Below are 52990 nucleotides of genomic sequence, written 5' to 3' on the forward strand. Positions count from 1 at the left end.
TTACAATGCTGTTAAGTGGCACGGGTGCATATCTTTGCTCATAATCTTCACATACCAGCCTCCCTTCGGAAAAAATGCAGACCATGCATAAACAATAAATGTCTATGATGACATAGTGGTTTAAATGAATTGGTGGCTGGGCCTTAAACCCATGAGAACTGATTATGTGTTAGGGGAACATATTGTCAATATTCAGGCTCACTGCAGGTACTGGTATCAGAATAGTATCAGTTAAATTACTACAAAGCGGCAAAATAAAATATAATCAATATAAAAGGATAGACCAATAACACTGGATGACAAAGAATTTGCTTCCTGAACACTTTTGGGTGTATTTTATGGATTTTGGGCTGCTGATCACAAGAATCACCTTAAAATGTTTCTACCACATACTGTTTTTAACATATAACCTGTTGTTGAGATTTCCTGTTTTATTTAAAGACTACTAGTTTATTGCCCACAAAGCAAGTTGTTTTGAACAGTCCAAGCCTGCCTGGACATGCACTCAGTGCTGGTGCTATCCAAATGTTGTCTTAGGCCTGGATATGCTTAGTAAGGATAGATGCAGTCAGGCTATAAAAGCAGCTCACATATACAGAGGCTGTGCATTACATTGATGTAGATTGAACGCATGTTGGTGCAAATGTTCTTCAGTCAAATGCAGAGTGAGTGTACTTAACAATAGCATTATTTTGTCTTCAGGAAGATTCAATGCAACAGAAATGTCTCGTCAATGTCGCTACAGCTGCGATACATTCTGTTCCATTTGTGGCGAGTGCACGCCTAAGGCTCAATGACACAGCATGACTGCACTTATTAAGAAAGCTTATGAGCTCGGCTTCGGTTGTGACCAAGACAAACCCTGGGCTCCTCACATTTGTTGTGCAACCTGAGAGCACCATGATGCGATTCAACAAGCAAAATTCAACAAAAAAATTTTTAATGTTTCTCCAACTTCATACATGATTCAGCAAATCTGAAATTGTCTTTGTGTTCAACTTCTATAATCCTCATTTTCTTTTCCAGAAACAAACCTTTTGAAAAAAGGTATTGTCCAATGTATTCACAGTTTCAGTTAATGCAAAAAAAAGTGTTTGTTTCAATGGTCCCGGAGCAGTTTTTATGGGCTTCATGAGTCAAGGGATTGAGTTCCAAATGTGAGAGGTCATGTTGCAACTCTACAACTCTCTGGTGAGACCACATTTAGAGAATTGTGTTCAGTTCTGGTCACCTCATTCCAGGAAGGATGTGGGCGCTGTGGAGAGGGTGTAGAGGAGATTCACCAGGATGTTGCCTGGATTGGGGGACAAGTCTTCTGAGGCAAGGTTAGCAGAGCTGGGACTTTTCTCTTTGGAGTGAAGAAGACAAGAGCAAGGTCGAGGTCTACAAGATTCTGAAAGGTATAGATAGGGTGGACGGGCTGCACCTGTTTCCCAGGGCAGGAATAACAAACACCAGAGGAGGTCTGTACAAAGTCAAGGGAGGGAAGTTTAGGGGAGATGTCAGGGGAAATTTCTTTTTTACACAGAGAGTTGTGGATGCCAGGAATGCCTTGCCAGGGGTGGAGTGGAGACTGAAACATTAGGCGTACTTAAGAGACTCTGAGGCAGGCACATGGATGAAAGAAAAATAGAGGGTCACGAAGAAGGAAGGGTTTCATTTTCTTTGGTAGGCATATATAGGTCAGCACAACATCGAGGGTCAAAGGGCCTGTACTGTTCTATGTAGTATTCTATATTCCAGGGTAGTACGAGGAGGTTGGAAGAATATTCTTGAACTTCGAGGTGTTGGACTTGGGGTATCTCCCTTCTACCCGAAAAGAGTGGTGAGAAGAGGCCGTGACCAGGGTGGTGAGGATCCTTTATGGGGATGGCTGCCTTCTTGAGGCAACGGCTCACGTAGGTGTGTTCAATAGGTGACATGGTTGGCGTAGCGGTTAGCGCAATGCTGTTACAGCGCCAGCGATAGGGACCAAGATTCAGATCCTGAACTGTCTGTAAGGAGTTTGTATGTTCTCCCCGTGACTGCATGGGGTTTCCCCGGGGGCTCCAGTTTCCTCCCAATTGTTCAAAATGTTCCGGGGTGTGATGGCCTGTGGCCGTGCTGTACATCTAAATTTAAAATTAAATTAAAAATTAAAATTAAAAATGGTGTTGGCTCCCGTGATGGACTCTGCTCGGTTTCACACTTTAAATTTAGACATACAGCACGATAACAGTCCCTTTTGGCCCACGAGCCCATGCCGCCCAATTGCACCCAATTGGCCTACAACCCCCAATACATTTTGAACAGAGGGAGGAAACCGGAGCCCCTGGAGGAAGCCCACACAGACACAGGGAGAACGTCCAAACTCCTTACAGACAGCGCGGGATTCGAACCCAAATTTCCGGTGCTGTAACAGTGTTTCACTAACCGTGCTGCCACTTTCTGCAGTCTTCTCAGTTCCTGAGTTAATGTGCATTCAAAAAATTAACTAAAAATCATCGTTGCAGAAAAAGAAGCTATTGAGTATTTGTGAAATGACCAAATTTAGTAGAAACCCTCCATGACAACTCTGCACCAAGTGTGTCTAAATAACCTTGAGTTTGCTGAGACTAGGTTGTGCATCCAGATTTGGGCAAGGCCACAGGCAGAAGATTGTGACATAAAATGACTGGTAGGATGGTGCAAGGTGATTTCTCAGGCTGGAGGGAAGTAGAGTGGGCATCCCCCCTCCCCGGGTCAGTACGAGAAATATTGCTTTTCTTGACATTTACTAATGACCAGTGTACTAAGTAGAATTTGCACAGAATTGGAAAACGATGAATCATACGGATAATAGAAATGGACTTCAAGGAATTGTGGTGAAACACAAAAGTCTGCAGACGCCGTGGGCTGAAGTAGAAACACGACGCTGGAGAAACTCAGCAGGTCAGACAGTTCATTTATGTAGCAAGGTAAAGACACAGAACCAACGTTTCAGGCTTGAGCCCTTCATCAAGGTATGAGCAAAATGTCGGCAGGCGTCCGGATAAAATGGTGGAGGCAGGATAAGGAAAGGAGGGTACAGCAGGAAGCAGGGTGGGGGGCTGGCTCTGTGAATGGAGGGGGAAGGGGGTGGAGAGCTAGGGGGAAGGGGTTGGAGAGCTGGGAGAAAGGAAACAGGAGGATGGGGAGTAGGCCAGGAGAAAGCGGAGAGGTCGAGGGTCATGCCATCCGGTTGGAGAGGGCCCAGATGGAATAATGTGTTGCTCCTCTAATTTACAGGTGGCCTTGGTTGACAGTGCATGAGGCCACGGGCAGACGTGTCAGCGCAGGAGTGGGGCGCGGAACTAGTTGGCGACTGGGAGATCCCTGTCACTGATGTGGACAGAGTGGAGGCACTCAGCAAAACAATCTCCCAGCCTGCGCCCAATGTAGAGTGCGGGATCACTGAATGCAGTAGGTAGCTCCCGTGGATACACAAGTGATTTGAGGATGAGGTCACAAACTTGTAGATTCTGGAAGTCTTAGACAAAGTGGCTGGAAACACTCGATCGGTAAAGCAGCATTTTACAGGTCATTGAGCTGGCGGGAGTAGTGGAGGGAATTCAGCTTCTGCTTTGGAAGGTGGAAATAGAGCTTTATTGAGAGGGGATTTGCAGGGGTGTGAGGAGAGGGTGGAGTTGTGTGGTTCGCCCATACATGCAGCCACCACAGCTCATCAGGCCCACGTGGGGTAATCTTTCTCTGACCCTGTGGGTAGCTCAGGCACAGGACTGGATGGTCAGGGGTCTGCCTTGTACACCACCAGGTGTCTGTTATTGGGACCATTCCCAATGGAAGGGGTTCAGAGGGCAGGCCTAGTCATGCCAGGCCCAGGTTGCACCAATCGGTACCTCCTGTGGATGCTGCGAGAAGGGCTGAGTTCCTCCAGCATTTATGTGCATTTTTACTACAATCACAGCATCTGCAGACTTGTGCACAATCAGTGCTGTGTACAACAGCCTGTTCACACCACCCTAGTGCACACAGCCCTTGTTCACACCACCCTAATGCACACAGTCCTTGTTCACACTACCCTTGTGTACAACACCCCATGTTCACACCACCCTAGTGCACACAGCCCTTGTTCACACCACCCTAATGCACACAGTCCTTGTTCACACTACCCTTGTGTACAACACCCCATGTTCACACCACCCTAGTGCACACAGCCCTTGTTCATACCACCCTAATGCACACAGTCCTTGTTCACACTACCCTTGTGTACAACACCCCATGTTCACACCACCCTAGTGCACACAGCCCTTGTTCACACCACCCTAATGCACACAGTCCTTGTTCACACTACCCTTGTGTACAACACCCCATGTTCACACCACCCTAGTGCACACAGCCCTTGTTCACACCACCCTAATGCACACAGTCCTTGTTCACACTACCCTTGTGTACAACACCCCATGTTCACACCACCCTAGTGCACACAGCCCTTGTTCATACCACCCTAATGCACACAGTCCTTGTTCACACTACCCTTGTGTACAACACCCCATGTTCACACCACCCTAGTGCACACAGCCCTTGTTCATACCACCCTAATGCACACAGTCCTTGTTCACACTACCCTTGTGTACAACAGCCCGTGTTCACACCAACCCTTGTGTATAACAGCCCATGTTCCCACTACCCTAGAGCACAACAGCCCATTCATACCACCCTAGTGCACACAGCCCTTGTTCACACCACCCTAGTGCACAACAGCCCAGCTAATTTACTGAACCAAAAATCTGACTGAAGGAAGTACAAAGATTGGCTCACAAGAAGCTGAGATCATTGAATTGCTGGAGTTTGAATCACTGAACAGGAACTCATTTCTTTGTCAAACCACCCTTGAAAAGCTCCAACCTGTTTGCTCAGAGATCTGTTTACCAGCCCAGAGGCTTTTATTCTGCTGAACAATTGTCCTTTGGAAAACAAACACACCCTCTAATTCTATTGGGGCTCATTTTGAACTGAAAATAAATCGCTCAACTGGAGCAGAGGTTGCAGGTCGAAGCTCCCTCTCCAATGGCCTTTATCCAGAGGTTGATGTTATCCAGTGGGGGCTGGTATAGTTTGTCAGGAACCCTCTTGCTGTGTAGAAAAAGTCGGGAATGTTCAGCAGCAGGGAGAAATGTTAAATTATTGTCACCTTTGCACAATCAAATTTATAAATTTTAAAAATAAATTTAGATATACAGCATGGTAAGGTAAAGATTCCATTATGGTCACGTAATACTGCATTTAGAATGTTTCTTTCTTTCTTTGGCTTGGCTTTGCGGATGAAGATTTATGGAGGGGTAATGTCCACGTCAGCTGCAGGCTTGTTTGTGGCTGACAAGTCCGATGCGGGACAGGCAGTCACGGTTGCAGCGGTTGCAGGGGAAAATTGGTGGGTTGGGGTTGGGTGTTGGGTTTTTCCTCCTTTCTTTTGTCAGTGAGGTGGGCTCTGCATTCTTCTTCAAAGGAGGTTGCTGCCCGCCGAACTGTGAGGCGCCAAGGTGCACGGTTGGAGGCGATATCAGCCCACTGGCGGTGGTCAATGTGGCAGGCACCAAGAGATTTCTTTAAGCAGTCCTTGTACCTCTTCTTTGGTGCACCTCTATCTCGGTGGCCAGTGGAGAGCTCGCCCTAGAACACGATCTTGGGAAGGCGATGGTCCTCCATTCTGGAGACGTGACCCACCCAGCGCAATTGGGTCTTCAGCAGCGTGGATTCGATGCTTGCGGACTCTGCCAGCTCGAGTACTTTGATGTTGGTGATGAAGTCACTGGCATCTCCTGGACTACGTTCTGGTGCGAGGAAGAGACAAACGAGATGTGCTCCACACCAGGGTCATGCCCAGCGTGGAATGCCACACTGACCACCGGCTTGTTCGCTGCAAGCTCAACCTTCACTTCAAGCCAAAGTTCAAGAACAGTGGTGCCCCCAGAAAGAGGTTCAATGTTGGAAACTTGCAATCAGACGTAGTGAAAGGAAACTTCCAGGCAAACCTCCAAGCAAGGCTCGAGGATGCAAACTGCCTCCCCTGAAACCCTCTGGGATCAGCTGAAAATGGCCATACTGCAATCCACTGAAGAGGTACTGGGATTCTCTTCCAGGAAAAACAAGGACTGGTTTGATTTAGAATGTAACATACATGAAATTCTTCAACTTTGTCTACCTTAAGAGCCACCATTTTCTCCAGTGCCCCTCACAGACATGAGGACCCAGCAAGGAATGAATTCATGACCCCTAATTTACAAGGCAAGTGCTCTAACCACTGAACTATTGGTAACAGGCCATTTCAGCCCATGAGCCCATGCTGCCCAATTACCCTCAATTGACCTACACACCATGTATGTTTTTGGAGGCTTGGAGGAAACCAGAGCCCCCAGGGAAAATCCACACAGACACGGGGAGAACATACAAAGGCCTTACAGACAGCGCGAGATTCGAACCCTGGTCCCGATCACTGGTGTAGTAACAGCGTTGCACTAACCGCTACACCGACCCTCCCAGCTGTTAAGTACAGAGTAAAATTTCCTTTACACAGCCTCTTCTCTCCACCCCTCCCCAGGCCCTGTATATCAAGGATTAGTTTGGGTGTAAAGCTCTCTTTGTTCAAGAACAGAGTAGATGATGCAATTTACAGCGACCCGGGTTTGAATTCAGTGCCATCTGTAAGGAGATTGTATGTTCTCCCCCCACCACCACCCCACCTCTGTGTCCTTGTGGGTTTCCTCTGGGTGTTCCCACCCTCCAAACACATACGGGGTGTGTAGATTAATTGTTCACGGGATTATTTGGGCAGAGTAGGCTTGTGGGACAGAAGTTGGTCATGGGAGTCTGGAAGAGGACCTCATAGAATGCATCCGCGATAGCTTTCTTGAGCAGCATGTTAAGGAACCCACAAGAGAAAATGCTCTCCTGGATCTCGTGTTGTGCAATGAGATAGGGAGAGTAAATGATGTAATAGTCAGAGAGCATCTGGGAAATAGCGATCATAGAATGATTGAATTTCTCATTCAGATGGAAGGGGAAATAGATCTAAAACTAATATATTATGCCTCAACAGGGGTGACTACCATAGGAAGAGGGAGGAATTGGGCAGAGTGGACTGGGAGCACAGGCTAATTGATGAAACAGTTGAGGAACAGTGGAAGATTTTCAAAGAAATATTTTGTAATGCTCAACAAAAATATATTCCGGTCAGGAAAAGGGGCAGCAAGGGAGGGAAAAATCAACCGTGGTTAACAAAGGAAATAAAGGAGAGTATGAAATTGAAGGCGCAGGTGTACAAAGCTGCAAAGAGCAGTGGGAAACTGGAAGATTGGGAAAACTTTAAGAGACAACAAGGGGTTACAAAGCGGGTAATAAGAAATGGGGAAAAAAGATTATGAAAGTAAATTGGCACAAACTATAAAAACAGAAAGCAAAAAATTTTATAAATATATAAAACGGAAGAGGGTGGCCAGAGTTAACATAGGACCCTTGGAGGATGAGAAAGGAAAACTGGTAGCAAAAAATTAGGAAATGGCCGAGTCATTGAACAAATATTTTGTGTCAGTCTTCACGGTGGAAGACACGTCCAGCATGCCCAAGTGCAGAGTTAAGGATGCGAATGTTGGGGAGGGCCTTGATAAAATAGTTGTTACAAAGGAAGTAGTGATGGAGAAACTAATGGGACTAAAGCCAGACAAATCACCTGGTCCTGATGATATGCATCCAAGGGTTCTGAAGGAAATGGCAGAAGTTAGAGTTGATGCATTGGTGGTCATAGACGAAAATTCCTTGGATTCTGGGCAGGTCCCGGCAGACTGGAAGGCAGCAAATGTCACGCCACTTTTTAAGAAGGGATGGAGGCAGAAGACTGGAAATTGTCGGCCAATTAGCTTGACGTCTGTAGTTGGAAAAATGCTTGAAGCCGTCATTGAAGATGAAATAGTGAAACTTTTGGAACGTAAGGATTCAATCAGGCAGACGCAGCATGGTTTTAGAAAGGGAAGATCTTGTATGACAAACTTGATAGGATTCTTTGAGGATATAATGGGTGCGGTGGATAGAGGGTTGATGTTGTGTATTTGGATTTCCAGAAAGCGTTTGATAAGGTGCCGCACAAGAGACTTATCAATAAGTTACAGGAAAGTGGAGTCCGGGGAAGTATATTGGCCTGGATTGAAAATTGGTTGTCTGACAGGAGGCAGAGAGTCGGGATAAATGGGAGTTTTTCAGGTTGGCAGAAAGTGGTAAGTGGGGTACCGCAGGGGTCAGTGTTAGGCCCATAACTGTTCATCATTTACATTGAGGGGACAAAATGTGGTGTCGCCAAGTTTGCGGATGACACCAAATTGAGTGGGAGCAAATTGTAATGAGGATGTGGAGAGTCTGCCGAGGGATAGAGTTAAACTGGATGAGTGGGCAAAGGGTCTGGCAGATGGAGTACAATGTTAGTAAGTGTGAGGTGATCCACTTTGGCAAGAAAAATAAAAGAGCTGAATATTATTGAAAGGGTGAAAAACTACAGCATGCTGTTGTGCAGAGGGACTTGGGAGGGCTTGTGCATGAATCGCAAAAAGTTAGGTTGCAGGTGCAGCAGGTTATTAAGAAGGCAAATGGAATGTTGGCCTTCATCGCTAGAGGAATTGAATTCAGGAGTAGGGAGGTCATGTTGCAACTGTACAAGGTACTGGTGAGACCGCACCTGGAGTACTGTGTCCAGTTCTGGTCTCCATATTTGAGGAAGGATGTACTGGCTTTGGAGACGGTCCAGAGGAGGTTTACTAGGTTGATCCCTGGGATGAAGGGGTTAACTTATGATGAAAGATTAAATCGTCTAGGATTGTATTCGCTCGAGTTCAGAAGAATGAGAGGAGATCTTATAGAAACATATAGGATTATGAAGGGTATGGATAGGATAGATGTAGGAAGGTTTTTTGAGCTGGCCGGGGAAACTAAAACGAGAGGACACAGTCTCAAGATTCGGGGGAGTAGATTTAGGACAGAGATGAGGAAAAATAGTTTTTCCCAGAGAGTAGTGAATGTTTGGAATTCTCTAACCAGGGAAGTGGTTGAGGCTGCTTCATTAAGCATATTTAAAATTCAGTTAGATAAATTTCTACATGATAGAGGAATTAGGGGATATGGGGAGAAGGCAGGTAGGTGGAGTTAGGTCATAAATTAGATCAGCCATGATGGTATTGAATGGCGGAGCAGGCTCGATGGGCCATTTTTGGCCTACTCCTGTTCCTACTTCCTATGTTGCTATGTTCCTATGACTTGTCACTGTGCAGTATCTCTACATTAACACGAGCAGAAACCTTCCTAGCCCCTCAAGCCTGCCCTTCTGTTCCATATAATCTTGGTTGATTGATAAAACAATCTGCTGGAGGAACTCAGCGGACTGAGCATGTTCAAGTTCAGATTTACCGTCAGATACTTTCCTGACACTGGGATTCTTCTTCCTGCCAGTGAAGCAGAATTTCTACCCATCGGCTGCATAATCTCTACTCAAATAAAAAGAAACAAAAGAGTGAAGTGTAAATAAATAAAGAAACATAAACAATCTGACTGTGCAAATACAGAAAAATATGAATATTCATTAATATTTAATGTCCAAAGTGAGAGTCCTTAAATGAGCCCCTGATTGAGTTTGTGGTTGAGGAGTCTGATGGTGGAGGGTCAGCAGCTGTTCCTGAACCTGGTGGGTGCGAGTCTTCTGGCCCCGATATCTCTTTCTTGATGGTAGCAGCGAGAACAGAGCGTGTGCTGGGTGGTGTGGATCCTTGATGATTGCTGCTGCTCTCTGACGGCAGCGCTCCCTGTAGATGTTCTCGATGGTGGGGAGGGTTTTTCCTGCGATGACCTGGGCTTTTGCAGGATTTCTGCACAGGTGTGTTGGTGCCCCATGCCAGTCTGTGATGCAGTCAGTTAGCACACTTTCCACTACACGTACGAAAAAGTTTGGCAGGGTTTCCATTGTCATTCCAAACTTCCGCAAACTCCTGAGGAAGTAGAGGCGCTGACGTGCTTTCTTCATGATGCCCTTTGTGTGTTGGGTCCAGGAAAGGTCCTCCAAGATGGTGATTCCCGGGAATTTAAATTTTCTCACCCTCTACACCTCTAATCACCCAATGATCACTGGATCGTCCACCTCCGGTTGTTCTTTCCGGACGTCAACAATCAGCTCCTTGGTGTTGGTGACAGTGAGTGCGAGGTTGTCGTCGGTGCACCATTCAGTCAGTTTCCAATCTCCCTCCTGTACATTGACTCGTCGCCCGCTTGTATACAACTCACTACCGTGGTATCATCAATGTATTTGTAGATGTTGTTGTTGTCGTACTGAGCCACTCGGTCACAGGTGTAGAGTGAGTAGAGCAGGGGTGAGTGAAAGTCAAACAAATAGTCAATGTTTTGGGTCGGGACAGGATGAAAGGTTGATGAAGGAACTGACCTGAAATGTCGAGGTTTCTCTTTCCTGAATGATATAAAAGAGTACTGTTACCTTGACGAAGGGCCTAGGCCTGTAACGTTCTGGACGTCGGGCTGCCGATGGGCTGAACAGGAGCCTGTGCGGCTGCAGAGGCTGCGGGAATCGCTGGAGACGAATCCGCGGACACTCAGTGTCTCTGTTTTGCTTCTCTTTCTTCTATTGTTAGGGGTGATGCTCACGGCAAATCATTGTTTGCCTTTCAAACAATTGTTTGTATGTCATGTATGCAGTAGAAGTCCTAAAATCCGGACCGCTCAGGGATTGGGTCGGTCCGGATTCTCGGGCAGTGCTTTTAAAATTCAAATCTAAGGAGGAATAAAGAAGAGGTGAACAGGTAAATTTTAATCGTTTATTCACTAGCGAATACAGCGTGCTTCACTTATCAAAACGGGCAGTTTTAAAGAAAAATAAAGTCAACTTGACAAAAATATAAACATAAAATGTTTTCACTACAAAAAATGTGTAATGCTTGAGATTATTTTTTAAAATGAACATTGCAAAAGAAAAATACAGCATAAAAATGAATGTGATATAATTACCTGTATTAAGCATGGTTGCTTGTTGCCGCTAGGCATCTGGGGCGCTTACGCATGCACACAAAAGCCCGCTAAATTTAAAACGTTCAAGAGTCCAGATTCTCGGGTTGTCCGGATTTCTGGCATCTGGATTTTTGGACTTTTAACATTTACATTTTTATGAATTATTACATGACAATAAAAGCAACCTTGAAGTGAACAAGACGTTGGAAAGGGCTCATTTGGATCACAGTAATTACACGATAATGGAGAAACTCAGCAGGTCAAACCGATAAACTTTATGTAGCAAAGATAAAGAGACAACCCCAACGTTTCAGGCTTGAGCCCTTCATCAAGGTTTGAGCAAAATGTTGGCAGGTGTCCGAACAAAATGATGGGTGCGGAGGGGCAGGGAGAGGAGCACAGTCCCACAGACAGGAGGTAATAGGTGGATAAGGGAGGGAGGGCACACCAGCAAATGGGGGAGGGGGGTGGCTCTGTGAGTGGAGAGGGAAGGGGTGGAGAGCTGGAGGACAGAGGGATGGGGAAGGGAGGGAGAATGGGGAGTGGGCTCGCAGAAACCAGAGAAGTCGATATTAATGCCGTCCGGTTGGAGTGGGCCCAGACAGAAAATCAAGTTTACAGGTGGTGTTGGTGGCATGGTACACAAGCCCATGGACAGACTGCAGACTTTGGTGCTTTACATTTGGAGTATTGAATGTGGTTCAGGACACGCAGTATCAGGTTGGATATCATAAACTGGAAAGAGTGCAATGGCTAATATTTAAAAAATTAATGCTTAGTTAAAGTAATAAATATGGCTTCAAGACAAAGTAAAATTCCCAACAAGAGTCGTCTTTCAGAACAGGCATGAAGTTGAAAGGAAGGGCAGATAAATTAACAAAGAGCCTGGGGACTGGGGTTGTTTCTGCCAAGGACAAAAGTATTCAGAAAGAAAGGGAAAGTTGCACAACTCGTCAGAATCAGAATTTATTGTAATGAATAAGTCATGAAATACATTGTTTTGTGGCAGCGTCACAGAGCGAACATTCACAATTTGACCATTCTACCACATAACTGTAAAATAAATAAAAATAATACTGCATGAAAAGTCAGGCCGCGTCTATGGTTCATTGATCATTCAGGAAGTTGATGGCAGAGGGGAAGAAGCTGTCCTTGTGCCGCTGAGTGTTCATCTTTAGGCTCCTGTACCTCCTCCCCAATGGTAACAGAGTGAAGAGGGCCTGGCCTGGGTGGTGGGGGGCTTTGTCGATAGAGGCTGCTTTTTTAAGATTCTGCTTCATGTCGATGTCCTCGATGGAGTGAAGTCTGGTGCCCGTGATGTCGCAGGCCGAGTTAACAACCCTCTGGAGTTTTTTTCTTGCCCTGAGAGTTGGCACCTCTCTGCCAGGCAGTGAGGCAACCAGCCAGAATGCTCTCCACGGTTCACCTGTAGACGTTTACGAGAGTCTTCAGTGACTACCGAATCTCCTCAGACACCAAGTATACCTTTGTGAATGCATCAACATGGAGGCTCCTGGACAGAGCCTCGGAGATGTTAACACCCAGGAATTTGAAGTTCTTGACCCTCTCCACTGCTGGGCCCTCGATGAGGACTGGGTCGTCTTCCACTGACTCCCTCCTGAAGTCCACAATCATCTTGGTTTTGATAACATTGAGCACAAGGTGGTTGTTGTTACACTGTTCAATGAGCTGATCTCCCTCATGTACACTTCCTCATTGTCGTTTGTGATTCTGCCGACAACCGTGGTGTCATCGGCAGATGTAGATGGCATTGGAATTGTGCCTGGCCACACAGTCATGGTGTATAATGAGTAGAGTAGTGGGCTAAGCACACATCCTTGGGGTGCACCCGTGTTGATGATCAGTGAGGAGGAGACGTTGTTTCCAATTTGTGCTGACTGTGGGTCCAGTTGCAGAGGGGGTTTAGAGGCCCAGAATTTGTAGTATTTTGACCAGCACTGAGGGAAATAATGGTATTGAAGGCCATAGTCGATGAAGAGTAGCCGTATGTATGAATTGTTTTCAAGGTAATCCAGCGTCATGTAAATTGTTAGAGTTTTCGTAGATATGTAAGAAGCAAAAGTGAATGTGGCTGAAATACAGAGAGGTGAAATGATCCAAGGAACATGGAAATGACAACAGAGCAAAACAAGTCATCTATGTGGAAGAAGATGCAGAAAAATTCCCAGAAAGAGCCAAGAACCACAGGTCACGAGTCCATGAGAAGTCCAGACAAAGAATGAATGTGACCAGGACTCAGGGGGCCTGAGCTATAGGGAGAGGCTGGGACTTTATTCCTTGGAGCGTTGAGGGATAATCTCACCGAGATCAGGTGAATGCAGAGAGTCTTTTGCCCAGAGTAGGGGAATCGGTACCCAGCGGACATTGGTTTCGGGGGAGGGGTGAGATTTAACAGGAACATGCTTTTATGCAGAGGGCTGGAACGGCTGGTTGAGGTAGGTACTATTGCAATGTTTAAGAAAGAATTGAACAGTTGCATGGATAGGATGGGTTTTGAACAGTGGTTCTCAACCTTTTTCTTTCCACTCACATCCCACTGTAAGTATTCCCTATGGCCTGTGCCATTGGTGCTCTGTGATTAGTAAGGGATTGCTTCAGGTGAGATGTGGGTGGGAAGAAAAAGTTTGAAAACCACTGTTCTAAAGGGATGTGGGCCGACAGAGACAGGTGGGACTAGTAAGGGTGGGACATTTGGACAGTTTTGTGGATTGTAAAAATACTATGCTGGAGCATCGTCCTTTACGTAGCAAAGAAAAAGATACATAACCAATGTTTTGGGCTTGAGCCCTTTATCAAGGTTAGATGGATAGGATGGGTTTAGAGGGATATGGGCCAAACACTGGCAGGTGGGACAAGTGTGGGTAGGACATTTTGATTGGTGTGGGCAAGTTAGGCCGAAGAGCCTGTTTCTAAGCTTTCTAAGCAAGTCAACCCTTACGACCCTTAGCAGGCAAGGTTGACAGAGCTAGGGCTTTGGAGCATCAAAGGATGAGAGAGAGATTTAATAGAGGTCTATAAGATTATGAGGAGCTTAGATAGAGTGAACAGCCAGCGCCTTTTTCCCGGGGCGGCAGCAGCAAATGGCAGTGGACGTCTGCATAAGGTGATTGGACATAAGTTGAGGGGAGATATCAGTTTTGAATACAGAGAGTGTGGTGGGTGCCTGGATTGGATTGGCAGGGGTGGTGATGGAGACTGATACAATACGGACATTCAAAAGGCGCCATCAAAGGGGCGGCACGTTTAGGGTAGCAGATGGTGCAACGCCACTACAGTGCAAGTGACCCGGGATCGAATCCGGTGCTAAGGGATTTTTACATTCTCCCCATGTCTGTGTGTTTTTCAAAGACGTACGGAGCAATTGGGTCACATGGGCATCACGGGCTGTTACTGGGCTCTATGTTTAAATTAAATGAATACTTTTCGATAGGCATTTGATGTAAGAAAAATAAAGGATTATTGATGTGAGGTTGGGAAAGATCAGATTGTTGTGGAATAGGTTGGCCAATGTCGTGGGTTGAAGCCCTGTACTGTGCTGTAATGTTGAATGTTCCAGACAGCATTGTTAAAGGTTTCAATGGATTTCCAATTTATTGTCCAAGTACATACATGACATCACACACAACCCTGAGATTCTTTATCCTGCAGGAGAGGCAGAATTACCACTTATTGGTAATGCAAAAAGGAAAACTGTACACACCATACACATGTAAACAGATAAAGAAATGTAAACAAACTGACTGTGCAATACAGAGAGGAGAAAATATCAATAAAGTGCACGTCAGAGTCCTTAAATGAGTCCCTGATTGGGTTTGTCGTTGAGGAGTCTGATGGTGGAGGGGGAGCAGCTGTTCCTGAACCTGGTGGTGCGAGTCTTGTGGCATCGATCCCTCTTTCCTGATGGCAGCAGCGAGAACAGAGCATGTGCTGGGTGGTGTGGGTCCTTGATGATCACTTCTGCTCCCAGTGTTCCCTGTAGATGTTCTCGTTAGTGGGGAGGGTTTTACCTGTAATGTCCTGCAGCTGTGTCCACTACCTTCTACAGGCAATTTTTAAAAATTGGGTACCAGGAGTTTTACTGTTTACTGAGAAAGCTTGTTTTGTGAAGAGTCCAGTCAGACATCCCATGCATAGTACAGCAGTTAGAACTCATTACGGAATTGCAGAGTTACAAATTACAGAGAGACATTAGTTGGAACAGAGTAAAGGAAACATTATTTTACTTGTGTGGGCTCTTACTGGCTGTGAGGGGAAGAGTCTGGGGGCAATTTCTGTTTTTATTTTGAATATGCTTATCAATTTTACTCAACCAGCCCCAGTTTGTTCCCCCCACCAACTGCATCCCTTCCCTACATTCACCACATTCACTCCTCCCTCCCTCACTTTCTCTCCCTCTCTCCCTCACTCTCTCCCTCTCTCCTCTCTATCTCTCTTTAAAATTTAAAAAATTTTTTTTTCATACTATGAACCATACTGACCAAAATACACACAAACATTTCCCTCTTGAATATACACAGTCATTTTCTCCCCTTTTCCCCCCTCCCTTCCCTCCTTCCTTCACCCCCCTCCCCACCCACTCAATGTTCAACATATATGATACATTAAACCCATTAAACAATGTAATCACACAATGAAAATAAACAAGAAAATTGTGTCCTCTACTTTTACGCACTGGGTCAGTTCATTTCGTCTTCTTCTCATTCTGTCATTTTAGGGGGTGGGGGTCTGAGGCAAGCCCTCTCTGTTGTGTTCCATGTATGGTTCCCAAATTTGTTCGAATACTGTGATGTTATTTCTTAAATTATATGTTATTTTTTCCAATGGAATACATTTATTCATTTCCATGTACCATTGCTGTATTCTCAGGCTCGCTTCCGATTTCCAAGTTGACATTATACATTTTTTTGCTCCTGCTAAGGCGATCATAATAAATCTTTTTTGTGCTCCATCCAAATCGAGGCCAAGTTCTTTACTTCTTATATTACTTAAAGAAAGATCTCTGGATTTTTTGGGATGTCGCTTTTTGTGATTTTATTTAATACCTGATTTAGATCTTCCCAAATCTTTTCTACTTTCTTCCTCTCTCTCTAACACACACACACACACACACACACACACACACACACACACACACACACACACACACACACACACACACACACACACACACACACACACACACACACACACACACACACACACACACCCCTCCCTTCCTCCTCCTCTCAGCACGAGTACATTTCCAGATCTCTTGCATAATCTACTTCGGCCGGGCCCCAATCCGTGTTGCAAGAAGTAAGCAACTGCACTTCTGGAGCGCCTGTCACGGCCTCTCGGAACATTCCCTACCAGGCAGGTATTCTTGAAATGAGGCTGTCCTGGCGAACTCCAGGTACCATTCCTCCACATCCAGCATCCTAGCAAATGCCCAGATGATCTGCGTTGGTGATGTTAATTGAGGGATTGTGGTTGGCAAGATCGCTGCCTAATTTCCCCACCTTTGTGCCAGAGAGCGAATGATTACGTAAAGTTGAAGAGTGAAGGCAGTCCAAAAAAGAGCACCGTCAGTTATCAGCCTGAACCTTTTGTCTTCTAGTCCCTGAGTGAGAATATTGTGGGTTTAACTCCTCTAGATTCTACAGCCCACAAACCTACAAGGAATGGCTGACCAACCCAGGATTATACTTAGGATTTTCATTATCCACAATCACAGAGTAAGGCAGCTTCTCCTATGATTGCAACCACCTTCCATTCCATTCTGTGACAGTAGTCACAGTATCATAGATTTAATGGCATGGAATCAGACCCTTTGGCCCAACTTGTCCAACTAAATTGTCCACCTGAGCTAATCCCATTGGCCTGTATTTGGCCCCTGTCCGCATTCAAATTTTATTCAAATATTCAAAGTTCAGATTTGTTGTCAGAGAACGTACATGACCTCACATACAACCCTGAGATTCGTTTTCCTGTGGGCCAGGCAGAATTTCTGTTTATCAGTATTGTAAACTGTACTCAAGAAAACAGCACATAAACAAAAGGGAGAAAAATAAACATACAGAAAAAAATAAATATTCAGTAATAATGTGCAAAATAAGAGCCCTTAACTGAGTTCCTGATTGAGTTTGTGGTTGAGGAGTCTGGTGGTGGAGGGGGAGCAGCTGTTCCTGAACCTGGTGGGTGTGAGTCTTATGGTCCTGACACCTCTTTCCCGATGGCAGCAGCGAGAACAGAGCGTGTGCTGGGTGGTGCGGGTCCTTGATGATCGCTGCTGTTCTCTGACGGCAGGGTTCCCTGTAGATGTTCTCGGCGGTGGGGAGGATTTTGCCTGTGATGTCCTGGGCTGTGACCACTACCTTTTGCAGGGCTTTACGCTCAGGGATATTGGTGTCCCCGTACCAGTCCGTGATGCAGTCTGTCATCACACTTTCCACCACACATCTGTGGAAATTTGCCAGGGTTTCTGACGTCATAGCAAACCTCCACAAACTCCTGAGGAAGTCGAGGCGCTGACGTGGTTTCTTCACAACAACGTTAGTCAATTCAAGTCAAGTTTATTATCATCTGATTGCACAAGTGCAACCTGACAAAATATTGTTTCATGATGTTTTGGATGGTTAGTGGGAACAATTAGTGTGTTGGATCCAGGAAAAGTCCTCTGAGATGGCAACTTCAAAGAATTTAAATTTGATCACCCTCTCCACGTCTGATAGTAGAGGGATTGGGTTCAAGATTTGAGAAGGGATGTTCCAACTCCTTAAATCTCTGGTGAGACCACACTTAGAGCATTGGGTTCAGTTCTGGTCACCTCATTACAGGAAGGATGTGGAAGTTCTGGAGAGGCTGCAGAGGAGATTGACCTGGTTTGGAAAATAAGTCTTATGAGACAAGGTTAGCAGAGATGGGACTTTTCTCTTTGGAGCGAAGAAGGAGGAGGGGAGACTTAGATGTTTAAGGATAGAGGTCTACAAGATTTTGAGAGGCATATCTAAGGTGCCCTGTTCCCCAGGGCAGGAATACCAAATACCAGATGACATATGTACAAAGTGAAGGGAGGGAAGTTTAGGGGAGACATCAGGCTGTTTTTTTTGCACAGAGAGTGGTGGGTGTCTAGAATGCCTTGCCAGGGGTGGTGGTTGAGGCTGAAACAATCGGGGCATTTAAGAGACTCTCAGACACATGGATGGAAGAAAAATAGAGGATTACAAGGTTGGAAGTGTTAGGATTTTCTAGTAGGAATATGTGGGTAGGCACAACATCGAGGGCCAAAAGGCCTGTACTGTTCTATGTTCTATGATTCCCCCAATGATCAATCTCTGACTTCCCTTCCTAAAGTCCCCTCTCTAAACCCTACCCACATACCCACATATCCTGGCCTCCACCACTTCTTTTGGCAGCTTGTTCCACAAACCCACTGTGTGAAAAAACTACCCCTCTGGCCCCTTGTCATCTTTCCCCTCTCATCTTAAATCTGCGCCCTTATAGTGGCCTGCGACCTGGTTCACAAAATGGCCGGCAAATGCAGCGATCACGAGAGCCCCGCAGGGACCAATGGCTGTCATCTGGCGTGACTTCCTGCACGGCGGGAAACAGTGGGGAACGGCAGGAATGCTGGCCAGTTGGAGGCCGGCGCTGCGATTATGTCACTCCTGTCCTCAGAGGCAGGGAGAGAATATAAACAGAGCTGGCAGAGCAGTAGATCACCCTTTGACCTCGACTCGACTGTGTGTGTCCCGTTCTTACTCCACACTTTGCGTAGTGCGCACGCTACATTGGTGACCCTAACAGGTCCAACTGGCAGTTGGACCCGAAGATGACGGACCAAGCAGCTCTCCACTCCGTCTCACTCAAGCTGCCAAAGTTCTTGGCATCGCAGACACACAGCATCGAACAAGCTGAGGCCCAGTTCCACCTTCGACAGGCAGCGAGGATTGGCGGTTTCCTACAGCAGCCTCTGGAACAAGGCAATACGGTGCCCTCAAAGAGCTACTAACCCGCATTTTCAGGCTATCACGGCGTGAGCTTGCCACCCGCCTGCTGCGCATGGACGATTTGGGGGACAGGGCCCCATCCGCCCTCATGAGTGAGATGCTTACACTTGCCGAGGGGCACAAGCCTTGCCTGGTCTTTGAGCAGAATTTCCTGGAGCAGCTGCCCGAGGAGATCCGACTCTTGCTCGTCGACGAGGACTTCAGTGACCCGAGGAAAGTCTCAACGAAGAAAGAAAACAGCGCCTCATTGGAACAGATCACCAAGCCCCGACACCAGCTGGCAACAAGGCCACAGTAGGCTGAGAGGGGTGGACCCCCCCTACCCAGCCATATTGTCATTACCATCAACGATGGGGTGCAAGGGCCCGTCCACGCCATCCACCCTGCGCGTTTCCGGGTTTGTACAGCGGCTCATGAATCAAGTCGTGACCCGGCTCACAAAATGGCTGGTGAATGTGCCGATCACAAGGGCCATGTAGGGACCAATGGCTGTCGTCCCGCAAGGTGGGAAACAGCTGGCAATGGCAGGAATGCCGGCCAGTCGGAGGTCGGTGCTGCAATGACGTCACTCCTGTCATCAGAACCAGGGAATTAATAGAGCTGACAGAGCAGTAAATCACCCTTCAACCCCGACTTGACTGTGCGTGTCGTTCTTACACTTCACATAGCGCGCACGCTACATCCTCTTGTTTTAGACTTTCCTACCCTGGGAAACAAGCCATGACAATTCTACATGGCCCACAAACACCTCAACCCTTCAGTCTCTGACGTTCCTGGGAGAGAAGACCCGGCTATCCAACCTTATAATTTATTATTGCGTTTACCGAGTGTGATGGTACAGATTCTATCACCAATGTGTCTATGTACAGATATAGGACGACTGTGATTGGCTGAGAGTGTCACCACCTACTGGCAGGTCTTAAAGGATTGCTCCTAGCCAGACCAGGTCATTCTGGACGGGTCAACCTACTTGTGATCTGCTCCAGTCTTTTAGTTAATAAAAGCCTTGGTTTGGATCAACAAGTCTCTGGTTCTTTTGACGTGCACTACACCAAGGTACAATGACCAGGTTTTTTTTTTGCATGCTATCTAGAAAGATTCGAACAGTGGGAGTGATATTTTCGTCAGTATTGACAAATTGGGCCAAAGGGCCTGTTTCCACACTCAAGTCCTACAACCTCTGGTAACTTTAAATGTAGACATACAGCACGGTAACAGGCCCTTCTGGCCCACGAGCCCCGGCTGCCTAATTACACCCAATTAACCTACAACCCCAGTATGTTCTGAAGGGCGGGAGGAAACCAGAGCCCCTGGGGAAAGCCCACGCAGACATGGGGAGAAGGAACAAACTCCTTACAGTCAGCACGGGATTTGAATCTGGACCGCTGGCGCTGTAACAGCATTGTGCTCACCGCTAACGGTGCTGGCCACCTTGCTCGTGAATCCCCTCTGCACTCTTTGCACCTCAGTGACATTTTTTACCCTGCAGATCAGAGCTGCAGGAGAGGGGCTGATGCAATGCAGGTGAAGTGTGCACTGCCCTTGCCTGCATTTCCCAACGTTTTCCTGGAACCCGCTCCCTGGAGTGGGTGGTTTGGCAGCGTGAGTTGCTGAGGCTAAACTCTGACAGAAGAGCTCTGACTCATCTGGCTCTGGAGCTGACATTAAAGCTGAACATGCCTGCACGTAGCACAGCTGCCTGTACACGATAACATCTGTCTCCCAGCGTCAAATGTACTGCCCTAGGCAGACAGTCGACGTGTGGTTACCGTGGTGAAGAACCAGGATTATGTAATATTCCACTGTTTAGGAACATCTTCTTTCTGAACTGAACAGAATAATTCTGCTCCCTGTTAAAGGTACAGACACATATGGTGTATGTCAGTGATTCTCAATCTTTTCTTTCCACTCACATACCACCTTACTAACAAAGGAGCATCTCTGGCATAGGATGCCATAGAATCAGAATCAGAATTTATTATCAGGAACAAGTCACGAAATGTGTGGTTTTGCGGCTGCTTCTCAGTGAAAACACCTTACAAAATAAATAAAAATACATGAGAAGTCCAAGTGAGGCAGTGTCTGTGGTTCATTGATCATTCAGGAATCTGACGGTGGAGGGGAAGAAGCTGTCCTTGTGCCGCTGGGTGTTCATCTTCAGACACCTGTACCTCCTTCCCAATGGTAGCAGGCCCGGGTGTTGGGGGGTCCTTGGGGATAGAGGCTGCTTTCTTAAGGCACTGCCTCTTGTAGACGTCCTCGATGGGGTGAAGTCTGGTGCCTGTGATGTTGCAGGCCGAGTTAATGACCCTCTGGAGCCTTTTCTTGTCCTGAGCATTGACACCTCCGTACCAGACAGTGATGCAACAGCCAGAATGCTCTGGCGGGACACCCGTAGAGATTTTTGCGAGTTTTCGGTGTTGTACCGACTCTCCTCAAACACCTCACAAAATGTCGCCGCTGATGAGCCTTCTTCGTGATTTCATCGACATGGAGGCTCTAGGACAGCTCCTCGGAGATATTGACACACAGGAATTTGAAGATCTCGATCCTCTCCATTACTGAGCCCCCGATGAGGACTGGATCATGTTCTCCTGACTCCCTCCTGAAGTCCACAATCATCTCCTTGGTTTTGCTAACACTGAGTGCAAGGCTGTTCGTGTGACACCACTCATCGAGCTGATCTATCCCCCTCCTGTGCTCTGTGGTTAGTAGGGTGGTATGTGAGTGGAAAAACAAGGCTGAGAACCACTGGTGCATGTGGGAACACGGTCAGACTGATTAAAGCACAAAAGGAGCTATTCATCACACCAAGGCAGTGCTTGTTCTCCCAGAGTTGTCCATTCCCTCCCTACAGACCTGCAGTTTGTTTCATTTTAGTACATCCAGTTTCCCTTTTACTTGAGTTAATAATTCGACAGCCACTTACAAGCTTCAGCTTGTAACTAATGGCTGCATAGAGAAGAGCATGTCTCACGTTCCCATCTCGCTGGCCATAGGGAACAGTGCTCTGTCATCGACCTTATCGCATACACTTTGAGGACAGTCACAGCTTAACAAAAGCACGGAGACCAGAACAGAACACAGTGAAATTGGAGGGATGGTCCAGATTCTCTTTGATAGGAAGAGGTCAGGGTTTCTGAAGTAATAATCATTTTAAGTGACTTTGCCATTACATTTAAAAAAATATATATATTAGAACATTTTAAAATTTTAACTAAATTTAGACATGCAGCACGATTACAGGCCCTTCCAGCCCACAGGACCATGTCGCCCAATTACACCCAATTAACAATTCCAGAGCGGCGTGTTAGTGTAGCGGTTACGTGCAACGTTGTTACAGCATCAGCGATCAGGAGCAGGGTTCGATTCCCACGCTGTCAGTAGGGGGCTTGTATGTTCACCCAGTGTACGTGCAGGTTTTTTCCCCAGGTGGCCCGGTTTCCTCCCGCTCTTCAAAACGTACCCGGGGGTTGCAGTTGGGCACCACGGACTCGTGGGCCGAAAGGGCCTGTAACCATGCTGGATGTCTCAATTATTTTTAATTTTAAAAACCTACAACCCCTGATACATCTCGAAGGGTGGGAGGAATCCGGAGCACCCGGAGGAAACCCACGCAGACATGGGGAGAACATACAAACTCCTTACAGACAGCACGAGATTCGAACTTGGATCACAATACTGTAAAAGCGCAAACTGTGCTGGCCTTAAATCTCTCCGTTCTGTCTAAATAGTGGATTAACAATTATTTCCCTCTAAATTGAAGGAACTCTCCCAGAATCCATAGAACTTTAGAAGTTTACACACACTTCATCCAGATTTCAGATTTATGGTCCGAGAACATACAAGACATCACATCCAACCCTGAGATTCCTTTATCCTGTGGATGCGGCAGAATTACCACTAATTGGTCGTGCATAGTGAACACATGTAAACTAATAAAGACACGATCTCCATCACCGTTTCCACCCAGGCTCTCGGATGTAACCCTTGTTGGGACCTGGGATTTAATCCTTATTCACATTTCACATTTTTCGGTATAATTTCTCACTAATACTCATTTCTGCCACTTCCTCATTTTGTACGACATCTTTAAAATATCTGCGAGGTGTTTTGTGGTTTCTTCCATGTGGACAGACACAAAACATCTACTTAATTCCTCATCCCCATTATAAATTGGGGTGGCAAGGGTTGGCATAGCAACTGGCACAATGTCAGCACTGCAGGATCGAATCCACCGCTGTCGGTAACGAGTTCGGGTAAAAGTTCCATTGTTGTCATGTAATACCACATTTAGAATGCATTCTCACCATGTCTACGTGGGTCTCCTCCAGGTGCTCTGGATTCCTCCCACCGTTCAAAATGTACCAAGGTCGTAGGTTAATTGGGATACATGGGCAGCTTAGGCTTGTGGGCCAGAAGGGCCTGTTACCATGCTGTAATGAACTTAGAAAATCAATGAACTTAAATAAATAATCCTGTTTCTCCCGGCAAGGAAACCACGATGACCCTTGCTGGACTTTTCCTGTCTACATAACGACCAAAGGAACTTCTCACACCAACCGTCTGAGACTCTCATTTGTACAAAACAATATATATTTATTTATTTGTATTCTTTTCCTGCATATGTATTATTTGTCTCACCTGCCCATCCGAGCTCCCCACGCCCCGACTGTGGACTTACTTTGCAGTCCCAGCCGCCCACACATCCGAGCTCCCGACACCCTAAATGAAGCAGGTACTTACCGCGGCCAAAAGTAGTAAACGTGTAATAGTTGACCCCCTAAACTTTACCCTAAAAATTGGTCCACAAAATTCAACTATTGAATGAGTATATGTGGTATGTGTTCTTTTTGATTATGAAGCTAATACAAATTGGCAGTTTAAAAATTGCATACGTGAATAAATTTTAAATTTAGACATACAGCACAGTAACAGGCCATTTCAGCCCATGAGTTCATGCCACCCATTTTACACCCCATTAACCTACACCCCCAGTACATTTTGAATGATGGGAGGAAACTGGAGACGCTAGGGAAAACCCACGCAGACACGGGAAGAACGTACAAACTCCTTACAGACAGTACAGGACTCGAACCCCGGTGCTGATTGCTGGTGCAGTAAAGACATTGCACTAACCACTACACCAATCATACTGTCCCTATTTCTTAATATTTATATAACATTTTTGTCACAAAATGTACATGAAAGAGTGAAAACGTGTCTGTAATATCTTTTCATGTGGCTCTCAATCATCTGAAGTTTATCGTACGTGGAAGGCTTGGCCACCCCTGATTTAGAATCCAATTTAACTTCATTTCATTGAAATTGACCTTCTTCTGATTAATTGTCTTTACTTTTAACTGCTTATTATCCATTTCAACTGCTAACTTAAACTTGTTAATGTTATGATCACTATTTTCTAAATGCTCCCCGAAATTTACCCACCTCATAAAGACAGCAAAAATGAATGTAAATTGGTAAGAAACTTAAAAAAAAAGAGATGCTGACTTCTGGAGGGCCCGGGGATATCACGCTCCCCTGACTATTGATAGCTCAACCGTTGAGGTCGTCAAGAGTATCAAGTTCCTTGGAGTGGACCTGGCGGAGAACCTCACCTTGACCCTTAACACCAGCTCCGTGGCCAAGAAAGCCCAGCAACACCTCTACTTCCTGAGAAGGCTAAGGAAAGTCCATCTCCCACCTTGGAAGCTGCACCACCTCGAACCACCAGACCCTGCAGAGGAGAGTGAAGTCAGTGGAAAATACCATTGGAGAACCTGTTCCTAACATGAAGGACATCACCTACACTTGATGCAGGTGGAAAACAATCAACATGGTGAAAGACTCCACACATCCCACAGGTAAACTATTCTCCCTTCTGCCATTGGCAGGAGGTACTGAAGCACTCGGGCCTTTCCATCCAGAGAGGGAAACAGCTATTTCCCCCAAGCCATCAGGGTCCTGAACTCTCAGTACAGATGTGCATAGTGCGCCCTGAACTTTCAGTGTATGTTTCATGTTTCAATACCTTAATATTTTAATGTGTTAACTGCTTTCCTAACTTATATTTATGTAAATATACTCTGTGATCCTATCTCGTCTTTACCGTGCAAGCACGGTATGAATAATAAATAAAGTTGACTTGACTTGAAATACAAACTGCATGAACTTCTCTGGGTATGTCAAGTCAAGACATGTTAAGTCAAGTCAAGTTTATTGTTATCTGATTGTACAAGTAACAACCCGATGAAACAGTGTTCTCCGGTCCTCGGTGCAAAACACGCAGATGCAGACTCAGATAAAACACACGTACAGACAAATAATATGCAGGACAGACATTTCATCTATACAAGTAAAAAATTAAATATTATTTTATGAATATTATTATATGAATATGAGAGTCTTAGAGAGTGAGTGTGAGCCATTCCTTTGGTCGTTCTCGCTGCCCGTGGGAAGAAGCTGATCCTCAGCTCGGTGGTGCTGGCTCTGATCCTCCTGGATCTCTTCCCTGACAGGAGCAGCTGAAAGATGCTGTGTGCAGGGTGGAAGGGGTCCTCAATGATTTTGGATGCCCTCTTCAAACAATGATCCTGGTAGATCATGTCAATGGGGAGAGGGAGACCCCAGGGATCCTCTCTGCCCCTCTTAGGGTCCTGTGGATTGACCTCCAATCCATTTCTCTGCAGCAACCGTACCCACACTGTGATACAGCCAGCCAGGATGCTCTCGATAGAGCTCCTGTAGAAGGTTGACATGTTGGTGGCCGGTGGTCTTGCTCCCTTCAGTCTTCTCAGGAAGTGCAGTCACTGTTGCACCTTCCTGGCAAGTGAGGAGATCTTGAGGGTCCACGATAGGTCACTCGTTAAAAGTGAACTCCAAGGAACTTGGTTCTCTCCACTCTCTCCACTCCAGTTGTTGATGTGTAGTGGATCTTCCTTTAAGGAAGTGAGCCAAATTCCCACGGGAAGCCACAATCCAGATCTTCCTGGATGGTGAAAATGAAACGGGGAAAATAAAGCTGGAGAGGGCATTGAACTTTAAATGTCAACAAGAACCAGACTGATGACGGGTGAGCAGAGGGAAACTGACATGGAAGGATGAGCAGGCGAGCCGATGTGAAAGTTCAGCTGGCGGCTGACTCCACAAGTGCTCTTGAGGTATGAAAAGGAGAAGTGAATTGTAAAGAGTGGAGGAGTGAGGGGTCCATGAAGGATAAAAAAAAAAGAAGGAACGCTGAGGGACAAGGCTCCCTGAGTCCAGAGACCTGCCAAAGGTAGCGGACACAGCCCAGGACATCACAGGCAAAACCCTTCCCACCATCAAGAATATCTATGGGGAATGCTGCCGTCGGAGAGCAGCAGCAATCATCAAACACCCAGCACACCCTCTGCTTTCACTGCTGCCATCGGGAAAGAGGTGTAGGTGCCATAAGACTCGCACCCTCTAGGTCCAGGAACAGCTGCTCCCCCTCCACCATCAGCCTCGTCAACAACAAACTCAGTCAGGGACTCATTTAAGGACTCTTGATATTAATGTTTTTTTCTCTGTGTGTTGCACAGTCAGTTTGTGTACATTTACATTCCTTTATTTGTTTACATGTGTACGTTGTGTATGTTTTTTTTTGCACTGCCAATAAGTGGTAATTCTGCCTCGTCTGCAGGGAAAAAGAATCTCAAGGGTTGTATGTGATGCCTTGTATGTACTCTGACAATAAATCAGAAATCTGTTCTATTCCACTTCTATCCTCTTTCCCCTCAACCCAGGAATTCTTTCGGCCAAATATATTTCTCCACTGAAAGTTTCAATCAAACTAAGTTTGGGTGAGATACAAACCAGAGGACATGGGTTAAGGTTTAGAGGGAACTTCTTCACACAGAGAGTGGTGGGAGCATGGAACGAGATGCCAGCTGAAGTGGTGAAATGCGGGCTCAATTTTAACATTTGGACAGGTACAGGGATGGGAGGGATTATGGAGGTCTATGGACTGGGTGCAGGTCAGTGAGACTAGACAGAAAAATATTTTGGCACAGACTAGAAGGGCCAAAGGGTCTGTTTCTGAGCTGTAGTGTTCTATTATGAGTATTGAAGATTCCAAATTCCTTTATTGTTATGTGTCATGTAATATTACACAAAATTGCCTTCTCTGCCATAAGGAAGACTAAAAGTCACCATTAGTGTCCCCTGGTGATCCTTGTAGTGTGAGAGAGAGAAAGAGATGCAAAAGAGAGTCACTGGGACGTCCGTGGATTCGCCTCCAGCTCTCCCGCGGCTGCACAGACTCCTCTTCGATCCATCGGCCACCCGAGCTCCAGATCCAAACCTCCGACGCGGTCTTGAAGCCTTCCAGAGTGTAACACAAATCTCCCTGCAATTCGCCTTGGGTTCTTAGCTGAACCAGGATGCAGATTTTCCACTTGCCGATGAGTCAGAGCCTGGGGAGGAGGACACAGATGAAGGTGAGCGGAACTGTCAGGTGAAGTTTATTACAAACATGAACACAAGCCACAGAAATATCATTAGGAGTTTTAATAAACATCAGATGTGGATAAGACAAAGGATCTTGGAAAAGGTAAGTATGTGATCAGGTAGAAGAGCTGGGGACGGTAATGGCGGAGAGTGCCTTTTGACCACCTGACAGATCTAATGAACTTGGGAAAACAATTGTGAAAACAACAGCAAAAAAAATCGTGAGGAAGTGGAACAGAAGGGTGTGGTTTTAGAGCAGGCTGTTGTGACCTTGTGATGTGCCAGAAGTGAAGTCATTTGAAGTTTGGTCACTGCCGTGATGAGAATGGTTCAGCAGAGGAGCCATGTCCTTCAGCTCTGCACTGAACGTGATGGTTCGAGTGGCCAACCTCTTCAATTCCACGCCCTCTCCCGTACCCACATCTAACACCTTTATTACTTCCACCAAAGTGTACGATCGTGCACTTTCCTACACTGTTGTCCATCTGCCATTTCCTTGCCCACTCTCCTGTCCCGTCCCAGTCCTTCCCAGTGGCATAGCTGGGGGGGGGAGTGGGTGCAAGTGGCACCTTCCCCCTCGATCCCCAGGTCTGACGTTGCCGCCATCCCTCCCCCCACCAGCTGTCACAACACCGTCATCCACCCACACCCCCACCCCCGGCTTCAATACTATCACTGCCCCCCAGTCCAACACTGCCACCCTCCCACCCGGTCCAACGCCATCACCACCTCCCAGAACAACACCAACGCCCCCACCCGGTCCGACACCATCACTACCCCCCAGTCCAACATTGCCACCCCCTCGCCGCTCCGACATCATCAACGTCCTCCCCCCTCCTCCGGGTGTGCCACCACTCCCCCTCGCCCACTCCAATGCACCATTGCGGTGCCTTTTTTATGCGCTCGCTCCCCTAATGTTAGGATCTGGCCACGCCCCTGGTGCTTCCTCTACACTCCTTGTCCCTCCTCTGATCTTTGTATCATCTGCAAACCTGGTCCCAAACCTATTTAATTCATCATCCAAATCAATGACATGAGGAGAAGTGTCCCCAGCACTGAGCCCTGCAGAACACCACTGGTCACTGGCAGAGAAGGCCCCTTTTATCCCCACTCTCTACTTCCTGCCAGTCAACCACTCTTCTATCTAGCCAGTATCTTTCCATCAACTTGTTTAAATTTTATAAAGGACAACTCAGGAGGTGAAGGGGAGATTGGGGATAAATAAGATAGAAATAGGAGAATAAGGAAAATGTTGGATGTTGTAGGAATGTTGTCTTATAAAGAGTTGAAAATAAGAAAACAGAAATGGAAAAGGAGGAAAGGTAATGATGGAAAAACGGAAAGAGAAGATAAACAAAATATAAAAGGGCTACGCTGAACTATATGTCTTTAAATATTAATGGAACTTGTTTAAATTTTATTAAATTTAAATTTAATGTTTAAATATAGATATACAGCTCGGTAATGGACCCTTTCAGGCCATAAGTCCATGCCACCCAATTTACTCCCAAATGACCTAGACTTCCCGGTACATTTTGAAGGGTGGGAGGGAACCGGAGCCCCTGGGGAAACCCACGCAGGCACGGGGAGAATGCACAAACTCCTTATAGACAGTGCAGGATTCAAACCTGGGTCCTGATCACTGGCCCTGTAACAGTATTGCGCGAACCACTACTCCAGCCATCCCACTCTTAGCAGCCTCGTCTGGCACCTTGTCAAATCTGAAAATCCAGGTAAACCACATCCACTGACTTTCTTTATCTGCCCTTCCTGTTACCTCCTCAAAGAATTCTAGCATCTTCCCAACCACTGAAGCTAGGCTGCACGGCCGATAATTTCCAGTCTTTTGCCTTTCCCTTCTTCTAAGGTTGCAGTGAACTGGGATTCACTGGTGGTGTGTGGTGCTGGCGGCTGGCTCCACTCCCATCTGCTCACATATAACCCTGATTTCCCGCCTAAACCCAGAACCCTTCCGAAGATCACTGTGAGACCCTACCCATAATTATAAACTAATAAAAACGTTTGTTCTCCCTCCAGTTGTGAGAGCTTTTATTCACGGTACAATTGTATTAGCTCAATCCCTAAATGATGAAAGTGCTACTCAAGCCTGGTATATTGCTGATAGACCCTCTACCCCCCCGACGAGGCTGAGAAGCTCACGTACTGGCTAGACTCCTTCCAGGTCTACCTGAACGAGACCAGAGACATCTTCCACACCGATCAACTCAGGTGGTCCTCACTCGTTTCAAGGGTATGCAGTCATCAGGGACTGCTCTACATACGATACTGCCATCAAGGCACTGAAGGCACAAAACAATGTCCTAGCAAGGCACTGACTCGCCCTACGTCGCCAGTGGCCAGGAGAGACCATCGACGACTACCTGCTGGATCTGTGGACGCTGGCCAAGAAATGCAGGTATGAAGCAGTTACGGGCCGTGTTCATGAAGAAGAACATCCGGGACACTCTCGTCGTGGTGGTCCGCTCGAGATGCATGACCTGGCTAGCCATGTTTAACTGGCCAAATCATTGGATCAAGCCAAGCTCGAGAATGATGACCTCGAAGCCAGCGAGCTCGCTCACCCAGGTGACCCCTTCCAAAGACTGGCTGTTCCCACTACCCCAGCCCTAACGGCTACCACTTCCCATGCCAGGGAGCGCTTTTCCTGCGGCAGGAGCCAGCATCCCTGATCTCATTGCCCAGCTAAAGACTCAGTGTGTTCCAGCTATGGCAAGAAAGGGCATTGGGCGAGGGTTTGTCACGCAAGGGGAAGCCCAGGGAAGTCCATGCTCCCAGATCTGATTCCAGCCCCAAGCCATCTGCCCCGAATTCACCCAAACCCACTTGCTGTACTACACACCGATGGTGGGAGTGGCAGTGAGGAAACGATGCGAAGAGGCTCGGTGGCCATCTTGCTGCGACTCAAATTCAAACTTGGCACCTTCATCGTCAGAGGAGGAAGGAGGGGGACCATCTTGCCATGCCACGAGGTTGACACCATCTTACCCACACAATCCCGGATAGTGGAGGCCACTCGAGTGAGGAGTATGGAGTCTCTGGGGTCCTGGCCTCGATGGTTCTGAACCAGGACAAACCTCACCAGCTCAGCAACTCCACTGTGACTGTGAAGGTAAATGGACATTTCATTAAATGTCTAATCGACACAGGCTCTACCGAAAGCTTCATAGACTCACGGACTGTGCAGAAGTACAACCTGAAGATGTATCCTTCCAAATATCGCATATTCTTTATGTCTCATCTGCACTCTACGCGTATTCAACAATATTGTATAATACATCTGAGGTGGGAATTTTGTAAGATTCACCTCTATGTACTTGACGAATTGTGTCATTGGGTCCGGACTTCCTGTGTCACCTTAAAAGCTGCTTATTACCAGCTGCCAATCTGTTTCAAGGACCGTCAGTATATGGCATTCAAGGCTAACGGTCGTCTCTATCAATTCCAGAGGGTCCTTTTCGGTATCACTAATGGGGTTTCTAACTTCCACAGGCAGATGGACAGAATGGTCGATAAGTATGGTTTGAAGGCTACCTTCCCCTACCTCGATAGCATCACCATCTGTGGCCGCACTTTGGAAGACCATGATGCCAATCTCCAGAGTTTTCACCACACAATGAAAGCCCTGATTCTCATTGATAACTCTAATAAGTGCGTGTTCAGGACTAAACATCTGGCTATTCTTGGCTACATGATGGAGAATGACATCCTTGGCCCCGATCCTGATAGGATAACCCCCCCCCTCCCCGTGTGAGCTCCCCATTCCCAGGACCACAAAGGCTTTGAGGAGATGCCTCGGGGTTTTCTCATATTACGCCCAGTGGATCCCTCAATATGCTGATAAGGTTCGCCCTCTCTTAAAAGCCACTAATTTTCCCCTCTCGGCTGAAGCCCAAACAGCTTTTAACTACCTCTGGAACCACATTGCGAAAGGCGCCATGCACACGGTGGTCGAGAATGTGTGGAAAACGACACTTCTCTTCTCCTTCCCTTCTCAGCTGAACCCTGTGTACAATGAACAAAGGGTTTTTTTGAATGAGAAGAGTTTTATGCTCTCCAGAGCTTTGAAGATTGATAAGAAATCTCAATGAAGCAAAACTCTTACTTGGCGTGATAGCTGAAGGATTAACGTTTTCCTTGGTTGGTGAGTCGAGAAGTAGGACATCTGGGAGTTGACATACCTGAGAAGGGTGAAGAGCACCTGCCGTTTGACTCTGGGTCTAAGTTTGTGCCGACATGACATTAGTGAGACCAAACGCGTATCGGGCGACCGCCTTGCCAAAGACCTGTCTAAACTTGAACTCCCAGTAGCCAACTGTTTCAACACCATTCCCACGCAGTCAAAGTTCAAGTTTATTATCATCTTACTGTGCACTTCCAACCAGAGGAAACAGTGTTCCTCCAGACCACGGTGAACACGCACACGCACACTCACACACATGAAGGACTCAAGCTCGAAACACTGGTCCCCCTTTACTTCCAAGGGACGCTGCATGACCTGCTGAGTTTCTCAAGCACTTTTGTGTATTGCAGTGTGAACGTTGAATTTCCAGTTTTAGATCATCTGATTATTTCCCTCTCTTTACCTTACTCCCATTCTTACTTTATTTGAATATTTTATTCATAGTTTTTTCCACTCAAACTCCATCAATTGTCAAAATCATTAAAATCATTATCGACAATATCATTTATACATTTCATATTTGTTAATTCCAGTCAACTCACAGAGTTTAAGTTCATTTTATCCTCCCCCCAACATTGAACACTTAACACCAGACACTACACACAATAACCAATACACTCACAACAATGGTATGAAACTGTGATGCCATTTTCGGGGAATTCTGTCTCTGTATTCCCAGATCCCTCTGTTCTCCCACACTCCTCAGTGCCGGACCATTTACCGTGTACGTCCTTTCTTGGTTTGCCCTTCCAAAATGCAGCATCTCACACTTATCTGCATTAAATTCCATCTGGCATTTTTCAGCCCATTTTTCCAACCGGTCCAGATCCCTCTGCAAACTTTGGAAACCTTCCTCGCTGTCCACGACACCTCCATCCTTCTGTCATCCACAAACCTGATGATCCAATTTACCACATGGTCATCCAAATCATTAATAGAGATGTCCCAGCACCGATTTCCTAGGCAAACCACGAGTCACAGGGTTTCTCCAGCATAGTGTTTTCATGACCTGCAGAGAGAGAAGTTTGAGTCTGTGCCAAGGGCATAAAGAAATGACCCATATTTTTGGTGGGGGTAAAATTGATGCCACAGTAAACATTGGCCACGTCCCAGCCATGTTCTGGGCTGGGAGCCCAACCACTGAAGTACACCTTGAACTTGAGGCAAGATTGTTATCCGGTGACTCATGGCCAGAGTGTGGGCTGTTTTTCTCTCTCACTGAGACCCTTGCATTGGGAAGGGTGATTTGTAAAGCGATTGCACCCCTGCAGATCCCAACTCTTTGAGTTTGGGTCCCTCCTGCAGGATCCCAGCAAATGCAGGTGCCCGGGATAGTGAAAAGGAACTAAATATAGTTGGAGCCATGTCTGTTATGGGCGTGTTGCGGCCCCAGGGAATTCCAAGATCACACAAGCCCTGCCGTGTCCTTGGCCGGGAACGGCGCACACGTTCCGGCCGCGGGGGTCCGCGGAACTCCTGCAGCGTGGCCAGACCCTGCCATGTGCACAGCGCCTTGTCGTTAACCTTTCCACGTGAAGGGGTTTGGGGAGGTGTCCCGGAGATGGGGCGCCCTGGCAGAGTGAGTGGGTGGTGAGGGAGAAGCTCTCCCCCACGGAAAGCCGAGACAAATGGGTTTACGGAAAAGGGGACACATTCACGGGGGGTGGGGGAGAAGAAGGGTTTTGAGAGAAAGAGATGGGGCCATTAAGAGAGAGGGAGAGACGCTGGGGGGTGAGAGACAGGGTAGAGAGAGGGAGAGAAATGGGGAGACGAAGAGGGGAAGATCCAGACAGGGAAAGAGGGGGCGGAGGGAGGGGGAGAGAGAGAAAAAGGGGAAAGGAGGGAGGGAGAGAAGCTGAGTGAGAGAGGGGAAAGAGGAGAGAGAGACGCGGGGTGGGGAGAGACAGGGTAGAGAGAGGAAGAGAAATGGGGAGACGAAGAGGGGAGAAAGAGGGGAAGATCCAGACAGGGAAAGAGGGGGCGGAGGGAGGGGGAGAGAGAGAAAAAGGGGAAAGGAGGGAGGGAGAGAAGCTGAGTGAGAGAGGGGAAAGAGGAGAGAGAGACGCGGGGTGGGGAGAGACAGGGTAGAGAGAGGAAGAGAAATGGGGAGACGAAGAGGGGAGAAAGAGGGGAAGATCCAGACAGGGAAAGAGGGGGCGGAGGGAGGGGGAGAGAGAGAAAAAGGGGAAAGGAGGGAGGGGGAGAAGCTGAGGGAGAGAGGGGAAAGAGGAGAGAGAGACGGGAGAGACAGGGTAGAGAGAGGAAGAGAAATGGGGAGGCGAAGAGGGGAGGAAGAGAGGAGAAAAGGAGGGGAAGATCCAGAGAGGGAAAGAGGGGGTGAGAGGGGGAGAGAGAGAATGGAGAAGAGTGGGGGGGGGGGGGAGAGGAGGGGACAAGCTGAGGGGGAGAGGAGAAAGAGAGACAGAGATCAGGGGGGAGAGACGGAGGATAGAGAGAGAAATGGGGAGATGAAGAGGGGGAGAAGATCCAGAGAGAGTGGAGAGAATGAAGGAGGGGAGGGGGAGAGAGTGAAGGAGGAGAGGGGAGAGAGAGTGAAGGAGGAGAGGGGAGAGAGTGAAGGAGGAGAGGGGGAGAGAGTGAAGGAGGGGAGGGGGAGAGAGTGAAGGAGGAGAGGGGGAGAGAGTGAAGGAGGGGAGGGGGAGAGAGTGAAGGAGGAGAGGGGGAGAGAGTGAAGGAGGGGAGGGGGAGAGAGTGAAGGAGGGGAGGGGAGAGAGTGAAGGAGGAGAGGGGGAGAGAGTGAAGGAGGGGAGGGGGAGAGAGTGAAGGAGGGGAGGGGAGAGAGTGAAGGAGGGGAGGGGAGAGAGTGAAGGAGGGGAGGGGAGAGAGTGAAGGAGGGGAGGGGAGAGAGTGAAGGAGGGGAGGGGAGAGAGTGAAGGAGAGGGGGAGAGAGTGAAGGAGGGGAGGGGAGAGAGTGAAGGAGAGGGGGAGAGAGTGAAGGAGGGGAGGGGAGAGAGTGAAGGAGGAGAGGGGAGAGAGTGAAGGAGGAGAGGGGAGAGAGTGAAGGAGGAGAGGGGAGAGAGTGAAGGAGGGGAGGGGGAGAGAGTGAAGGAGGGGAGGGGGAGAGAGTGAAGGAGGGGAGGGGGAGAGAGTGAAGGAGGGGAGGGGAGAGAGTGAAGGAGGGGAGGGGAGAGAGTGAAGGAGGGGAGGGGAGAGAGTGAAGGAGGGGAGGGGAGAGAGTGAAGGAGAGGGGGAGAGAGTGAAGGAGGGGAGGGGGAGAGAGTGAAGGAGGGGAGGGGAGAGAGTGAAGGAGGGGAGGGGAGAGAGTGAAGGAGGGGAGGGGAGAGAGTGAAGGAGGGGAGGGGGAGAGAGTGAAGGAGGGGAGGGGGAGAGAGTGAAGGAGGGGAGGGGGAGAGAGTGAAGGAGGAGAGGGGAGAGAGTGAAGGAGAGGGGGAGAGAGTGAAGGAGGGGAGGGGGAGAGAGTGAAGGAGAGGGGGAGAGAGTGAAGGAGGAGAGGGGGAGAGAGTGAAGGAGGAGAGGGGGAGAGAGTGAAGGAGGGGAGGGGGAGAGAGTGAAGGAGGGGAGGGGAGAGAGTGGAGGAGGAGAGGGGAGAGAGTGAAGGAGGGGAGGGGGAGAGAGTGAAGGAGGGGAGGGGAGAGAGTGAAGGAGGAGAGGGGAGAGAGTGAAGGAGAGGGGGAGAGAGTGAAGGAGGGGAGGGGAGAGAGTGAAGGAGGAGAGGGGAGAGAGTGAAGGAGAGGGGGAGAGAGTGAAGGAGAGGGGGAGAGAGTGAAGGAGGGGAGGGGAGAGAGTGAAGGAGGAGAGGGGAGAGAGTGAAGGAGGGGAGGGGAGAGAGTGAAGGAGGGGAGGGGGAGAGAGTGAAGGAGAGGGGGAGAGAGTGAAGGAGGGGAGGGGAGAGAGTGAAGGAGGAGAGGGGAGAGTGTGAAGGAGGGGAGGGGGAGAGAGTGAAGGAGAGGGGGAGAGAGTGAAGGAGGGGAGGGGGAGAGAGTGAAGGAGAGGGGGAGAGAGTGAAGGAGGGGAGGGGGAGAGAGTGAAGGAGGAGAGGGGAGAGAGTGAAGGAGGAGAGGGGAGAGAGTGAAGGAGGGGAGGGGAGAGAGTGAAGGAGGGGAGGGGGAGAGAGTGAAGGAGGGGAGGGGGAGAGAGTGAAGGAGGGGAGGGGGAGAGAGTGAAGGAGGGGAGGGGGAGAGAGTGAAGGAGGAGAGGGGAGAGAGTGAAGGAGAGGGGGAGAGAGTGAAGGAGGGGAGGGGGAGAGAGTGAAGGAGAGGGGGAGAGAGTGAAGGAGGAGAGGGGGAGAGAGTGAAGGAGGAGAGGGGGAGAGAGTGAAGGAGGGGAGGGGGAGAGAGTGAAGGAGGGGAGGGGAGTGAGTGAAGGAGGAGAGGGGAGAGAGTGAAGGAGGGGAGGGGGAGAGAGTGAAGGAGGGGAGGGGAGAGAGTGGAGGAGAGGGGAGAGAGTGAAGGAGAGGGGGAGAGAGTGAAGGAGGGGAGGGGAGAGAGTGAAGGAGGAGAGGGGAGAGAGTGAAGGAGAGGGGGAGAGAGTGAAGGAGAGGGGGAGAGAGTGAAGGAGAGGGGGAGAGAGTGAAGGAGGGGAGGGGAGAGAGTGAAGGAGGAGAGGGGAGAGAGTGAAGGAGGGGAGGGGAGAGAGTGAAGGAGGGGAGGGGAGAGAGTGAAGGAGGGGAGGGGGAGAGAGTGAAGGAGAGGGGGAGAGAGTGAAGGAGGGGAGGGGAGAGAGTGAAGGAGGAGAGGGGAGAGTGTGAAGGAGGGGAGGGGAGAGAGTGAAGGAGAGGGGGAGAGAGTGAAGGAGGGAAGGGGGAGAGAGTGAAGGAGAGGGGGAGAGAGTGAAGGAGGGGAGGGGGAGAGAGTGAAGGAGGAGAGGGGAGAGAGTGAAGGAGGAGAGGGGAGAGAGTGAAGGAGGGGAGGGGAGAGAGTGAAGGAGGGGAGGGGGAGAGAGTGAAGGAGGGGAGGGGGAGAGAGTGAAGGAGGGGAGGGGGAGAGAGTGAAGGAGGGGAGGGGGAGAGAGTGAAGGAGGAGAGGGGAGAGAGTGAAGGAGAGGGGGAGAGAGTGAAGGAGAGGGGGAGAGAGTGAAGGAGGAGAGGGGGAGAGAGTGAAGGAGGAGAGGGGGAGAGAGTGAAGGAGGGGAGGGGGAGAGAGTGAAGGAGGGGAGGGGAGTGAGTGAAGGAGGAGAGGGGAGAGAGTGAAGGAGGGGAGGGGGAGAGAGTGAAGGAGGGGAGGGGAGAGAGTGGAGGAGAGGGGAGAGAGTGAAGGAGAGGGGGAGAGAGTGAAGGAGGGGAGGGGAGAGAGTGAAGGAGGAGAGGGGAGAGAGTGAAGGAGAGGGGGAGAGAGTGAAGGAGAGGGGGAGAGAGTGAAGGAGAGGGGGAGAGAGTGAAGGAGGGGAGGGGAGAGTGAAGGAGGAGAGGGGAGAGAGTGAAGGTGGGGAGGGGAGAGTGAAGGAGGAGAGGGGAGAGAGTGAAGGTGGGGAGGGGAGAGAGTGAAGGAGGGGAGGGGAGAGAGTGAAGGAGGGGAGGGGAGAGAGTGAAGGAGGAGAGGGGAGAGAGTGAAGGAGGGGAGGGGAGAGTGAAGGAGGGGAGGGGGAGAGAGTGAAGGAGGGGAGGGGAGAGTGAAGGAGGGGAGGGGGAGAGAGTGAAGGAGGGGAGGGGAGAGTGAAGGAGGGGAGGGGAGAGAGTGAAGGAGGAGAGGGGAGAGAGTGAAGGAGAGGGGGAGAGAGTGAAGGAGAGGGGGAGAGAGTGAAGGAGAGGGGGAGAGAGTGAAGGAGGGGAGGGGAGAGTGAAGGAGGAGAGGGGAGAGAGTGAAGGTGGGGAGGGGAGAGTGAAGGAGGAGAGGGGAGAGAGTGAAGGTGGGGAGGGGAGAGAGTGAAGGAGGGGAGGGGAGAGAGTGAAGGAGGAGAGGGGAGAGAGTGAAGGAGGGGAGGGGAGAGTGAAGGAGGGGAGGGGGAGAGAGTGAAGGAGGGGAGGGGAGAGTGAAGGAGGGGAGGGGGAGAGAGTGAAGGAGGGGAGGGGAGAGTGAAGGAGGGGAGGGGAGGGGGAGACCGACATGATGAAGGAGCCCCGGGGGAACAGCCAAGACCAGTGAGCAAAGCAATGGGGATTCTCCCCTTTCACCCACTCCCCCTCCCCGTGAGGATCACTGACGTCATGGCCCCGCCCCGCTGAGTCACAGTGACGCGACAGCCCCACCCCCGCTGCTATATAAGGGGGCGGTTCGCCCGGGGAGACAGAGGGAGTTCGGCCGGACACTGGGACTGATCGAACTTCTCGCCGTGTCTGCGCGCCATGTCCGGCCTGACCGAGCTACGGGAGTGGCTGTCGGAGGTGGGGGCCCGAGGGGGACAGGGGTCGGGGTCGGGGTCGGGGTCGGGGTCGGGGTCTGCCCGCCAGCCTCGATCCCTGGACGGGGGGAGGGGGTGAAGGCGGGAGCGGGGACCCGTGGAGAGGGCGCGTCCCCGGGAGCGGGGTCCCGTGGAGAGGGCGCGTCCCCGGGAGCGGGGTCCCGTGGAGAGGGCGCGTCCCCGGGAGCGGGGTCCCGTGGAGAGGGCGCGTCCCCGGGAGCGGGGTCCCGTGGAGAGGGCGCGTCCCCGGGAGCGGGGTCCCGTGGAGAGGGCGCGTCCCCGGGAGCGGGGTCCCGTGGAGAGGGCGCGTCCCCGGGAGCGGGGTCCCGTGGAGAGGGCGCGTCCCCGGGAGCGGGGTCCCGTGGAGAGGGCGCGTCCCCGGGAGCGGGGTCCCGTGGAGAGGGCGCGTCCCCGGGAGCGGGGACCCGTGGAGAGGGCGCGTCCCCGGGAGCGGGGTCCCGTGGAGAGGGCGCGTCCCCGGGAGCGGGGTCCCGTGGAGAGGGCGCGTCCCCGGGAGCGGGGTCCCGTGGAGAGGGCGCGTCCCCGGGAGCGGGGACCCGTGGAGAGGGCGCGTCCCCGGGAGCGGGGACCCGTGGAGAGGGCGCGTCCCCGGGAGCGGGGACCCGTGGAGAGGGCGCGTCCCCGGGAGCGGGGTCCCGTGGAGAGGGCGCGTCCCCGGGAGCGGGGTCCCGTGGAGAGGGCGCGTCCCCGGGAGCGGGGTCCCGTGGAGAGGGCGCGTCCCCGGGAGCGGGGTCCCGTGGAGAGGGCGCGTCCCCGGGAGCGGGGTCCCGTGGAGAGGGCGCGTCCCCGGGAGCGGGGGTCCCGCGGGTGGTTGGGGTCGCAGCCCCGGGAGCGGGGGTCCCGCGGGGTCGGGGGATGCACCTGATCTCCCTGTCCAGAGAGCACATGCTGCTGGTTGTACACACCATGCCCGCAGCCATCCTCACTAATCCCTGTCCCTCTCTCCACAGCTCAGCCTCCTGGATGCTGGCGACTTCATTGCCTGGAAGCCGGGCCCTGAGCCCCCCATCACCCAGCACCCCCCTGCCGGCTTCCGCCGCCACTCTACCAGCCAGCTGCCACCCAGCCTCTCTGGCAGCTCGGCCGGCGGCACGCCATGGACCTGGAATTCTCCGCCTGCCCCTACCTCGGGCCGCTACAAGACTGAGCTGTGCCGACCCTACCAGGAGAGCAACCGCTGCCGCTATGGTGACAAGTGCCAGTTTGCCCATGGATTGGCCGAACTGCGCCCCTTGCACCGCCATCCCAAATACAAGACCGAGATGTGCCGCACCTACCAGGCCACCGGCTATTGCCCATATGGCAGCCGCTGCCACTTCATCCACGGCCCTGCTGATGCCCGGCCTCGCTTGCTGCAGAGTGCCAGTTACTCGGGCCAGGCCTCTGCTGGTGCTCGGCCTCCGCTCGACTGGGATGCCCTACTTGCTGCCTTCAGCCCCAGGCTGGAGTTGGAGCTGCGTCAGAAGCTGGGCCTGTGCCCCAACTGCCCCCCTGGATCCCGGCCCCTGGGTGACAGGAGTCCTTCGGCTGGCTCACTGTCTGACGCCGATGACTCCTCGGGCGGCAGCAGCGGCTCCGAGTCACCCGTGTTTGAACGGGCACGGCGACTGCCCATCTTCAGCAGGATCTCAGTGTCCGAGTGACAGGCAGGAGGGCTGGGGTCTGGGTGGAAACGCTGGGTGTCATCTATCGCCTCTGGGGGAAGAGGGTCTGGGTGCTGTCCCTGATTGGGCATGCCTCTCATCCCTAGAGTTGAGAGTCTGCGTGGCACCCTTGGGTGTCATCTCTCACCTCTGGAGGAGAGGGTCTGGGTGCTGACCCTGGGTGAGAAGATCTGAGTGTTGTCTCCTGCCTCTGTGGGTCTTTGGGAGGCATCTCTAGGTGTCATCACTCACCCCTGTGAGTGAAGTTCTGGATGGCACCTTTGCCCTGCGGGGGGGGGGGGGAGGGGTGATGAGACTGGGGAAGTTCTCGATATTACTGCTGGGTATGTGACATCCTGCCTGAGTCTCTCTCACCCTTTTGCCCTGGGGGGGGTGGGGGGGGAGTTTCCTGGTATCACACCTGGGTGGAATCCCTGCCCCCTCTTCCCCCAGCATGTGATCTAGGTGTGGGTCTGGAGATCACCTGACTGTCCACTTTAATCCTTGAATGCTGGCATGTGGGTGGAGGGACCGCTAGCCTTGATGTAGCAGTTAACTGTGGGTGGGATGTGTCTGAGCCGGGTGGATTCCTTGACCTGGTTCTGTCAGTCGGTAGTCGGGTACCAGCAACATAATGCATTAAATTTCTTGTACCAAGTGTTTTACAAACCTTTTCTAAGCTGTCTAATGCACAATATAGATTATATTTAAATTATTTATTGAAGATTTTGGAATGTTTTGTATATTTAATGACATAGCACTATATTTTTAGATAATTTATGATCTTTTTAAAGAAACATGTTCTGAATGTATCAATTCCAATGCTATCCAGTGCCTTGTAACCAATTTTTTTTTCATGAACGAAATAAAATTGTAATAAAAATTCTGCTTTAGAATATTTGTGTTGTTTTTGCAATGTGTACCAGTATCTCAGACCACTGCCCCTATGAGGAAGCTCGTACACTAAATCCCTGGTATCTGGCCCATATGGTGTTTGGTAGATGCCGGTTGCGAGAATCGGTGGACTGACGGGGAGGAGAGTTGCTTTTAAATGTCTGTATCTTTGCTGGTTGCTTGGATTCTGGATCTCACGGGTTTTACTGTCGTTCTGCCCCTGCTACACTGGTAGCTGGAAGAACCACAATGGCTTGCTCTACCCGATGGATGCAGCCCTGTGTGTAAAGGTCAGTGGGTGGAAAGCTGGCAGCAATTGCACTTTTACCTGGAGCTGGCTTTAAAAATAGGCAGTTCAGGCTTTTAACAAAAATACCCTAACTCTCACAGATCAGCATGTCCTGCAACAAGGTCCATGCTGTAATTTATGGAATCCATTCCAAGATCTCGTGGGAGATTTGCTGAAGCCTTTGTGGTGGTATGGAATTCCAGACACTTTCCGCACCCAGTGGCCACCCATTTCAATTCCACGTCCCATTCCCTTGCTGACATAGCTGCCTGTGGTTTCGTGCACCTGCCAGACTGAGTTCAGCTGCAAATTGGAGATACACCTCCTCTGTCTGGGTTCCCTCCAACTGGTTGGCATTAATGTCGACATCTCTGACTTTCATTAAACCTCCCCTCCCCAAACCCTGTTACCTTTCCCCCAGTTCAGTCTCCCTCCCTTTTCCCTCTTGTCTCCTTTCACAGAGACAAAATCAATTCTCCGTGTCCAATTCACACCTTTTGTTGGTCTGGATGCCTTGCTTCTATTCTGAGCGTTCCTGCTTTTTGCTTATCCCTTGGAGAAAGGCTCAGGCCTGAAACAAAGATCTCTATCTCCGATGGCCGCTGCAAGATGGGCTGAGTTCCTCTAGCATTTCGGTGAATTCTAGAATGTCCTCCATCACTACAAAACATTCCTGATAAATATAGCAAGAAATCACTGTGTTTTTAAAAAAAATTATTGCCCAGTGTTTAGTCCTGGGTCATTATTTTGCAGATGTGGGAACTGTGCGTAGCTATGTTCACAATCACAGGCCAAATTTGCCTTCTGCAGTATGTGTTCAGACACATTGATCCCCTGAGCGCATTCCTGAATGGTTGAGGACGGGGAGGGTTGACGCATTGTTGGAGTGAGCCCAAACTTTTTGAGCTGATGCCAAGTTATTGCAACACAGTAACGAAGCATTTATGTGGAGGGGGTGAACACGCAGCCCAGGACATCATGGGTAAAACCCTCCCCACTCATCGTCTACATGGAACGCTGCCATCGGAGAGCAGCAGCAAACATCGAGGATCCGCACCACCCAGCACACGCTCTGTTCTCACTGCTGCCATCAGGAAAGAGGTGTAGGGGCCACAAGACTCGCACCAGCAGGTTCAGGAACAGCTGCTCCCCCTCCACCATCAGACTCCTCAACGGCATTCTCCCCTTTCTGGATCTCTCTGTCTCCAACTCAGGTGTCCAGCTTTCCACTGACATTCCAACAAATCCCTCGACTACACTTCCTCAAACTCTGTCCCCTGCAAGGATTCCCCCTCTCTCTATTTTTCAGTTCTCATAGCATCTGTTTCCAAGCTGAGGTTTTCCAGTGCAGATCATCTGAAATGTCTGCCTCCTTCCACAAACAAGGCTTCCCTTCCACTACCATCAACTCAGCCCTCACCCACATCTCCCACTCATCTGCTCTGCCCCCAGACGCAACAAACACAGACATCATCTTTGTCTACTTCATGAACTGGCACTTCAATTTTATCAGGCAGAGTTCAGGTGGCCCCACCATATCGCCTCATCGACCACGTTGTTTCGAGCCATGTAGTTGAAAATTTCTCTGGCCCTCGGAGCAGACTGGTCAATTATCAGCCACTCTGGCTTGAGGGCTGCATCCATTTCTGCTATAAGTGATGGCGAGGTGAGATCCCCTGTGATAGCTCAATTGATTCCAAAGCTTGGGGGATGTTACAGACTGGAACAGTCGACTATAAAGGGGGAGGTGATTGGTGAGACTCTTGATTATCTAATAGACTCGGGGAGTGCTGACAGCTATATCCACGAGAGTTGCCAGAGCCTTAAATTTGCGGAGATATCCAGCGAACCGAATGATATCGATAGCTTGTAGTGAACTTACAAAAACTGTACAGGTCAAGTGTAAAGTTACTTTAAATTTGCAGGGACATTGCCAAAGCTGCACTCTCGTCCATTGACAAGGATGTCTCATTCCAAGTGAAAACTGATGCCTCAGATTGTGCCTTGGCAGGAACGCTTAATCGAAAGGGCAGACCTGTGGCATTCTTCTCCCGCATGTTACGCGGACCTGAACTTAAACATCCTGCCATTGAAAAAGGAGCCCAGGCTATTATTGAAGCTGTTCGCTACTGGAGACACTTTCTAGCCGGCAGAAAAGTTACTCTTGTCACTGATCAGAAATCTGTAGCCTACAAGTTCAGTACTAAACACAAAAGTAAAATCAAGAATGATAAGATGGCCCGCTGGCGAATAGAACTCTCAACTTATAATTATGAGATTCAGTACAGACCGAGCAGGTTAAATGATCCCTCCGACGCATTGTCACCATCTGCTGCTGGTGCTCAGCTGGAGGGGCTAAAAGAGATCCATAGCAGACTGTGCCACTCAGGAGTCACAAGATTCTTCCGCTACATAAGGGCTAACAACCTTCCTTACTCCCTGGAAGAAGTCAGGAAACTGACTAAAAACTCCTGTTTGCGCAGAATGCAAACCGCAATACTTCAAAGCTCCAGAGGCCACTCTCATCAAGGCAACCCGACCTTTTGAGAGGATTAGCCTAGATTTTAAAGGGCCGTTACCTTCCAACAACAAAAATGTATATTTCCTTACTGTAATTGATGAATATTCCAGGTTTCCCTTTGCGATACCCTGCCCTGACGTCTCGTCAGCGTCTGTCATTAAATCACTTGACAGAATCTTCAGCATTTTTGGTTTTCCCAATTACATTCATACCGATAGGGGCTCAGCATTCATGAGCGCTGAACTGCGGCGAGCCCTGCTACGGAAGGGAATTGCCACCAGCCGTACCACGAGCTACAACCCGCAGGGCAATGGGCAGGTTGAAAGGGATAATGCTACAGTCTGGAAGACTGTTAATCTTGCTCTAAAAACACCCCTGTAACCTGGTGGCAGGAGGTGCTGCCTGAGGCACTACATTCTATTCGGTCTTTATTGTGTACTGCAACAAATCAAACACCTCATGAACGTATGTTTGCTTTTCCTAGGAAATCAGAAACTCTGATGGACTGGCCAGCCTGTTTATCTGAGCCTGGAACCGAGCTGCTAAAGAGCCACGCTCGGGCACGTAAAACAGACCCCCTCGTCCAACCAGTTCAGCTACTGCATACCAACCTCATGTTAAATTCCCAGACAGGAGTTCTGACACTGTACCCCTAAGAGATCTGGCCTTGTCTGGTTCGCCCCTTCCTCGCACCCCTACTCAGAGAGAGCCTGAGAGGTTGGACTCGCCCACACCCCCCATCCCCCCCAGCCTGTGACCCCTAGTAAGTTTTCAGATGGCCATGCTCAGGCTCCACTGCCTCACGCTGGCGATTCTGGAGTAGGTCCAGAAGTCAGTCCTTCCCACACGACAGACCCAGGACCTGAACCAGTTCCCAAGGTTGCAAAGGAGCCACTTGTTTTGAGACGAAGCACCAGAATTCATAAACAACCTGATAGGCTGACATATTCATAAACATCTCATTATGTTTCAATTGCTTGCTCGATACTGGCGTATCTTGGCTGTTAGAGTATTTCAGGGCCAAACATGGTATCCATGTATCGCTTGCTTCAGTCTTTCCTAGCAGCTGTCCTTTTAATTTTAACCCTTCTTCTGCCGGGGGGAGACTGTGGTGAATCTCTGCCAAGCTGCCTGTCTCCCCCCTCTGGCGAGCCTTGTTGTATTAACATTGGCTGTGCATTATCTCTACTGTTAAGGACACTCCCCTTGGATATAACTGTATATGCATCTATTGTCTTTCATTATTGGACCATGAGTTTTGCTAATAAAAGCCATGATTATTGTTTGACCACATCGTTCTTTGTCTACTTCATTAACTGGCACTTCACCCTGTGACTGCAGGAGAAGCAACACTTGCGTCCACACCTCCTACTTCACCACAGTCCGGGGCCCCAAACAGGCCTTTCAAGTGAAGCAACACTTCACTGTGTATCCGCAGGATTGATTTATTGCATCTGTGCTCTCTTTGTGGCCTTCTCTACATCGGAGAGACTGGGCGCAGTTTGGGAGATTGCTGCACTCAGCACCTTTTCTCCAGTTGCCAACCATTTCAGGTTTGTGTCCCACTCCCGTAACTCACACGTCTGTCCATGACCTTGTGTACTATCCCACCAAGGCCAACTGTAAATTGGAGGGGCAGCACATGATTTTCCATCTGGGTGCTCTCCAGCCAGATGGCATTGACATCAACCTTTCTGGTTTATGCTAACCTGCTCTCCTTTTCCCTCCCTATCCCCGTCTGCTCTTCCCCCCCCTTTCTATTCACCCAGCCACCCCCCCACCGCCTCTTTCTTGCTGCTCCCTTGTCCATCTATCGTCTCCTGCCTTTGCAACCACACCTCTCACTTGACCCTTTTATTCGGACACCTGCTGACAGTTTTTCAATGCCTTGATGGGCTCAAGCTCGAAACGTCGGTTCTGTATCTTTACCTTTGCTACATAAAGGACACGGTTTGACCTGCTGAGTTTCTCCAGCATTGTGTGCATTTACTGTTTCATTAACAACCAACTCAATCATTGAAGGACTCTTGCACTTTATTGATTTTTTTCCCTCTATCTCTGTATTGCACAGTCAGTTTGTTTACATTTCTTTATCTGTTTTTATGTATAAGTGGTAATTCTTCCACAACTGCAGGAAAAAGAATCTCAGGGTTGTGCTCTGAATCAGAATCGTCGACTTTTCAGATCAAGACCCTGTGTCAGGACTGAGTGTGTAGAGGGAAGAATATGGAGAGGGGTAGAAACGACACCCCTTCCTCACACCCAGGTCTCTCAGGGGCTGAGGTTGAAACCCTTGAATGTTGCTGCCATGTAGATGTAGAAATAACACAATCTCAGCAGGTCAGACAATGTACTTCATATTACAGAGATAACCAACATTTTTGGCTTGAGCCTTTCATCAAGGTATGAGCAAAAAGTCGTCAGGTGCCTGAGTATTTTTGCAACGTGAAGTTCACTGAGTTTCTTCAGCAATGTGTTTTTACATCAACCATCATGTCTGAAGACTTTTGTGTTTCACTCTCAATAGATGTAGAGAGGTTGTTTCTCATGGAGGGAGAGTCTAGGATAACAGGGCGTAACTAAGGATGGTCCTCCTAGAACAGAGATGTGGAGAAATTACTTTAGCCAGAGGGAAATCTGTGGAATTTGTTGCCACAGGTAGTTGTGGAGGCCAAGTCATTGGGTGTATTTAAGGCAGAGATTGACAGGTTTTTGATGAGCCAGGGCATCAAAGGATATAGGAAGCCAGGCAGAGGGGGACAATAGCTCAGCTCATGAATGAATGGTGGGGAAAACTCAATGGGCCAAATGGCCTATTTCTGCTCCGAGGTTTTATGGTTCTCCTCCCCAATGGGACAGATCCTTTTTGGCTATAAACCCTAAACATTCAACCGACTAACAATCATACGAATACGAAAAGTACCAATTGGCGAGCAAGTGAACAAGCTTGGGGTGGTCCGATTGGTGTAGTGGTTAGTGCAACCCTGCCATTGACCAGGGTTCGAATTCCGCGCTATATGTACGTTTTCCACATGGATTTCCTCCAGGGGCTCCAATTTCCTCCTTCCCTCCAAAAACGTAGGGGGTTTCTAGATTATTTGGGGCAGCACCGGCTCGTGGGCCAGAAGATCTGTTACCGTGCTGCAAGTCTAAATTTAAAGTTGGGCCACAGGGCCTATTTCAACTTTGAATGACCCTCTATGACTCTAAATGTAAACTATTTGCCTGCAAAACAACATTCTATCACCTTACCCTTAATTATTTTTCAATATTTGGGCATGGGATGATTATTGGCAAGTATTGAGTACAGGAGTTGGGAGATTATGGTAAAGTTGTATAAGACATTGGTGAGGCCAAATTTGGAGAACTGTTTGTAGTTTTGGTCACCGAACTACAGGAAAGATATCAATACGATAGAAAGAGGACAGAGAAGATTTATCAAGATGTTCAGGATCTGAGTTACAGGAAAAGGTTAAAAAGCATTATAGGAAGGATTTAAATAGGGTAGAGAAGGTGCAAAGAAGGTTTACAAATATGTTGCCTGGATTGCAGTTTCTTGAATACGGAGAAAGATTAAGTAGACTGGGACTTTATTCATTGGAGCGTAGAAGGTTGAGGGGGGATTTGAAAGAGGTATTTAAAATTATGAAGGGAATAGGGTTAGGGTTAGATGTGAATAGGCTCTTTCCCCTGAGGGTAGGGGAGATTGGAACGAGGGGTCATAGGTTAAGGGTTAGGGGGCAAAACTTTAGGCGTAATCTAAGAGGATGCTTCTTCTGAGTGGCTGAGTGGAATGATCTTCCGGAAGAGGTAGTTGCGGCAGGGTCAATTCTGTCATTTAAGAGGTTGGGTGAGTACATGGATACATGAGGGTTGGAGGATTATGGGCATGGGAGTGGGTAGGTGGAACTAGTTGGAGTTTCACATAAATCGGTGCAGACTAGAAGGGCCAATATGGCCCGGTTCCGTACTGTAAATTGTTATATGGTTATATAGGTTAGGACTTTATTCCCTGGAGGATAGAAGAATGAGGGGAGATTTGATATATGTATTTAAAATTATGAGGGGGACAGAGTAAATGTAGGTTGGCTTTTTCCTCTGAGGGTGGGTGAAATACAAACCAGAGGACACGGGTTAGGGTGAAAGGGGGAAAGTTTAGGGGGAAATTCTTCACTCAGAGGATGGTAGAGTGTAGAACGAGCTGCTAACTGAAATGGTGAATGTGGGCTCAATTTTAACATTGAAGAAGAATTTGGATGGGTACATGGATGGGAGGGGCATGGACCGGGTGCAGGTCAGTGGGACTGGATTTTATACAATTAGCAACCATATGAAAAGAGAAATAAAAATGTTAGGAAGTGACACGATGAACATTCACAGTCAGTTGATTGTGTGAAAAACTGCTGAGGAGTGGATTTGTCCATTCACTGCTTTACTTCTTCTCAATAAGAACAGGATAAGTGGAGGGATGGTTCAGTGTTGCCAATCCGAGGAACGTATATCCCACGGCTTCTGGGAATTCTCTGAAACTTCCCATCTCTTGACAAGCACACATGAAGGAAGCATCTGTCCACGGTCTTGTGCATGGCCAGATTGAGACCACCCACAAATTGGCGGAACATCACTTCATCTTCCGTCTGGGCCCCCTCCAACTGAATGGCATTAAAATCAACCTCCGGTTTCCATTAAACCCCATCCTTCTTCCCCCGTTACCGTTCCCCCAGCTCTCTCTTCCTTCCCTTTTCCCTGTCTCCAATCATGGAGCTAAATTCTCACCTTTCCTCTTATCACATCCAATCAACACCTTTTGTTGGTCTGGACTCCTCCCCCGGCTAGTCTGACCCCTCCCACGGCATCTTTCAGCTGCTCCCGTCAGGGAAGAGATCCAGGAGGATCAGAGCCAGGCTGAGGAGCGGCTTCTTCCTACGGGCTGTGAGAACGCTGGACGACCCACGGAACTGCTCACACTCACCTTCCGAGACTCAAATATTCACTAAAGAATGTTGGCTTATTAATTTGTCCTGCTTGTGTACTGTGTGTTCGAATGTGTGCTATGTCTGGGTGTGTGTCTGCACGTTTAACCCCGAGGACCGGAGAACGCTGCTTCATCAGGTTATACTTGTACAATCAGATGAAAATAAACTTGAACAAAATCCTGTGGCTTTAATTCTTACCCAATTTACAGATTGAACAATCACTGAAAACATGCTTCATAATTGCAATGTTAACAAACTTCCGTTAGCCTTTGGAGCTATGATGGCAAGTCCTTGGTCTCTTGCACGATGCGGTTGTTTGGTGGAATGAATCTGATAAAAGCAGCAGCTTGTTTGGTGTTGGCCTCCCTCAACAGTTCCAGCTGTCTCTGGCCTCTCCGCAGCAGGTACTCGATGTGCATTATGTCCGTTCTAGGTATGTGGGAGTTTTTCTGAAATTCACCCTGAATCAGAGGGAAAAATCCCGGTTTGTCTTTGGCAGCTCGAAGGAATTGTTTGTAAAGCTTCAACACCTCTTTCTGTAATTTGCTGTGTCTGCCCATGTTGTAACTCAAGTCTGATGAGTTAATGCCTATTGCAAAGAAATAGAAATTATGGCACTCTCCGATCATCATTTCCAATCAATGTTGAGATTTATTGTCACGTGACATCACATACAACCCTGAGACTTCTTTTCCTGCGAGTTTGGCAAAATTGCCACTAATTGGTGGTCAAAAACTGTACTCAACGTTTACAAATAAAGTCTAAGAGTTTTTTAAATGCCCCCAATGTTCCAGCCTCCACCACCATCTCTGGCAAATCATTCCAGACACCTACAACTCTCTGTGTAAAAATAACTTACCCCTGTTGTCTCCCCAAAAATTCCCTCCCTTCACTTTTACTATAGAACATTACAGCATAGAAACAGGCCCCTTTGGCCCTTCTAGTCTGTGCCAAACTGTTTTTTTGCCTACTCCCATTGACCTGCACCCAGTCCATAGCCCTCCATGCCTTTCCCATCCATGTACCTGTCCAAATACTTCTTAAAACCACATTCACCACCTCAGCTGGCAGCTCGTTCCACACTCCCACCACTCTCTGTGTGAAAAAGTTTCCCTTTTCACACTTAACCCATATCCTCTGGTTTGTATCTCACCTCCCCTCAGTGGAAAAAGCCCATCTACATTTACTTTGTCCGTCCCCTCATAATTTTAAATACCTCTAATAGATCTCCCCTCATTCTTCTACCTCCAGGGAATAAAGTCCTCACCTGTTTAACCTTTCCCTGTAACTCAGTACCTGAAGTCCAGGCAACAACCAAGTAAATCTTCTCTGCCCTCTTTCTATCTTATTGATACCAACGTTCCATTGTGTATTTTGATGATTCATTCAGCAAGGCTAAATCTGATTATGAAGAGCAACAACAACTCCTTATTTGGCAAGACAGTAAAAGACAATTAACCATTGGGTAGAGACACAAGCTGGTGTTATGACTGCTAAAAAAACATCTAGAAACATGTTCCAGTGCACCTATCACAGCAACATGGCCACTTCGCTGGCTCTACACAAAGCCCCAAACCACCTGGACAGCGAAGATGCAGACATCAGGATGCTCTTTATCGACTACATTTTAACACCATCATCCCCTCAAAACTGATCAGCAAACTCCAATAACTGGGACTCAACATCCTACTGAGTAATTGATCGTGGATTTCCTCACCTCCAAACCACAATCAGCAGGGACTGGCAAGAACATCTCACTTTACACCTACGACTGTGGGGCTTGGTACAACAATAACACCATCTACAAATTTGCCGTCGATACCATGGGAGTGGGCTGTATAAGGAAAGGTGATGAGTCACATACAGGCTGAATGGGGCACCAACAACAACTTCACACTTAATACCACCCAAACTAAGGAGCTGATTGTTGACTTCAGGAAGGGAAAACTAGAGGTGGACAATCCAGTGATCATTGGGGATCAGAGGTGGAGAGGGTGAGCAAATTTAATTTCTTGGGAGTCACTATCTCAGAGGATCTTTCCTGGACCGAACACACTAATGGCATCATGAACAGAACACGTCAGCACCTCAACTTCCTCAGGAGTTTGTGCAGGTTTGGTATGATACCTGAAACCCTGCGAATTTCTACATTTGTGTGGTGGAAAGTGTGCTGACCGGCTGCATCATGGGAATATCCTTGAGTGTAAAGCCGTGCAAAAGGTAGTGGTTACAGCCCAGGGTATCACAGGTAAAACCCTCCCCACCATCAAGAACATCTACAGGGAACACTGCCATCGGAGAGCAGCAGCAATCATCAAGGATCTGCACCTCCCAGCACACGCTCTGTTCTCGCTGTTGCCATTAGGAAACAGGTATATCTGCTACAAAACTCGCACCAGCAGATTCAGGAATAGCTGCTCCTCTCCACCATCAGACTCCTTGATCATTCAGGAATCTGATGGCAGCAGGGAAGAAGCTGTCCGTGTGCTGTTGAGTGTTTGTCTTTAGGCTCCTGTACCTTTTCCCCATGGTTGCAGAGTGAAGAGGGCATGGCCTGGCTGATGGGGTGGGTTCTTAGGTGTAGAGGCTGCTTTTTTAAGACACTGCCTCACGTAGGCATCCTCGATGGAGTGAAGTCTGGTGCCTGTGACGCTGCAGGTTGAGTTAACAACCTTCTGGAGTTTATTCTTTCCCTACCAGGCAGTGATGCAACCAGCCAGAATGCTCTCCACAGTACACCTGTAGAAGTTTACAAGAGTCTTTGGTGACATACTGATTCTCCTCAGTCACCTCAAAAAGTATAGCCTTGATCATGCGATGGCATCGACATAGAGGCTCCAGGACAGATCTTTGGAGATGCTGACACCCAGGAATTTGAAGTTCTTGACCCTCTCCACTACTGAGCCCTCGAATGAGGACTGGGTCATTTTCCCCTGACTCCCTCCTGAAGTCCACAATCATCTCCTTGGTTTTGGTGACGTTGAGTGCAAGGTTGTTGCCATTATCCCATTCAAAGAGCTGATCCATCTCCCTCCTGTACGCTTCCTCGTGGCTGTTTGTGATTCTGTCAACAACTGCGGTGTCATCGGCAAACGTAGATGGCATTGGAATTGTGCCGGCCGCACAGAGTCGTGGAGACTCACTTATAATGATCGACTTACGCCCAATCGATTTGTGTCCCCACTTCCAGATCGTAACCCGGCTGCAAATCAGCCCACGGTTGTTTAGGGTCCGGGAAAGATCCTCTGAGAAAGTGACTCCCAAGGACTTAATCTCCACCAGTCTCCACCAGTGATCGCCGGATCGTTCACCTCTGGTTTTCCCTTCCTGAACTGTTCAATATTTCTATACATTTCTGGAATGAAAATACACCACAACAGTTTCATGTCCTGCTGCTCAAACATCTGGTTCATCTTGTGGCCACTCCTGGTGTAGACTGGAGTTATCTTCCCCACAACTGGGCTCCTTACGTTTAAAATCCAGTCTTTTATATTCAACACCAGGCCGAGCGACGCTTCGACCGTCAGCTCGCGGCTAGCTCACTCACACGGGTTTCCATGGGATTTTACAGCCCTGCAAGTATCCCAATAAGCGGCGCCATCTTCACCCACCGACCTACCTACCTGGCTCCTTCCAGCGGCGCTTCCGGTCCTCCGGCTGCAGCGCCGCCTGTGGCCACTCCTGGTTCTCCTCATGCAGCGCCGCCTGTGGCCTCTCCTGGTCCTACGACAGCGCCACCTATGAACATTCCCAATCTGCCACAGCGCCACCTGTGGCCATTCCCAGTTTGCCATAGCGCCACCTGTGGGCATTCCCTGTCAACCATAGCGCCACCTGTAGGCATTCCCAGTCGACCATAGCGCCACCTGTGGGCATTCCCAGTCTACCACAGGGTCTCCTGCGGGCACTCCCAGTCCTACTACGACCTTGCTGCTTTATTGTGCTGCAAGATGTATTGTTTGTCTGTATGTAAGTGCCAATATTGAGGTCCCACCACCCTCCCAGTTTGAGGAGACGACTCACGGGACGGTGGCCACAGTGGCAGACCAGGATGGGCACTGAGGCAGAAGAACACACAGGCAGTGGCCTGTTTGTGACTCTAGGCGAGGAACCCATCCAGGCTGCTGGTGACTGCAGTCAAGTGACTCACACCACGCCCTGGACTGCCGGAGACTGGGTGAAGTGGTACCAGGTATCGGAAGCGGTACTGGAGAAGGTGCTGAGGGTGTCGAAGGCTTCCTGATGATTAGAGTTCAGATCTGGAGCTCAGGTTGCCTACAATGGTTTGGATTGAAGGCTGCATTGCATGGCTGTGGGAGTGCTCGAGGAAAATCCATGGACATTCAGTGACCCTAGGGCAGGGGTGGCCACAAGACATGAAATAATATTACATACATGCTTTAACTCTTACATGCATTTTGTTACAAAAGTTTTGTATAAATATTAATATATGCACGTAATAATATTTATTCATGGATGTAATTTTTAAACTGCTAATTTGTATTAGTTTTAATAATCAAAATCCTGACTGATAATTGAGTCTCTATCTTGGCAGCGAGTTGTTGAAAACCTGACTGATATGTTGTCAAGGGTGTACGAATTAGCTGTGTTGATTTGCTGTATCACACCAACTCTCCAC

At 48.9% G+C, this 52990-nt stretch overlaps 3 protein-coding genes across 18 annotated transcripts; 1 reads left to right on the forward strand and 2 right to left on the reverse strand.

The window, feature by feature from the left end:
- Positions 1-25204: 25204 nt before the first annotated feature.
- Positions 25205-37783, reverse strand: LOC138748691 (uncharacterized). 9 transcript variants are annotated; one of them, XM_069909304.1, is made up of 5 exons: positions 32585-34278; positions 31612-31687; positions 31418-31511; positions 30349-30610; positions 26535-27454 (listed from the first exon to the last, which is right to left on the reverse strand). In XM_069909304.1, exons 3-5 carry the CDS (start codon positions 31444-31446, stop codon positions 27251-27253), a joined length of 495 nt encoding a protein of 164 aa, XP_069765405.1. In that variant the 5' UTR covers positions 31447-31511; positions 31612-31687; positions 32585-34278; the 3' UTR covers positions 26535-27250. The 9 variants fall into 9 exon arrangements, 7 of the variants coding, with proteins under 7 accessions (XP_069765405.1, XP_069765404.1, XP_069765403.1 ...); XM_069909303.1 differs by having other exon boundaries at positions 32411-34278; XM_069909302.1 differs by having other exon boundaries at positions 32312-34278.
- A 98-nt stretch (positions 37784-37881) lies between these two features.
- On the forward strand, positions 37882-40557 carry LOC138748690 (mRNA decay activator protein ZFP36-like). Its single transcript, XM_069909297.1, has 2 exons — positions 37882-37990; positions 38979-40557. Exons 1-2 carry the CDS (start codon positions 37952-37954, stop codon positions 39669-39671), a joined length of 732 nt encoding a protein of 243 aa, XP_069765398.1. The 5' UTR covers positions 37882-37951; the 3' UTR covers positions 39672-40557.
- Positions 40558-48518: 7961 nt separating this feature from the next.
- On the reverse strand, positions 48519-52053 carry sdhaf1 (succinate dehydrogenase complex assembly factor 1). Of its 8 annotated transcripts, none has more exons than XM_069909488.1 (2): positions 51975-52053; positions 48519-48940 (listed from the first exon to the last, which is right to left on the reverse strand). In XM_069909488.1, the coding sequence occupies exon 2, from the start codon at positions 48909-48911 to the stop codon at positions 48627-48629; it is 285 nt and encodes a 94-aa protein (XP_069765589.1). In that variant the 5' UTR covers positions 48912-48940; positions 51975-52053; the 3' UTR covers positions 48519-48626. The 8 variants fall into 8 exon arrangements, with proteins under 8 accessions (XP_069765589.1, XP_069765595.1, XP_069765588.1 ...); XM_069909494.1 differs by having other exon boundaries at positions 51971-51994; XM_069909487.1 differs by having other exon boundaries at positions 51899-51980.
- Positions 52054-52990: the final 937 nt, after the last annotated feature.

Source organism: Narcine bancroftii, chromosome 13 (assembly GCF_036971445.1).
Source record: "Narcine bancroftii isolate sNarBan1 chromosome 13, sNarBan1.hap1, whole genome shotgun sequence".
In the NCBI taxonomy this organism is placed as follows: Eukaryota; Metazoa; Chordata; class Chondrichthyes; order Torpediniformes; family Narcinidae; genus Narcine; species Narcine bancroftii.

Coding starts and splice junctions, on each gene's coding strand:
- sdhaf1 (XM_069909488.1), bottom strand. CDS start 48,911: ATGGGCAGACACAGCAAATTACAGAAAGAGGTGTTGAAGCTTTACAAA.
- LOC138748691 (XM_069909300.1), bottom strand. CDS start 32,565: ATGGAGGTGTCGTGGACAGCGAGGAAGGTTTCCAAAGTTTGCAGAGGG. Junction 30,611..32,410: donor ACCAAGAAAGGACGTACACG/GTAAATGGTCCG, acceptor TTACCTTCACAG/TCACAGTGGAGTTGCTGAGC. Junction 27,455..30,348: donor CACTGCCACTCCCACCATCG/GTGTGTAGTACA, acceptor CCTCCTCCCCAG/GCTCTGACTCATCGGCAAGT.
- LOC138748690 (XM_069909297.1), top strand. CDS start 37,952: ATGTCCGGCCTGACCGAGCTACGGGAGTGGCTGTCGGAG. Junction 37,991..38,978: donor TACGGGAGTGGCTGTCGGAG/GTGGGGGCCCGA, acceptor CTCTCTCCACAG/CTCAGCCTCCTGGATGCTGG.